At 40.4% G+C, this 60,948-nt stretch overlaps 3 protein-coding genes across 5 annotated transcripts in view; 1 reads left to right on the top strand and 2 right to left on the bottom strand.

Annotated features, from left to right (window-relative positions):
* MOSMO (modulator of smoothened) overlaps positions 1–14,825 on the bottom strand; it is a 69,128-nt gene extending 54,303 nt beyond the window's left edge. The window contains exon 1 of the mRNA XM_081554569.1: positions 14,504–14,825. Within this exon, the coding sequence (XP_081410695.1) occupies positions 14,504–14,609 (106 nt within the window). The 5' untranslated portion in view covers positions 14,610–14,825. The remainder of the gene's footprint in view (positions 1–14,503) is intronic.
* Positions 14,826–21,639: 6,814 nt separating this feature from the next.
* Positions 21,640–40,669, top strand: PDZD9 (PDZ domain containing 9). 2 transcript variants are annotated; one of them, XM_081554572.1, is made up of 6 exons: positions 21,640–21,741; positions 23,706–23,885; positions 31,199–31,388; positions 34,701–35,317; positions 39,651–39,804; positions 40,533–40,669. In XM_081554572.1, the coding sequence occupies exons 1-4, from the start codon at positions 21,711–21,713 to the stop codon at positions 35,089–35,091; spliced, it is 792 nt and encodes a 263-aa protein (XP_081410698.1). In that variant the 5' UTR covers positions 21,640–21,710; the 3' UTR covers positions 35,092–35,317; positions 39,651–39,804; positions 40,533–40,669. The 2 variants fall into 2 exon arrangements, with proteins under 2 accessions (XP_081410698.1, XP_081410699.1); XM_081554573.1 differs by lacking the exon at positions 23,706–23,885.
* On the bottom strand, positions 35,532–60,661 carry UQCRC2 (ubiquinol-cytochrome c reductase core protein 2). 2 transcript variants are annotated; one of them, XR_014072617.1, is made up of 14 exons: positions 60,542–60,661; positions 57,947–58,030; positions 57,699–57,848; positions 56,575–56,639; positions 55,030–55,086; positions 54,683–54,807; positions 52,243–52,340; positions 49,681–49,738; positions 46,151–46,246; positions 45,626–45,825; positions 43,965–44,103; positions 42,134–42,230; positions 39,637–39,790; positions 35,532–35,801 (listed from the first exon to the last, which is right to left on the bottom strand). XR_014072617.1 is itself a non-coding variant. In XM_081554570.1 (14 exons), the coding sequence occupies exons 1-14, from the start codon at positions 60,572–60,574 to the stop codon at positions 35,718–35,720; spliced, it is 1,362 nt and encodes a 453-aa protein (XP_081410696.1). In that variant the 5' UTR covers positions 60,575–60,661; the 3' UTR covers positions 35,532–35,717. The 2 variants fall into 2 exon arrangements, 1 of the variants encoding a protein (XP_081410696.1); XM_081554570.1 differs by having other exon boundaries at positions 42,134–42,210; positions 44,023–44,103.
* Between the last annotated feature and the right edge of the window lie 287 nt (positions 60,662–60,948).

The following is a 60,948-nucleotide window of genomic DNA, read 5'->3' on the forward strand; positions in this document are numbered from 1 at the left end:
AAATTCTTAAAGAGATGGGAATACCAGATATCTTACCTGCCTACTGAGAAACCTGTATGCAGGTCATGAAGCACCAGTTAGAAATAGACATGGAACAACAGACTGGTTCCAAACTTGGAAAGAAGTATGTCAAGGCTATATATTATCACCCTCCTATTTAACTTATATGCAGAGTACATCATGCAAAATGCCAGGTGGATAAAGCACAATGTGGAATCAAGACTGCCAGAAGAAATATCAATAACCTCAGATATGCAGATGACACTACTCTTATGGCAGAAAGTGAAGAGGAACTAAAGAGCCTCTTGATGAAGGTGAAAGAGGAGAGTGAAAAAGTTGGCTTAAAACTCAACATTCAAAAAATGAATATCATGGCATCTGGTCCCATCACTTCATGGCAAAGAGATGGGGGAAACAATGCAAACAGTTACAGACTTAATTTTCCTGGGCTCCAAAATCACTGTGGACAGTGACTGCAGCCATGAAATTAAAAGACACTTGTTCCTTGAAAGAAAAGCTATGACAAACCTAAGCAGCATATTAAAGAGCAGAGACATCACTTTGCCCACAAAGGTCCATATAGTCAAACCTACGGTTTTTCCAGTAGTCATGTATGGATTTGAGAGTTGGACTATAAAGAAGGCTGAGTGCCGAAGAACTGATGCTTTTGAACTGTGGTGTTGGAGAAGACTGTCGAGAGTCCCTTGGACTGCAAGGAGATCTAACCAGTCAATCCTAAAGGAAATTAGTCCTGAATATTCATTGGAAGGACTGATGCTGAGGCTGAAACTCCAATACTTTGGCCACCTGATGCAAAGAGCTGACTCACTGGAAAAGACTCTAATGCCAGAAAGAGGACAGGAAGAGAAGGAGGCCACAGAGCACGAGATGGTTGGATGGCATCACTGACTCAATGGACATGAGTCTGAGCAAACTTCTGGGGGATAGTGAAGGACAGGGAAGCCTAGGGTGCTGTAGTCCAAGGGGTCACAAAGAGTCGGACACAACTGAGCAAGTGAACAACAACCAACAGATGAGGAAACTAAACTCAGAGGTCAAGCAAGAAGTCCAAAGCCACATAGCTCAAAAGTGGCAGAGCCAGAATTTGAACTGAATTCTGGCTTTACCCCCGTATTCCTTTCACTACATCTTTATTAATAATTTCCCAAGAATTCAATATATTATATCATATACACCCACTTTTATTTTAAATCAAGAGATGAATGGTGAAAGAGGAGCATGGAACTATTTTTTAGTTGGGAAAGATATAAAGAAAAAGCATTCAGGTAATTTTTCAAGCACAAACAAAACATCTACAGCAAAGCCTAAATTAGAAGCCAAGTATCAACAGAAATACTCTTTAAGTTAAAAACACTTCATTTGTACAATTTGTACCCCAACTGACATACAAAATACTATTTCCTCCTTATTCCATTCATTCATAGGGCCCTTCAACAAACAGTAACCATACTAGCCAGGACCAAAGGTCCCTCTCATGGGGGTTGGATGAGGAACACTGGATCCAGCTTATTCTCACTTTGCTTTCCCATGGAGAGATCATTTATCCACTACAAGTTCCTTATCTTCCCCATGTCTACTTCCTACCATCACGCACCACACAAACCACACGTACATTCATGCACTCATACAAATCTTCCTCATCTCCACTGAGTTAATTCTATCTCTGGATATTCTACCTCAAGAAATCTCGTAAACATACATTTTCTGCAAGTCTTCTTTTTCTTCCTCTGCCAGGGCGATTTGTAAGCAAAAAATGACCCAAAATATGGTTGACAAATGTTAAGAAGAATCTCATGAAGCACCCCTGTCACATAGAAGAAATCTCATGTTTTAAAGTCAAATTGACAAAAGGACCAGAGATAAAAGCTATTTCTACTTTTTAATTTTTAAAAAGCTTTTTATCAGTAATGTAACTGTATTGCTTTCTACTCTATTTTTTTATACAGAAGTAAATATTTCAGTCATGACATTGTCTTACTGACTAGCCTAGTAACCTAATTTCTGTATTGACCCAGAGAATCAACTAATCAACCTACAAATTAACTTTCACCTTAAAATATTTTTTCAAAGTTGGGAATAACTAGACAGTAGCTGGACCTTACTTTCCAAAATAAAAACCAACTGACAACATGTAAAAAAATTATGAATTTCGTGGACATACAGCTATTGAAAGAAAACTTGGTATATTAAAAATATAAATATCATATTTGTGAAAATGAGAGATGACAACTACGGATGCCAAATCCCTCTTTCCTGATTAGCCCCTTTCTGCTTCGATATTCTACTCTCGAAATATAACCTCTAAGCCAAAATCATCAGTTTTGCCCTTAAATCGGCTCACTGTCCAAAGTTCCCAATTCTGTTCCCTACTCCAGGTTTAAAGACTTAGTGTCAATCATAACACTTCCTCTTTTCTCCCAAGCGCAAATTGGAGTGAGTGCTAAGGTACAGAGATCAAAAAAGTTTATGCCCTGTTCTTTTTTTATATATAAAATTTTAAAAAATTATTTTTGTCTGTGCTGGGTCTTTGATGCTGCGTGGGCTTTTCTCTAGTCGTGGAGAGTGGGGGCTACTCTTTAGTTGCGGTGAGAAGGCATCTCATTGTGGAGCACAGGCTCTAGAGTGTGCAGGCTTCAGTACTTGTGGCACGTGGGCTCAGTAGTTGTGGCTCAGTATAAAGCACACACTCAATAGTTGTGGTGCATGGGGCTAGATGCTCCACGACATGTGGGATCTTCCCAGACCAGGGAACGAATCTGTGTCTCCGGCCAACGGTGGGTGGATTCTTTACCACTGAGCCATTGACGAAGCCCTATTCTTATAGAACTTTAAAAATCTACACTAGAAAGCAGGGAAAGTAACATACAAATAACCATAATACAGATATGCTACCATGAAAAACATACAAAAGGGGAAAATCATGTGAGGTAGGGGATCAAAAAAGATTTTATGAAGACAGCAGTGACATATGCTTGGAAGATGGGTAGGACACTGAACCGACAGGAATTGCTAAGTGTGAGAAAGCATCACACTGAGAATAAACAACATAAACAAAGATTTAGAGATGAATAAAGAGATTACAGATTATATTTGGGAAACAAAAAGTAATACAGAGGGGCTGGAATGTAGATCCACGTAGGGAAAAAGTAGGATCAAAAGTTGGAAAGATAAGCCAGAGGCATATTGTGCAGATCATTAAGGGCCTTCTGTGCTGTGGTAGATGAAGGGTCACTGAAGGTTTCTGGTCCAAACATATGCAGTGGTTAAAAGCCAGGACTCGGGAGCTAGATTCAAATCTCAGCTTTTCCACTTAGCAGCTGTGTGACCCTGGGCAAGTCACTTAATTTCTTTGTATCTCTGTGGGGCTAATAGCAGCACTTAGGGATGTTGTGAGGATTAAATTGGTTCACACATGTAAAAACTGTCTAGAAAAGTAGCTGTCATAAAGCAAGTACTTATAAGTATTTGCAACTATTTAATAATACCATCCTATCCTTTAGAAAGATAAATTTAGCAGTAATGTATAGAAATGAACTGAAATGAATCTTCCCAAACACTTTACAGGTTCCTCAAGGATAAAATACTTTTTCATTCGCTTAAAAGAAATCCCTCAGAATATTTAGTACAGTTCCTTACAGACCACACATATCTTAATAAGCATTTATTGTGAGACTGTCTGTAATAAAGTACAGTGATATCGGAAACATCTATGTGAAAATTTAAGGAATAGTCACAGTAAATGAAAGATTTATTAAAATGGATGGTATTTTATAAGTGAAATGGTCATAAATGAAATGGCCTTGGAGATCTTTGCCTTACTTTGAACATGTCCTATTTTTGAAAAAAATTTCTGTATTATAGCTGAAAGTAGACCCAATAATGTTCCAGGTAAATAACTTACTGTGAATATACCACAAATGGGGAGACCCAATGAAATTCTCCTCTCCCATTTTCTTACTTGACCCAACCAACTGCATTTTCTTTACTTTTTTTTAATCTCTAATGATAGCAGTATACGGTCTCTGTTGAACAGATCTATATTAAAAGTCAACAGCTGCCTTTTTGCTCAATATACACAACAGCAAGTGTCAAAATACCAAATGTGACCTTTTATTTATAGCAAAGCTAGTAAAAAGAGATACACAAAAAGTGCAGTCTTTTCATCTCAATTAAAAAGAAAAAAAAGCAATTCAAAGAACTGTCAGGTTTCTTCAAAACTGAAGTCATAAACTGAAATGTCATGTAAGTGAACTATACATCCTGGTTTATACATACTCATAAATACATGTAAGTATCACTGACAGCAGCACCCAAATCTTTATGCTTCTTTGTCAACTCTAAAGCAATAAATCCCAAAGAACTATTTCATTCTACCTGCCCATGGCATTTCCAGTAAGGATATTCAATTTAGCTGTGACTTACAGCTAATGAGAGAATACATAATAAATTTTAGAGAGGTATGTTATTGAAAAGTGATTTTGATCCACATACTTAGTTTTAGGTACTTTGATTTTCAAGAATCCTTAGGTTCCCTCATTCTCTTATTTAACCTACTATTTCAACAATACGTTTGCTAAATATTGGGCTTCCCTGGTGGCTCAGACTGTAAAGAATCTGTGTGCAATGCAGAAGACCCAAGTTCGATCCCTGGGTCGGGAAGATCCCCTAGAGGGAGTGGCTATACACTCCAGTATTCTTGCCTGGAGAATTCCATGGACAGAGAAGTTGGCGGACTACAGTCCATGGGGTCACAAAGAGTCAGACTTGACTGAGCAACTAACACTTTTACTTTTTCACCTTGATTTTCAAGGATCCTTAGGTTCCTTCATGCTCTTAGCTAACCTCTCTAATTCAACAATGTTGTGTTAGTTGGCTATTTCAACAATAGCTTTGCTAAATATTACCTTTTCATCAGCCTACAGCCAATAAAGAATAAAATAATGTTACCACAACCCATAATCTATTGTTACCAAGTGGACCATGCTTTTTAAGTATTAAACTTATCAGCAGCTACTTGCTAGCTGGGCAAAGAATTCTAAGAAGTACCTGGAAAAACATGTGTAACTTCAGAGCTTGACAATAAAACATTCTGACAACCAAAAAAATATGAATGTTGTGTTTATGTAAATAATCACAAATAAGTAAAGTTGTAGATATGAAATTTACACCTATATATTATCGCTGCTGTCACTGTACAACCTAATTTCTTGGGTTATTCATAGGATTTAAAACAAGGTCACTATGTAAACAATTATCCATTCAAGTTGCATGACTAAGCTATTTATAACTCAATAACAATAATTTCATGAACAGCAATACTTTATTAGACGTCTAAATTTCCCCTGTAAGATTATGTAATATGGCCCACTGCTTAAGTATGCACTGAAATGGGGTATGGAAAGATTCATAAACTCACAGGTACATTGAAGAAGCTAATGACAACTGGAAGAAATTTTATTTCATAAATGAAAACTGAAGAATTTTCAGTTGTACTATTTGCCAGGTTTCTAACAAGAAACAACTATCTCATATATCTCAAACTTATTTTCAGCCTTTGAGGTGAGACTAACTGACTATACTCTAACTGAAAGCTTTACAGGTCACTATAGTCCTTTAAAAATAATTTGGGAAATATATGATTTTCATAATTCACTGCAGATACTACTCTTTAATATATTTGTTGTTCAGTCACTCAGCAAACCAATCTTTAATATATAGGAGAACATAAAGTTGGGGTCTGAACCTGCACAGCAACTGGAAGTTCTACAAGAGATATTAACCACATCTGAATGATATAATTTTGATTAATTAAGAAAATCACCAACTAAAACTTGTCTAAGATCAATTACATGGCTAGCAAATTGTGCGACTGGGACTTGACTACATATTGATCTAACCCAAAACCTGTGTGCTCTTTCCACTACGACAGGCTGTCTTCCACTTAGAACATCTCTTTAGTCTGTTCATGAAACATATAAACTCATGCATTCCTTGGTTTTGGTACTTACATATATCCCATGAAGTTTATATCACCACTACAATTGACTTCACAGTCTGTATTCCTGGAAAGCTCCCTTCCCCAAGCTGGATTTCAGAAATATTCACCACAGACACACTACTGCCTTAAATCTCTTTTTAGAACAAGGCAGGACATAGGTAAATAAATAAAACAGATAATACAAAAGGGAAACATTTTTAAATTAGGATGTTTTGACCTTTCATATAACAATGACTAACATTTGAGCATTTGCTATATATTAGGCCATGTGCTAATTCTTCATATGCTATATTTTATTTTCTCACAACCATCCTTTGAGATAAATATATTATTCCCAATTTCATAGCTGAGAAGTCAAATTACATGCCCCAAATCATAAAATTCATAAAAAGGGAATCAAAAACTTACATCTAGATACGTCTGACTCAAATCTCATGGGACTATTTTACTACACTGCAACTCCAATACAAACTCAACATTTATGAGGAAAGGGGTTAACAACAGAACTATTTTAGGTTTATACTAAGCTGAACAGTGGAGAACTGATATATATTACTCTTACTATGCCAGCTTTGAAAGGAGTTCTGGCAGCCAAGTGAGGAAGAGCTCAACAAATCTGGTCAGTCTAATAAATGCAACGGCTGTCATCACTCTGTAATACCTTTTTCAGAATTTCCTTCCTCTTAGATTTTTCCACTCTCTCATGACTTCTGTCTATGTTCTTGGTCCCAAATTCCCCTTCACCAAATCTTTTAGGTCAACTAGCTTACATTCTTCATCCTGAAGTGCCTACATATCTGCTGATAATAGTAAAAAGAGGGGCTTTTTGGAACTAAGGTTGTAAAAAAAATAAACACTTTGTTGAGAAAATCTCATCTCATATTGGAAAATCTGGACTATGCTGTGAAATTCACAGTATTATAAATTATTTCAAGCTTCAAGTATGACCTGTGAACATTGTAAAAAGACTGGTCTTTGAATTTTTATTCAAAGTTATTTGATATGCTGAAGTAAATAATACTTACTTTTTAAAAAACCAAGGAAAAAATTTTATACCACTTTACCATTATGAAGAAGTGGTATTCTTGGAAGGCAAAGAAATTTACAGGCCCCAATATCCATCAACTGATGAATGGATAAATAAATGGGGACACATCACACAATTTGGCAATAAGAGGAAATGAACTACTGATATTTGCTATAGTATGGATGAACACTGAAAACATTATGCTAGGTGAAATAAGCCAATCACAAAAGACCACACATTGCATGATTCCATTTATATGAAATGTCCAGAATATGCAAATCTATAAAGACAGAAAGCAGTCTACCTAAGAACCAGGAAGTTGGGGGATGATGGCGAAGGGATCTGGGGTTTCTTTTTGGAGTACTGAGAATGTTCTAAAATTGACTGTGGCACAACTTTGTGGTTATACAAACCACTTCATTGTACACTTTAAATAGGTGCATCTTACGGTTAATGAAATTATATCTCAAAAAAGTTGTTTTAAAAAGAAATTTACTGGAAAAAGACTCAAAAGGCCATTGAAGAAGTTTTGTTAATGCTTTTTAAGTTAAAGAAGAGACAATCTCAAGATTTTTGCTCTCTGAGGTAAGCCAGTTCTGTCCTTCTCTACAAGTCATGTCCAAAATGATTAACACGACAAAGTTCTAGATAGTTTAGTTTGTTTGATAAATGATGTTACAAAGCTCCTTCACACCAAACCAACTCTGATTATTGAAGCTGTCACAGTTCAGGAAAAGGGCTTATCATTTAATAATTTTCTACTATTTAATAAACAGATGTGCTTCGGGAGCTTGTAATTTTAATGTTTTAAACCAAAGGCTACCAACTAATAGGCTAGGATCTACCTAAAGATCTTGAACTCTTATGTGACAGACGTCAAGCCCACAGTGTCCTATCTGAGGCTTACCAGGATATTCTGTGGAGAGAGTAGTGGGTAACAGAATGGGAGATGAAACCCCTCCTCATCTTTTTCAATCATCTGCCAGTCTTTATACTTGAGAAAAAAGAAAGTTCTTTCTTGCAAAAGGCTAGCCATCTCCTAGGTTTCAACCAGCTAAGGCTTTCTTCCCACTTCTGATGTTTTTATCCATGAGGGGTGGGGTGGAGGTAAGGCTGTTAAGAATATCTCAGTTTATCTGTGTCCCCTCACTCAATCTTTCTCAGGTCAGGAGGAATGATTTCATCTGACTGGCAGTTTAAGATAAAAAACTGGGCATAAGTGGTCCAACTTTTTGCCCTTGGGAGCAAGTTGCCTAAAGGGAGCACCCATCTCTTTCCTTCTTTCCTTCTGGAAGTCCTACAGAGCAGGTCCCCCAATCCTGCCTGGGATTAGATAATTAAGTCTGTTAATTTTGAGGCCCAGTAAGAGGAAGCTGGAGAAGGGAAAGGCTACCCACTCCAGTATTCTGGCCTAGAGAATTCCATGGACAGTCCATGGGGTCGCAAAGAGTCGGACACGATTGAGCGACTTTCACTTTCAAGAGGAAGTTAATTGTCCAAGGATATAAGTCACATTCTCCAATATTCTCTTTATCAATATTAAATAATATTTTGGCTCCTAATTATCTTACTCTTTTTTCTCAATTAGTTCACAATATAAATAGGGAAGAGGATGATAACGAGACTCCTTACAAACTCTCACATCCAATCTAATTTTAAAAACAAGAGTGAAGATATTTTCAGGAATAAATACACTATGACAGACTATAATCTGAATAAGAGAACCAATTCTAGAGAGAAAAATTTTGCTTAGATATAAGGAAGAGGTTCAAGTTCCTTCATGTGCTGGAAGACTCCTGGGAAACACTTGGAAATCTTCGTAAAGAACACTAAGTAAATCCATCTAGGATGATATAGGATGGTAATAATACTCAGTAGTCGGGCTTCCCCAGTGGCTAGGCAGTAAAAAATCTGCCTACAATGCAGGAAACACAGGGTTGATCCCTGGGTCAGGAAGATCCCCTGGAGGAGGGCATGGCAACCCACTTCAGTATTCCTGCCTGGAGAACCCCATGGACAGAGGAGCCTGGCAGGCTACAGTCCATTGTTACAAAAAGTCGATCACGACTGAAGCAACTGAGCATGCACAATCCTAAATGGTCACTGAAATCTGTGCCATAAAGGGATGATGCCTCAGTAAAAGGATCTCTAGATCACTTATACTTATCAGGAGCAGCTATGTTTGTTGATCTTGTTAAAAAAATTTTTTTTCACTAAAAGTTTGTCTCTTGAGAGATGAGAAAACAGTAACTGTGAGGTTAACGTATTTGTACAAAGTGCAGGACATCTCTTTAATACTGAAACTCAAATCTCCTTTATTTCTTCTGTATTCTGGCAAAAATTTTAGCCACTGATGTGTGCACCAATTTCTACATAGGTAATACTCAATGAAGAGTGTTCTTGAAGAGAGACTTTGCAACCCTGAAACTCAAATCCCATGTGCAAAGGACCAACTTATTGGGGAAAATGTGGAAATGACTATTTAACATTGGCCAAATATGAGAACCCTAGAGAATCAAATCAAGTCATAGATGTCAAAGTGCTTCAAAAACTATAAAGCACTACATAAAATATTGTCTTGATATTGAGTTCCAGTAACCAGTAGAAATTTGACCCTACTATAGCAGAATTAATGTAATTCTGCCATTATATTTACCTACCATTTAATACTTGTTATTACATTAATAGAAACTTCTAAGGATCCTTACTAAAGTATCCCTCTGCCCCCATGTATATTCCCCATACAAAAGACATCTATTTCTGTTACACTGTATCTTTAGAGTTCACTGGTGGTCTAGTGGTTAGGACTTGGGGCTTTCACTGCCCAAGGGCCCGGATTCAATCGCTGGTTGGGGAACTAAGGTCCTGCAAGCCACTCGGCTTATGGCACAGCCAAAAAAAAGAAGGAGGGGATGGCAGTCATCATTAAAAGTTTGTGCATAATCCACAAGCTATTAGAACAAATTCAGGAAGTGCTATCACACACAGATGAAGATTAAAGGAATATAGTTTCTCTGTATTTGGGCCAATATTATAAAAACAAACTAAAAACTGCCAGTATGGGACTTCCCAGGTGGCTCAGTGGTAAAGAATCTGTCTGCCAATGCAGGAGACGCTGGTTCAGTCCCTAGGTTGGGAAGATCCCCTGGAGGAGGAAATGGCAACCCACTCCAGTCTTCTTGCCAGGAAAATCCCATGGACAAGAGGAGTCTGGCATGCTAGAGTCCATGGGGTTGCAGAGTCAGACATGATTGAGCATGCCAATGCAGGGGACATGGGTTTGATTCTTGCTCCAAGAAGATTCTACATGCTGTGGGGCAACCAAGCCTGTAAGTCACAACTACTAAAGCCCACATGCTCTAGACCCCAGGCTCTGCAACAAGAGAAGCCACCCCAATGAGCAGCCCACTCACTGCAAGAAGAGTATCGAGCCAAAGAGGAGCCTCTGCTCACTGCAACTAAAGAAAGCCCATGTGCAGCAACGAAGAACCAGCACAGCCAAAAAAAATGTCTTAAAAAATGGTAAAACCCCCCCCACAAACTTCCAGCATGAAACATGGCTCATAATCTTACAGTAATAGAGTTTATTAGTTGGTATTTAAGGAAGATATTTTACTCAGCTTTTTGTTTTGGGATATTTTATTTCCTTTTGTGGTAGTTCAAGTAGAAGCTGAGGAGTACAGAGACTAGAAGTTGGAGATGAGAGACTAAAAGAGGAGAAACAGTGATGGAGGAGTCCAAAGCCAAGGGGGAACACAAATTTATTTGACTTGTGCTAAGCCTTAATGTTTCCTCACTTCCAAGCATCTAATAAAGAAACTGTGTCAGTTCTCAGTAATAAGTTCTGAGCTTCAGTTTCAAAACTGGGATTCTGACACCTGTTATAAGCTCGAACAGCAATACAACGATATCTAACTTTTACTGAGCACTTACTATGCATCAGGCACTCTTCTAAATGTTTTACATGGATTAACTTAATCATTACAATAACTCACTGAGATGTTATCTCTATTTTACAGAAGGGCAACTTTATAGAGAAAGGCCAGGTAAGTTAACCAAAGTAACAGAGCTACTAAGTGGTAAAGTTTGGATTTGAATCCTAAACTTTCCGTTACTAGTTTACTGCAGTGATTTTCAAACTACATTCTGAGGAACCTTTCAGCTCCAGGAGTTCTATTTTCAAAATATACTTTGTTCATTTAAAAAGCTGCAGTAAAAACATCACAATCAAGACTTTTGTACGATGTATAATGCACCAAAGGGAATCAACAACACATTAACTTTTTGCTGCCAGGTAAAGTCACTTTTTTGCAGATCTTAGCATAAAGCCAGTCCTGCCACCTCTGAAATCTTAACTGAACTTCCTGTAAATGTTTCATTGATTTGGAAAGTGTAGCTCTGCACTAATTTTTTTTTTTTTAAACTCAAGACTAGATCTGTCTGTTCAGGTAAAAAGTACAGTGAGCATACAAGCTCAAACACTAGGCAAGATTCAGGTACATCTTACCACAAAGCAAAGGCACAAGAGTGAACAAAGAAACATACCACTTCATTCATTTTAAGTTTGGGGGAGCTCACTGTCTGACATATTTAACCTTAAGAAATAAAGGTTAGGGAATTCCCTGGTGGTCCAGTGGTTAGGGCTCCATGCTCTCACTGCCAAGGGCCCTGGTTCAGTCTCTGACTGGGAAACTAAAATCCCACAAGGCACGGCCAGAAAAAAAAAATGAAAAATGAAAAAAAGAAAGAAAAGAAAGAAATACCGGGTAGATTTGATTTGGAAAAAATCTCCAGTGTTCTTACTATCTCCTCTTATTCTTCTTACTAAACACAGAATATTTAACTGAAAGGTATCTTGAGATGGCAAGGAAAACTGTTAGGGGAAAAAAAAAAAAATCACCTCCTCCACCCCCACTTCAGCCACACATCACCAGTGTCAGTCTGGACCTTGTGCTCCCAACCCCCTGCCCTTCCACTCTGCTGTATCAATAACTCTCAGTGAAGCCTTCAACTCTATGGGTCTAAGTCAACTATTCCACTGACCGTATGCCATCTGGTATTCAATGGCTAAAATATATATAACAGCTTTTTTTTTTCACTTTTACTCTTTATCCAGCTGAGATTTAATGAGCTATCATTACAATATTTTGACCAATGCCCTAAACACTTTTGCTCCTCTGTCATTTTGTTGCATGTATCTGGCAAACCACAACTCTGAATGAAGCTGTCTATTGGCTTTCATTATACACTGGTGCCAGAGTAGCTGGCACCACCAGAGGGTCAACAAATCATAGATCGGTTACCACACTTTATGTTCATGACCACTGACTTCAATAAAGTTTCCACGCTACTAGATAATCCTATTGTCTCCAGCTGTCTCTCACAACTATTATTTCAAACATTTGCTACTTTCAAACCTGGGACTTCTGTCCCTCCTATCTCCAAGGCAACTCACAGCTGATGACTTTGCCTAATTTGAAGGAGTTGTATTCATCTTATTCTCGTTTTCTTTCAAATGTAATAGAGTATAACATCTTCTCAGGAATGTTATGAGATTACTTATCTCTCTCTCCTCCCTCTCTAAGCTGTTTCCTTCCCATGGACATTCAGTCTTTTCATATACTGCGATTTCACTTGAAACTTCTTTACAAAAGGAGTCACTGCACACATAATCAGATTAAAAACAAGTCAGGAACTGGATGTCATACATACAACTAGTAACACTGACATTACCAACATTTTCAGAAACAAAGCCTACGGTTTCACCAAATTTGAAATCATTCTGGTATTTTCTTTATATGCTTTACGGTTTTAAAAAGAGAGATATAATTAACATATAAGATTGTGTATGTTTAAGGTGCACAGTGTTTATTTGGTACATTTATAAACTGCAACATTACCACTGTAGCAATAGCTAACATTGCTACAGGGTCACATAATAATCATAAATGTTTTACAATTAAGAGCTCTGCTATGACTATATAGGCAAGAAAAGGAGCAGAAATTTTTAGAGTGTTATTTTAATAACCAGTAAATCTGACAGCATGATTTTGTGTTACTAGGTCTAGATGGGGGAGAGAAAGGAGGAGGAAGCAACAAATGTCCCAGCCACAGTTTTTTTTAGATCTAAAAATACTGCAGGATAAATACAGAACCATAAGCAATACTTAAGAAGTAAGTCTGACAGCATAGTGATACATTCTTACAACAAAATATTCATGGAGGGAGTCTGATAGTCCCAACTCTCATTATTTCCAACACCTGCACTGAACCAGCAGTTAGAAAAGCTTATTCCTTTACTTCCATCAGCTCTCCTGGCAGCTGTTACATTAATTAAAGTTTTGGTCTTACAGGTCTGGGTGAGTGTGAGTGAGTGAGTGTGTGTGTAAACGTGTGCGTGTGTGTGTGGGGTGTAGTTGGTGGCCTAAGCTGGGAAAAATCCTGCAAAGGCATTCACCTGGGATACCCTTCAGAAAGATGCCTACCTCTTTCCTGAGGGCACCACCTCGTCGCTGCTGCCCACAGTTCGGTGGTGTTACAGCAGGCACTGTTTGCTACTGGGCTGCCTACAACTCTAATGTGTTACTTAATTTTGTAACTACTATTAGGATCTCGAAAGCGTTTTGTGATGCGCTGGCATGAAAGATGCTCCATAAAATGAAGTTTATTATTAGGATTATTACAGCTCCGGGGCCTAAAATAAAGCAAAATTATAACCACATAGGCTTCAAAGGGAAAATCGGAAGCCACATGCATCTCAAACCCTGCCAAGTGGGCAGGGGCTGGGCAGGGGCGCGGGTCTGAGGCTCTCATCCGGCGCCCCCACGGCCACCAGCTCTCGCGGCACCATTAACCCGGTCCTGCCCGGACCTCTATCCCGGACGCCGCTTCTTAGCGTGGGGGACGAGGGTCAGCGGTCGGCCTCGACTCCTTTCGGCCTCTCGTCGCCCGTCAGCTCTATGGGGACTCTCACACCCCACAGGCTGCCTCGCTCCGGGCCCGTCTCACCGCCTGGTTTCTAATTCCTTCACAGGCGCCTCAGTTTCCTCAAAATCGGTTTCCTCCTGTCTCCCACCTTGACTTTTTTTTTTTTTTTTTTAATCCAGGACGACGCTCGTTCCTCCCTCTGCTGTCCCTCAGGTTGGCGGCTGTCTCCCTTCACCCTCTCTCCCGGTCCAGGACCACCAGCCCTGTCCAGATCTCCTCGCCCCTCGGCCACTTCGCACTCAGCCCGCGGTGCCGCTCCCCTCCGTCCGGGGGTCCGGCTCGCGACCCGCGTGTCCCCTTCGCCAGCCCCTCGGCCAGGCAGCCTGGGTCGCCTCACCGCCCCCTTCTCAGGCTGGCCGCCGCCGCCGCGCATCCTCCAGCCCCGTCTTCTCCTGAGCCGGGTCTCCCCTCCCCTCCCTTCGCCCTCAGCCAATCCCCCGCCCGGCCCGGCGCGCCTGCCGCTCGCTCACCCGCGGACTCCCCGGTGTTGATCCAGTCCGGGTTGGCGATGCTGGCGATGGCGAAGATATCGGCGGCCAGAAAGAGACATCCTGAGATGATGGTCAGTTTATCCATCTCCCCGCCCCGCTCCCCCCCACCCCCCGAGCCCCGGGCAGGCCGCGGCCTCACGCCTCCCGCCCCATGGGCCGCCGCCGGGGCCAGAAGACCCCACGCCGCCGCCTCGCTCCCCCTCGGCCCCCCGCGCGCCGCTCGCGCCCTCCGCGCGCCCGGGACTAGCAGCCGCGGCGCGGCCCGCACAGCCGGAACCGCCGCCCGCCCCGGAACTGCTCCGCCCGCCCGCCCCTCACCCGGAAGCGAAGTCGAGGCGCTGGCGCGGCCGGCTCCGGCTCTCGGCCCCTGACGACCCTGTTCCGTTCTCTCGGTCCAGCCCAGACTCGCAGCCTCAGTCCTTCCTCCCGCCCGCCTCAGGCCTTGCTCCGCCCGGCTTCTTCTCGGCCGCCCGCCTCGCTGCCCTGGACCAGGCAGGAGCCGCTTTTCTTCCAGCAGGAGGCGGCCTCAAGACCGCCGAGGGAGCCGGTGACAAGCTCTTGTCACCTTGTATTATTGTTGCCTCTGCCGTATCCGTCAGCCCGGGACTGCCCCGTTTAGGAAATGATTATGGACTCCTGCTTCCAGCAGGCACTGTAGGTGCTGGCAGTGCCGGAGTGGACAGGAGAAACAAGTTTCCTGCTCTCAGAAAGCTTACCTTCTAGTGGGGGAAGAGACAGAAACTTTGTTAGAAAACTGATCTTTGGCAAAAACTATTACAATATTGTAAAGTAATTAGCCCCCAACTAAAATAAATAAATTTATAAAAAAAAATTAAAAAAAATAAAAAAAAAAGAAAACTGATCTTTAATGCTAGGTGTTAATCTGTTAATTAAATTGGGGGTCGGTCTGATGAGAGGTTTAGGGGGCGGCGGTTTGATGATACTTAGGATGACCAGGGAAGGTTTCAGTGAGAACGCCACGTTCATAAAGACCTCATGCGTGAAGATCTGGGTAAGACTGTTCCAGACAGAGAGAAAAGAAAGTGCAAAGAAGGTTAGGGAAGCGGGCAAGGAAGAGGCTGGGCTGTTCAAGGCACTGCAAAACGGCCCGTGCGGCTGGAGAAAAAGAGAGGTAGGCAGAGATCAAATGTAGGACTTCAAGAGCCGTGATAAAGAGTTTGGATTTTGTTCTAAGTGCAACAGGAAAGCACTGGAGGGTTTAAAGCAGGAGAGTGACAGGTCTTATTTAATCTGTAAAAAGAGTGGAGATTGTAGGTGGGGAGGGGCAAGAACAAAAGCAGGGACACCAGTTAAGAAGCACAGTAGTCCAGGAGAGAGAGAAATGTAGCTTTAGCTAGGATACGAGTAGTGAAGATGGGGACAATGGGCAGATAGGGATGTTTTTCAGGCAGAGGAAAGGACGTGCTGATAAATGGGGGGAGTTGAAAAATAGGATTCAGGGAATGACTCCTAAATTATTGGCCTGAGTAACTAGGTGTTTGATGATACTATTTACTGAGGTGGGATGTGGGGAGGGGCTTCAGTTGGTTGGAGAAACAGAAAAAGAGACAGTTGGCAAAATTTGTTAGCGACACATATGGTCTACCACAGGCGATTTTGATATCTAGTGGAGGTTTCCTTTTCTTCCATGACTCATGTACTAAATCACTATTAACCCGGACGTGGAATCCAGCTCTTTCTTTCCCAGATAGTTCCCCATGCAGCGAACAGGAAATGAGATGCTCATTTTCTCCATAAAGGCCACCTGGGTCATCTCTAGAGAGACCTAGAAGAGTGATATCTGTCTCTATTTTTGGAATGCCTACATGTCCACAGAACTCAGTAGGTTTCAAATTCCACCAGTCCAACAGCCTTGCAGAAATGCACCAAGTTATCAGTATCACCGCATAGATTGGGTAAGGAAGTTCAATTGCTAGCCTATAGACTTTCCTGTCCAAACATTGGGGGAGGGGGGAGAGGGAGGGGTTTTATTATTATTATTAAATCATATATTTTTCCTCTGCCACAGAAATTGACACAAGCTGATTTATATGTTCCAGGGATTTAGACATAATGCATATCACATTACTGCAGGAAGTTTTCACTGTTTGTTGATGTTTAAACACTGGAGAACTTTGGCAGAGTCATTTTCTTGGCTTCTTTCTGGTGTTTCTGCTGCCAAGTAATAGAAGAAACTCCAACTGTACAGTTCTGAATTCTCAAACAATGTCCACGGATGTTCACCATTGGGCCAGTTGAGAATCTTAGGGTGAAATGTTGGAACACTTGCCTGTTCTGACTCCAACTAATTATGACTTGGTTCTTGTATTTAAAAAAATACAAGTATAAATTCCTCCTTCTATTCAGGCATCCCTTCCTGTCCCTCCTGCCTTTGCCCCTCCATGAGAGGTCTGAATTTAAGATTAAAACACAAAAACAACTATTACGAAGTTGAAAGAATTTAAAACTTTTTTCTACTGGATTAATAGCTGCACATCACTACAGACAACAGCTACCTATCCCATTCCTTACCAGTCAGGATGTGGGATGATGAGAGGAGTGGGCAGGAACCAAATATTCTGTTCACAGATTTCCTGTTAGTCCCAATAATTTGGGGCTGGTTTTAGCCCCCAATTCCATTCTTGCTTGCCAATGTAGTGTTTCAGAGTCCAAGACACTCAGGACAGGACAGATCAGTCTGTTCTCTATATCTCAGTCTAGATTTTAGTAGAGGCAAACCCTAGGGGTTAGGGAGATACGGTGTGATGGAGTAAAAAAGAATACAGAACCATATTCAGCCCCACCCATGCTACTAACTTGAACTTGGGAAAGTCACGTCACCTCTCAGCCTCTTTGCTCTTTCCTCTCTCTGACCAATAGACTCCCAGAGTCAGGCACTCTGTTTCAGTGATAGAACCTCCCCATCAACATAGGTGAGACCTCTATGCAGAGCAGCTAGAACTTTTGTATCCAGAGAGAAGATAAGCCATGAGGCTCCGAAAGGCAGAAAGTCCTTAAGGACCCAGGAAAACAGAAGGTCCCCAGGAGGGAGCTATGCTAGCAGCCCGAAGTCATAAATAGTCATTCTGTGGTTTTTAAAGGGCTCTGGACATAGCATGCCTTGTCGTGATGGATGTTAGGCCTCAGGCCAGCAGAGGCTGAATCCGGAAGGGACCTCAGGGAAAGCTGTGGAGGGGACTGTGCAATCACTCTTCTCTTTAAGGAGGATCTTTGGCCTGACAGGGTAAAGAACACACTGCCTCCCTGGGGATCAGGTTTACCATGCAGGCTAAGGATGTGGTGAATGCACCATACATGTTCACCTGGGGTTTCTGGGATTAGATGAAATGAACAAGCTAAATCCAGAGGCTAGTAACTTGTGCCGGGGCTCAAATATCATTTAGTCTCTTGGATTGGGTTCTGTTGAAGCTGACTTAGAGACAGATTATTGATTACAGTGCAAGAAGTTTATTAGGGAGTGCTCTTAGGATCAACTCCTGTGGAGGAAGGGGAGGAAGCAGGACTGGGCAGAGGAAGCAGTTTGACCGTGGTGCAGGCACAGGAGGCTTTGGCGAGCCCACAGGGAGCTCTGAAGTGGTGATGGCTGTTCTGAGTTGTTCTGAGCTGGGGTAAAAGGGCCAACAAAGCCCTGATATCTCTGCTTGGACCAGTCATTGGATGCTAGTCATGGGGCATGTGGAGAAGGCAATGGCAACCCACTCCAGTACTCTTGCCTGGACAATCCCATGGATGGAGGAGCCTGGTAGGCTGCAGTCCATGGGGTCGCTAAGAGTCGGACACGACTGAGCGTCTTGACTTTCATGCATTGGAGAAGGAAATGATAACCCACTCCAGTGTTCTTGCCTGGAGAATCCCAGGGACAAGGGAGCCTGGTGGGCTGCCGTTTATGGGGTCGCACAGAGTCGGACACGACTGAAGTGACTTAGCAGCGGCAGCGGCAGCATGGGGCATGACCTTGGGTAATGTGGCTCTTCAGCCAAAGACTATTCCTTGAGAGGGCTGACAGCTGAGAGCTGTTGACCTACAACCTCCCCAGTAGCTGGGGCATTGGTCCTCCGGTCCTGAAGGGGGACAAGGTAGGACAGTGCAGCATTTGCAACAGTGCACCCATTGTGCTGCACAGATCCACTTGCTTCTTTTTAGTTCTGAGAGCAGCACCTTCAGGACCCATTGGAGTCTTTTCCTGTGGGAAACTTACAATAGGAAGGTTAATGGGACAAAACAGAGCTCTTGCTGCTGCTGCTGTAGCTCACCTTAATGTATAACTGACATACTCATCATTTCCTGCCTCTCCTATCCATCCTAGATTCCTCTCACCCTCAGCACCTCTAGGTGGCTTACATGGTGGCATGGCCCAGACCTCCATCCCTAAGGGGGTTGAGCCTCTGGTTGCCATGTACCTCGCAGGCTGTGGCTGCTGTATTTGTCTGTTTAAAATAGGGCAAAGGAGAACTGAGGCACCCAGGTAGACCATGTGGGTGCCAAGCCATTTTACTACGAGTGTAAAACTGAACAATCTTAGTGCTTCCCTGTGCCCAAGGCTATGTATGCTCCTCCTCTACAGGGGATGGGGTCCTCATTATTACCTGGGCAGCAGGTCCAGCTCCAGAATCCCGTCTTAGCATCTACTCATTTGTGCTGTCCCTGACATAAGCTGTTACAGGTTGGGTTCTCTGGGAATACTCTGAGTTGCAGGGCATTTGCTGGGGAGTACTCTCCATCAGTGGAGAAGGAAATGGCAACCCACTCCAGTACTCTTGCCTGGAAAATCCCATGGACGGAGGAGCCTGGTGGGCTGCAGTCCATGGGGTCGAGAAGAGTCGGACACGACTGAGCGACTTCACTTTCACTTTTCTCTTTCATGCACTGAAGAAGGAAATGGCAACCCACTCCAGTATTCTTGCCTGGAGAATCCCAGGGACGGCAGAGCCTGGTGGGCTGCCATCTATGGGGTCGCACAGAGTCGGACACGACTGAAGCGACTTAGCAGCAGCAGCACTCTCCATCAGTGGACAAAGAGAAGGAAGCAAGGCCTGGCAGAGGGAGAAGTCGGGTTGCCGATCAGTTGGTCCCTTAGGGAGCTCTGAAGCTGAGATGGCCCTTTACAGTTGTTCAAGTTGGGTTGAGGGAGCCAGGTTTTTCACCCTGCGTAGATCGGTCACTGGATGCTAGCTGCCTTGGGTAGGTGTGATCTCAGGCAAGGGCTCTCTTCAGCTAGTGGCAGGTTTGAGGTGGACGAGAAGGAATAGATCATCCTTCAATCCTGAAGGGGGATCTGGGCAGCACAGCATAACATCCACAACAGTTGGTACCTTTCAGTTCCACCAGTCAGTGTGATCTTGGCATTTACTATAAAGAGTTTTCAGTCTGGGATGGAGGGAGGGTCCAGGAACCCTGTGCGCCAGGTCCCTCACAGGACCTTGAAGGCTGATGTACTTGATTCCTGCAAATGCTCACCATTCTCTACTGATAGGAAAATGGAGGGAAAAGATGCATTTTATGATAGAATTAATTTAGTGTCTGGACAGAAGCCTCGCCAGACTGAAGGAGGAATCAGGCAATCTATCACAAGGAGCTACCTGCAGGAGATGCCTTGAGGCTGAGAGTAACAGGGAACAGGATGACATTTCCTTCTGAATCAGCCACCTGAGCACAAAATTTATCCAACAAGAAGTCTGCCCTGGTTAACTGGGTAAAGCCGCAGAAGCAGCTGAATAAGCTGGGACCTCCCAGTTTACCATGGAAATCTTTGGACAGTGCTATACCTCATAGGTGCTTGATTACTGTTTGTTGAAGACATGAACGCAAGAGACTTTGCCTTTTGGTTTTATCAGAGTCCGGATGACAGCCTGTGCGTGCGTGTTAAGTCGCTTCAGTCGTGTCTGACTCTGCAACCCTGTAGACTGTAACTTGCCAGGCTTCTCTGTCCATGGGATTCTCCAGGCAAGGATGCTGGAGTGGGTGCCAAGGGATCTTCCCAACCCAGGGATCGAACCCTTGTCTCCAGCATCTACCTGCATTGGCAGGAGAGTTCTTTACCATTAGCGCCACATGGGAAGCCCAGGGATGACAGTAGTACTGCATTATTACATTGTTTTCTATTTCTTATAGAATTTATTTTTGATAATTTATACTTTCCTAAAATTGTTCACTTCATCTGTTTTTTAAATCTAAATTCCAGGAGGATAGAGCCTATATTTTTTTGTCTACTGTTGTGTCCTTCGCCTCAGCAAAAACCATGGAGCAGGCTTCTAGTAAATATTTGTTGTGTGAGTGAATATGTGTGTAGGGGGGCGCGGGGGAATGGATTATTTTGGAAAAAAAGAAGGAAGAATTAATTCCTCTCCTAATCGTGACTCATTTTTTTCAGGCCACCCTTGGCCTTTTCTCATTCAAAACATTCATGAATGAAGTGCAGTTCCAAACCAGTTGGCACTGTTGATGTAACAGTGTTTGAAAATACCATTGTTGGGAGCTCAGCAGGACATCAGGGCTCATCTATGAACTAGTCATGATATTCTGCAGACCATTCACACCTTTGAGGCCCCCTCCTCTAGGTTTCCTCCACCCTCTCCATTTTCAGTTTCCCAAGAATGGGTGATGAACCTACTGTGAGCCAGGCACTGTGTTAGTCCCGCAGAAGTTTTTTTCTGCGGCAAAATTTTCACGTACTGCATTTTCTAGGGTCTACTGAAGCATTGGCACCCCACTCCAGTACTCTTGCCTGGAAAATCCCATGGACGGAGGAGCCTGGTAGGCTACAGTCCATGGGGTCGCTAAGAGTCGGACACGACTGAGCGACTTCACTTTCACTTTTCCCTTTCATGAATTGGAGAAGGAAATGGCAACCCACTCCAGTGTTCTTGCCTGGAGAATCCCAGGGACGGGGGAGCCTGGTGGGCTGCCGTCTATGGGGTCGCACAGAGTCGGACACGACTAAAGCGACTTAGCAGCAGCAGCAGCAGCTGAAGCATTGTGGTGACCGCACTGCCGCGCAACGTCTGGCTGGCGGCGTCGCAGCGCCCCCTGGGGGCCAGCTCGAGCTCTCCTCTCCACCGGCGATCGATCCGCAGTGCGCCGGCTCCTGGTTCGAAACAGTTGGGAGATGGACTGACTCAGCTTCCGCTCAGGGAGGCCCTCCTGAGAGGCCTGGCCTCCCAGGGCCATGAAGAAGTCCGCCCAGAAAAACGTTAAAGGTAACGGGGTATGTTTTGGAGACCAAGACTCCTTCACTTTTCCTCGTCTGTAAAATGGGGACATCACACTCTTGGCTTCTGAGATAGCGTCTCACCATCCTTTGTTTACCAAACTATAATTTACATACAGGAAGAGCCACCCCCTTTTTTTTAGTGTACAGCTCTGTGAATTTTGATAATCATATATCTGCATTTAACCCCCTACAATCCGGACGTGGTGGTTCCACAACCCCTGAAGTTACCTTATGATGCCCGTTTAGTGCCAACCCCTTTTCCACCCCAGCTCTCGACACTTCTGATCTGTTTTCTATAGTTTTGCCCTTTCTACTGAGAATGTTACAAAAATGGAAGCATACAATATGGAGTCTTTTGAATCTGGCTTCTTTCACTTAACCCTGCTGTCTTTTGTGACTGGCCTTCATAGATTATATCAGGAGCATGTTTAATTTGCAAGCTGACGTTGGAACTCAGATCCTGTCTATGATGCCAGTTCTCTGTTTGCTCAGGAGCCATAGATTTGAGGAGGGGATGATCTGTTCCAAATTGCTCCTGTAATCCTGAAAAGTCTCAAAGATGATGCCTTCTTTATACTAGGATTCTTGCCTGGAGAATCGCCATAGACAGAGGAGCCTGACGGGCTATAGTCCACAGTGTTGCCAAAAGTCAGACATGACTGAGTGACTAAGCACACACACTTAATTTTCCAGTCAGAGAGCATCTGTGGTTGTGGGGAGGGTGAGGTTGGAGACAGGCAAGGACGCTTGCTTGAAGTTGAAAGGACTGTGAAACCCCTGGAGATGTGGGAAGCCCCTCCCCCAACAGTGGGGAGGACTCCTGGACCCACTCCCCCCACCCCCAAACACTACAGTCGCATGGATTTGGCACAGGTTTGGCAAGTAGCATTTTGTCACTTCTCCTTAAGGAAAAGTGCTGGGTGTGTGAAATGCTGAAAGAGTGTGCTGAAAACAGGTTTTCCCAGAAGCTCCCTGTGAACTGAAAATGAGTCTCAGAAGCTTCCTCATGGAAAAATAACTTGTTGTTCTAAATCACTCCTCAGTCTTTGAAACTTTTCTTGTGAGATTTAGTTCTGTATAAAACATAATTCAATTCCTCACTACCCATTTTCCTGGATTTTCCTCCCAAATGCTTATTTTCTACTGTCCATTTCCACTGACATTGTCATGACATGCTTGGGTGAATGCAGTAACACTTTCTCTCTCCCAATCTGGACCCCACAATCCATATAGCAGCCTGAGGGGTTTGTTTCTTTCTTTGAATGCAGATCTTAGCTTGTCCTGCCAAGATCGCTTCTAAGCTTTTCCAGTGAGATAAAACGTCTGAGCAACCTGTCTGGGACGGCTTTGCTCCTCCTGTCTGCCCCCTGCTGGTCTCCTTTTATGTTCTTTCCTGTCTCAGAATCTTATTTGTTCCCTTCCACCATACTTTGCTTAAAGCTCTCATATTGGGCCTTTCCACCTCAATTCAAATTTTACCTCCTCGGTGAAGCCTTGACCTGTCTTCCCCACAGGAGACTTAACCTGTTGGTCACCCTCAGAGCTCTCTGTATTTTTCCTTCATAGCATGTGTTACAGTTTGTTGTTCAACGTATGTTTACACAGCTCATTGATATTTGTCTCCTCCACTAGGGTGAGGACAAGAAACACTTCAGTTTCCTAGCGCACTGCCTGTATCAATAAATATTTGTTAAGTGAATGGATACTAATAACTAACTTTAATTAAACATTTACAGTGTGCTAGGCACTGTGCAAAAGCCCTTTAACTGTCTCCTTTAATTCTCATAACAACCCTCTGAATGGGTATTTTTATTATCCTCACTTTACTGATGAGGAAACTAAGGAAGAGAGAGGTTAAGTAACTGCCCTAAGATTCTGGCGTTAGAACCCAGTTACTACTGTCATGCTGATATCTAGCAGAAAGACTAAAACAAATCTCTCCATTTTTAGGAAAACAAGTCGACCTCAAGGTCAAGCCATCCGTACACGACTTGAGCAAAACTCATCAGACCAAACTCACTGTGGGTAGTCTGGGATTAGGCCTGATCATCATCCAGCATGGGCCCTACCTTCAGATCACCCATCTCATTACGAAGGGAGCTGCAGCCAGGGATGGAACACTCCAGCCAGGTGACTGTGGTTTCCCCAGGCCTCCCAACCCCTCTACTTCTGCCTCCGTTTCATCTGCCTTCAGGGAGACTCAGGTTCTTAGGTTCCAGTGTAACAGTGATGATGGTGACATTGTTTGAGAGCTTTCAGTCGGCAAGCCAGCTGCTACTACTTGCATAACCCTCACTGTATTTATTCGATGAATTCTTTTATTTATTTTTGGCTGCACTGTTTCTGTTGCTGTGCGGGCTTTTCTGTAGTTGTGGTGAGCAGGGGCTACTCTCTTGTTGCAGTGCTTGAGCTTCTCACTGGTAGTGGCTTCTCTTGTTGTGAAGCATGGGCTCTAGGGCGCACATGCTTCAGTTGTGGCTCCAGGGCTCTAGAGCACAGGCCTCAGTAGCTGTGGCACATGAAGTTAGTTGCTTCACAGCTCAGGAATTGAACCCATGACTCCTGCTTTGGTAGGCAGATTCTTTACCACTGAGCCATCAGGGAAGCCCTATTTATTGAATTCTTATAATAACCCTTTAGGTAGGAACTATGATTATCATCCACCTTTTACAGATGAGGAAACTAAGGCTCAGTGAGACTGAGTTCCTTGTCCAGGTTCACCCCCATCTAGAAGGGATTCATATACAGGAATAGTGTCACTCCAGCGTTTATGGCTCTGTGTGGATAAGGCTTTCTTCTTTTGTAGGCAGTATGAATCATCATTAATGTTTAGATGTGTGATCTCATTTCACCTGGCTGACAGTCCCCAAGGTAGATTCTACATTAAACCGATATACAGATGAGGAATCAGATATTTAGTAACTTGTACGTTGTCACACCAAGGAGTGGAGATTTGAACACTGTCTTTGTCAGTACTGCCCTGCTTCTTTTGTCTTTAGATGAATGAATTTTCCAACCAATTCAAGACATTTTCCCAGCATCTTCTCTGGGCTGTGCTTGGGAGTCAGGGATACACAATAGGATAGTAAGGTGGTGGAAGGAAAAACCATTCAGTGCGAGCTGGCCTGAATTCAGGCCCAGGCTATACCTCTTTTTGGTTCTTTGACCTTGGACAAAGTCCATTAACTTTCCTAGCCTTTCCTCATCTCTAAATTGGGATAATACCACCTTTGTCAGAAGTTGCTAGTATTTGATGAGATAATCTTAATGAAAATGCTTGGAGAGTCACAGTGCTATGGAAATATTGGCAATCCTTTCTCTAAAGCTGTTCTTAGAGATTCTCCAGACTTGTATCTTGTTTTGTTGTTAACCAAAAATGATTGTGTATTGGCCAAAGTATTGGCTAATATTTTTGCATCAGGTCACCTGATGCAAAGAGCCGACTCATTGGAAAGGACCCTGATGCTAAGAAAAATTGAGGGCTGAAGGAGAAGGGGATGACAGAGGATGAGATATTAGGATGGCATCATCGACTCAATGGACATGAGTTTGAGCAACCTCCAGGAGATGGTGAGGGACAGGGAAGCCTGGCATGCTGCAGTCCATACAGTTGCAAAGAGTAGGACATGACTTAGTGAACAACAACAATAAAAATGATTGTGGTACCACAACTCTAGTGGATTAAACCACTGGTTTGCAACTCTGGTTACTTATTAGAATCACCTGGAGACCTTTTAAAGTAAAAATGGCTTGGCCCCATCTCCCCAGAGGTCCTGATTCAGTTGGTTTGGGGACAGGGCAGTTCATGGTTTAAAAGCTTCTCAGGTTATTCTAATTGTAGTTAGGGTTAAATGCAGTGGATTAAAGAATTAAGTGGATCAATGATGCTGTTATGAAAGTTTACCTCACCTTAAAATCCAAAACATTTTCTCCACATATCACTATTTGGTGCTAGGGAACAACCTGCCAGAAAGAAAGTTCTGGACTTTCCATCCAAAAGATCTCTAGGCCAGGCCCCATGGGGCTTTCCTGCTTGTTCTCCTTAGCTTTTCTGAAGTCAGGGGACAGACGCTGGTTGATAAGCAGAGTGCACACTCACTGGAGTGGGGTGGGAGTGTGCTTTCATGAAACAGAATCTCCTGGTGGGGTCATAGTTAGTGGGCTCCTGGAGGTCAGAGGCAGTCTTGAATTCATCTTTTAATGAATTCAAGGGACTTACCATTAGCACTGGTGCCTTTATTATGTCTGTGCTTGATAAATGAAGAGTACGTGAGCATTTATTCTAGGCATTTTTTTTTTTTTTTGTCGCTCAGTCGTGTCTGACTCTTCGCGACCCCTTGGACTGCAGCCTCCCAGGCTCCTCCATCCAGGGGATTTTCCAGGCAAGAGTACTGGAGTGGGGTGCCATTGCCTTCTCCATGTTCTAGGCATTTTGCAAGGTGTTTCCATGTCTATTATCTAATCTTTACAACACTCCTAGAAGGTAGGTAATGAAATACAGAGGCTTAGAGAGATGAAGTAAATTGTTTAGTACATAGCTAAGTGGGTAGTCAGAGCTGATTTGAACCCATGTCTGCGTAGAAAGCCCATACCTTTGACTAGAAAAGAGATTATAATATGGAGTAAGTCCAGATCCCCAGATCTCTTCATGACAAGTCAGGCACTTTTCTTCAAGGTCTGGGATTCCAAGGCTCTGTAACTCAGTCCCTTTGACAATGATTATGAGATTTTGAGAGGTGATGGTCCTAGAAACCTGATTTTTTTCTTTTACCCTGTTACCTCCCAGCCCCATTATTTCTTATGTGCTTTGACTTTCTCTCCTTTTGCTGTCTCTAAATAGGGCTTCATCTTGCTTTCCTAATTTATTTTGGCTAAACTTTAAAATCCTTTCGGCCAGCATAGTTTTAGCAAACTCTGATATCCAGAATCTTAAGAAATTAATACAGCATTTTTCTTTTCTTGGAGAAATTAATGTAGATTTGAAGGTAAACACAAGTTATGTACTGGTCACCACCCTTACTAGGCCACATTAATTCAGTAAGCGTTTCCTGAATGCCTGCTGTGTGCAGGCATCCGGCACTGGGGTGTAATGGTGAGCCAGTCATATGTGGTCTCTAACCACACAGTGCTTATGGAATTTACAGCCTAGTTGAGAGAAATGGGAGAAAAATAAAACCTACTTTTTGGTAGTGGCTTGGCTGCTGAAAAGTTGCTTAAATATAGATAACTGAGACAGTTTATACAATGTGGTTCCTACAGCCCATTAAAACAGAAAGAAATGTATAATATTAATATTCATAAATACCAAATTGGTGCTTCTTTATGAAAGGCAATGTTAATGTCTCTTGCTAGAATAATCACATTCATACAGTGACATCTTTGGTTTATAGCAGGACGGTCAGGCAATTAAGCTGTTTATTTTCTGCCCTCTTGATAAGTCACCTTTTTAACAACATAATTAAGCAGCATGTCAAGCCATAGCTTTCAGCTATAAACACCTCTTTTAACATTAGGCAAGTAAGCTTATCCTGCGAGGGTTTCTTTTTTTTTTTTTGCCATTTTAATTAACCTCTATAGGGTGAACAGCTGTTTCAGATTACACAATCTGCAGGTAGCTGGGAGAAGCCCTGTTTCATTTTGAAGTTAGCCACAGCTGTCTTTAAAGACCAAAGTAGAAGCTTTTCTCCACCCATTTCAGTATTCATTTTCTTTAAAACTGTGACCTTTTGTTTCTGATAGAATCTAGCACTATGTAAATTTGTCCTTGGTGTTCCTTGGAGGCTTCCTTTAGGGTCAGCATAATTTCCAATTATAGCAGAGTGCGGAGTAGTGCTTCCCAGGTGAGACTCAATGGTAAAGAATCCACCTGCAGATGCAGTAGACACGGGAGATGTGGGTTTGACACCTGGGTTGGGAAAAGCCCCTGGAGGAGGAAATGGCAACCCACTCCAGGATTCTTGCCTGGAAAATTCTATGGACAGAGAAGCCTGGTGGGCTACAGTCCATGGGGTTGCAAAGAGTTGGGGAGTAGTAATAGAGAAAGTACTTCATCTTGACTCCTTTCTACTCTGAGGTTAGACCTCAGCTGTCTTGGAATGAGGTTATTGAGGGATCCCTAGCTTCCCGTGCCCAGCGGGGTAAACATTCTTTGGGACTCATTAGGGTCACTTTATCTGATGTTAGCTATGATGTCCCCATGACCATTTGGCAGGACGATAGTACTTGTATGAGCTGATAACTAACATTTTTTTACCCAATGTGGATCTGTCCTTAAAAATCAATTTCTCTGTATTCCTTCTTCTCTTGCTAGATGCCCTTATAGCAGTCAGGGGTCTTAACTGCAAGCAATAAAGTTCTATTGTTGTTGTTCAGTCTCTAAAAAAAGTCATGTCCGACTCTTTGCAACCCCATGGACTGTAGCACGCCAGGCTTCCCTGTCATTTACCATCTCCCAGAGTTTGCTCAGACTCATATCCTTTGAGTCAGTGATGCCATCCAACCATCTCATCCTCTGTTGTCTCCTTCTCCTGCCTTCAATCTTTCCAAGCATCAGGGTCTTTTCAAATGAATTGGCTGTTTGCATCAGGTGGCCAAATATTGCCCTTCCAGCATCAGTCCTTCAAATGAATACTGAGGGTTGATGTCCTTTAGGATTGACTGGTTTGATTTCCTTGCTGTCCAAGGGACCCTCAAGAGTCTTCTCCAATACCACATTTCGAAAGCATCAATTCTTCAGCACTCAGCCTTCTTCATGGTCCCACTCTCACATCCATACATGACTAATGGAAAAACCTTAGCTTTGATTATACAGATCTTTGTTGGCAAACTGATGTCTCTGATTTTTAATACTCTGTGTAGCTCTGTCATAGCTTTTCTTCCCAGGAACAAGCATCTTCTAATTTCATGGCTGCAGTCACCATCTGCAGTGATTTTGGAGCCCAAGAAAATAGAGTCTGTCACTGTTTCCATTGTTTTCCCATCTATTTGCCATGAAGTGATGGAACTGGAAGCCATGATCTTAGTTTTTTGAATGTTGAGTTTTAAGCCAGCTTTTTCACTCTCCTCTTTCACTTTCATGAAGAGGCTCTTAGTTCCTCTTCACTTTCTGCCATAAGGATAGTGTCATCTGTATATCTGAGGATATTCATATTTCTCCCAGCAATCTTGATTCCAGCTTGTGATTCATCCAGCCCAATATTTCGCATGATATACTCTGCATAGAAGTTAAATAAGCAGGGTGACAATATACAGCCTTCTCGTACTCCTTAACCAATTTGGAACCAGTCTGTTGTTCCATGTCTGGTTCTAACTGTTGCTTCTTGACATGCATATAGGTTTTGGAGGAGGCAGGTAAGGTGGTCTGATATTCCCATCTCTTTAAGAATTTTCCACAATTTGTTGTGATCCACGTAGTCAGTCAAAGGCTTTGGCATAGTCAGTGAAGCAGATGTTTTTCTGGATTCTTTGGCTTTTTTATGATCCAACAGATGTTGGCAATTTGATCTCTGGTTACTCTGGCTTTTCTAAATCTAGCTTGAACATCTGGAAGTTCTCGGTTCACATACTGTTGAAGCCTAGCTTGGAGAATTTTGAGCATTACTTTGCTAGCGTGTGAGATGAGTGCAACTGTGTGATAATTTGAACATTCTTTGGCATTTCTTTTCTTTGGAATTGGAATGAAAACTGACCTTTTCCAGTCCTGTGGCCACTGCTGAGTGTTCCAAATTTGCTGGCATATTGAGTGCAGCACTTTCACAGCATCATCTTTTAGGATTTGAAATAGCTCAGCTGGAATTTCATCACCTCCACTAGCTTTGCTTGTAGTAATGCTTCCTAAGGCCCACTTGACTTTGCACTCCAAGATGTCTGGCTCTAGCTGAGTGATCACACCATCATGGGTTATCTGGGTCATTAAGATCTTTTTTGTATAGTTCTGTGTATTTTTGCCACCTCTTCTGAATCTCTTCTGCTTCTGTTAGGTCCATACCATTTCTATCCTTTATTGTGCCTGTCTTTGCATGAAATGTTCCCTTGTTATCTCTGATTTTCTTGAAGAGATTTCTAGTCTTTCCCATTCTATTGTTTTCCTCTATTTCTTTGTATTGTTCACTTAAGGCTTTGTTATCTCTCCTTGCTGTTCTTAGGAACTCTGCATTCAAATGGGTATATCTTTCCTTTTCTCCTTTTCCTTTCGCTTCACTTTTTTTCTCAGCTATTTATAAGGCCTCCTCAGACAACCATTTTGCCATTTTGCATTTATTTTTCTTGGGGATGGTTTTGGTTGCTGCCTCCTGTACAGTGTAATGAACCTCCATCCATAGTTCTTCAGGCACTCTATCAGATCTAATCCCTTGAATCTATTTGTCACTTCCACTGTATAGTCATAAGGGGTTTGATTTAATGGTTTTTCCTACTTTCTTCAAGCTCTTCCTTGAAGTTTAAAGAACTTTCTTCAAGTTCTGTAAAGGCACTGCATTTGGAACATTTAATCTGACAGAATTCCTGGAAAGCCTTGAGAACCAGGTTTGGAAAATGATGAGAGAACAAAAAGCCATGGAAACTGGATGCTCCTGTCGCTTCTCTGTATCTCCTGCTCCAGGTTTAGTGACCCAGGGAGACTGACCAATAATAGCTGGACCTAGTCTACATGTCCATGCCTTAGCTGCTGGGTACAAATGAATAAATCGGTCTATTTAACATCCAGTTCGGAGGTCCAGGGACTTGGCTGTCAAGATGTGGTTCTCTTTCCATCTGTTGGGGGCTCAGAAGCTGCATGGCTGGCCATCATACTCCCCTCCCCGTTCAGCTGTGTCCTACGATAGGGGACCTACGTGTCAAATCCCTTTGAACTTCCATACTCTCTGTATACACATCTTCAACTTAATTAAAGCATGCTAAATGTCCAGTGTTATATGTAGAATTACTTGCTCAATGAATACTGCATAAGGAAAGAATATTAAACTGAAAGGCTTGATGTTTAATATGGTCTGCTTATTGTCGAGGGCATTGTCAATGGCCAGGCAAGTATAATAGAAAGCAGGTCATTTGTTCACTTAGTGTGACTTTTTTCTTTAATAGTAGTAGTCATTTATTTTACTCGAAACAAGCACATTTTTAGAATCTTCAAGGATGGTTCAGATTATAAATCATTTTTAGCCTCTGTCACACCAAGGACTTCAGAAATGTTCTAAAAACATGCTATAATATCTACCATTACACTGACTATTAAGAAACATCTTGCATGTATTCATTATTCACTGAGGGGATCTTTTTTTTTTATTAAATAAAGTTTGAAGCCTGGTTCTGGTTTAAAATGAACCAACAATATGAACCTATAATACCTCACCAAAAAAAAAAAAAGGAAGAAACATTGCACAATGAAGACAGAAATGGCATGATCTTTTTTAAACCATTAATTTTACTGAATTTTTTCCCTTTTTCAGGTGATGTTTTGATCAGTGTTGGCTATGCAAATGTGTTAGGTTATACTCTTCGAGAATTTTTAAAGCTTCTGCAACATATCACCATAGGAACAATACTACAAATAAAAGTTTACCGAAATTTTATAGACATACCCCAAGAATGGCAAGAAATATATGATTTAATCCCTGAGACCAAATTCCCAATCACACGGTAAGTAGTTAAGTTTAGGAAATCTTTGTTATACTACAGAATTCCCCAGGGTCTATGAAGCGCAGTGTCTTACTTAAATGTGAGAATTATCAATTGGACCATGTAGGAGGAATTAATGACACTGTCACAGTTCAGTGGGTTTCTAAATCCTTTTGGAAAGTACAATCTGTAGGACCTAATATGAGGCAGAATGATAAAGGCAAGAAACAGCCTTGGACATGGAGTTTAAAAAGGACCAAGCTACCTAGTGGCAACTCTGCCTTCAAACCTAAATATGTGACTCCCCCTTTTCCAAAGTTAGCCCTTAAACATGTGCTGTGAACCCCTTTCCTCATTTGTCTCCAGCATATTCTATTCTCTCTCTGGATCCTTCTCAGTAACTGTTAAGCCTGTTTAAAACTCTTCCATCTTAGCAAAGCCCACTTTAATTCTACTCCCCTCTCCTTTCATTACCAGCCACTGTCCTGTCCCTTGACTGCAAAGCTGTTGAAAGAGTTGTATTAGACATTACTAATTCCTCAGGAGACACCATATCCCTCCTCGGTGCAGACCTTGGCTGAGAGCCCTTTACCCCAAGGTCACCTCCGGCCTTCGTACTGCTGATTCCAGTGGACTCCTCTCAGTCTCCAACTTAGCTTGGCTTCTAAGCAGCAGCAGGCACTTTACAACCTCCCACCTCTTGTTGAAATATAATTTTCCCCAGACTTCTGGAATACCATACTCCCTTATCTCCTTTTGTCACTTCCTCATGATCACCTTTTACCAAGCCTTGTCTTTGGCTTTCTTCTCTCAATCTTCTAAGCAAACTCCTTGGTTTCTATTAGTATTCATACATTAATAATTTCCAAATTGTATTATCTCCAAACTTGTATAAATACCCACTTGATATCTGTATCATAAACCCTTTAAACTCATTATGCCTAAAATTAAAAGCCAGTTTGCCATTGTCTTAGTGGGAGAGCATTTGCTTAGTCAAAAACGTCAGAAATTTAAGGGCTGGCTTGATTTCTCTTTTTCTTTAAGTGGCACATTTAGTATTCTGATCCAAGAGTTATCATTATTAATTCTGACCAGATCCCTGAGCACTAGCTGCTACAGCTGTGTACCTTTGCTTATTGGGATGTGGTCAAAGAAATATAGCTAGGGGCTCTTTACTAAGATTAAAAAATGGCCCATATTACTTCAGAGTCCAACTTGTGGCCACAGGGACTGATACAGTTCAGATATGCTTTGCTTATCTCCCTCACTGTTTTAGACAGTGTTGAGAGCAAGGAGGATATATAGGAGGGCTTTTTCCAGGAGCCAGTAATACTCTATTTTTTGACCTGGGTGGCAGCTACCAAGGTGTTTAGAATTTTTTTTCATTCAACTTATTTGCATTTTTCTGTTTCAAAAAATTTTTACTGAAAAAAAATTGAATTGCTAAATTTACAAATCTAAGATTTCATGGAAAGAATCATCATCTCTGGTTTCTCCTGAAAAACAAAAGCTGGGCTTGCATTCCCACATGGTAACAGTGGACTAGAGCTGGATAGCAGTTGTTCCCTTCAGATTAGGTACAGAATGGGGAAAAATTTTCTCAATAACTAAACCAATCCTGCTTTGATTAAAAATCATTAATGATAATAATGAACTTATTGTTTACTATGTGATGGACACCACTTTACAAGCGTTGTATCATTTAATCCTCATGACAGTTCTATTTATCCTCGTTTTACAGATAAGAAAACTGAAGCCAATAGAGGAGTATGTAAACTTGCTAGAGGCCACAGGGCTAAGTAGTCTACGTCTGTTTTCAGAGCAGCAACATCCAATAAGAATTCTCTATGCTAGTGGAAATGATCTGTATCTGTGCCATCCCATGTGGTAACCACTAGCCACAGGTGGCTACTAAGCCCCTGAAATGTGAAGATTTGTAATTGAGGAATTTTAAATTTATTCAAGTTTAATCAGTTTAAATTTAGCAGCAGCAGCATAGCTAGCTGGTGGACCCTGTACTGGAGAGTTCAGCTCCCGAAACTGAGCTCTTCACCATTTGCTTATGGAACAACTACATTCTAAGTAGAGTTTGAGATTCAGAATATTAAAAATCTAGGGTTTGCAGGTTGACCATTCAAAAGCAAATACAGAATAGCACAACTTAAGTTATGAGGCTAAAATCCACAAACTTAGGAAGAACACCAATCATATTCTGAATCCCTTAATTAAGCAAAGGGCTTATAGCTAAGGCATGTTAGCATCTTATGTGGAAAAGGGTAAGGAAGGGGCAGAAGAGGAAGGAAAAGGTTTATTTCGCAAAGTTGTAAGGCTTCTTTCAGGAGCAGATAGCATTGAGTGCACGATTTGCCATATGATGCACTGGGCAGGCCTAGTGGTATTAAAAACTGTTTCCAGCGAACCCTGACCTCTGCTGGCTTGTGGCATTTCTATCTAATGCCAGTTTAATAAGAACCTGGCTCTGCCACTTGTCTTTATGGTGATCTAGTAGAGCTACAAAGAAGGTCCTTTGAGTCTGAAGGCAAACTGTTTTAGTCCTGAGATCTTCTGAATCTCCTTGCACAGCACTACATCAAGGATTAAAGAAAATCGTACAATTTAAGACTAGTGGCTTTCAGAAAAAAATGACTCAGTACCAAATGCTATTTCCAGAAGAGAGAAACTTTACGGAAGATCTGTTCAGATCCTTAGGAGCAAGCAACCAAAGAATGATGTTCAGGGGCAAAAGTAAAAAGATTCAGAATAACAAATGATAAGCATAATGAAGATCTTTGAGTCCCATTATTTTTGGACACCTCCTTGGAAATCAGTAATATTCTATTATTGCTGACCCCACGAGACCCATAAAAACTGAGTTCCGTGGATGAGATGGCCACGTTGGCCTGCTATTCTGAGGTGCAATCAACCCACCCTTTAAGGTCTGCTAATATTCTGGTCAGTAGTCTGGCTTAAGTCTGTGCAAAACTTTTTAACGTAATGTGAAATAATTTATGGCAGAATTTGATTTCCATTTAGGAATGTAAACAAATTTAAAGGTAATTTAAACAAATTTAAAGAGGATCTTAGTTTCCTTACCAGGGACTGAACCTGTGCCCTTGGCAGTGAAAGTGTGGAGTTCTAACCACTGGACTGACAGGGAATTCCATAAAGGTAATTTTTAAAAGAGAAGATTTTCAATAACACAGACAGGTAGTGCTAAAGCTAAACTGTATTTTTTCTTTTATGAACCAAAGCAGGTTATAAGACATCTTGTTAGGTGATAGTGAATGTGTAGACATTAAGAATCCATTTCATTCACTAGTCTTTCCATTTCAGCACAACAAAAAAAACTGAGGAGGCAAAAGATGGATCTGTCACAAGCAGTGATGATGATGAAGCTTTCGATACAAGACTTAAGTACTATAGATATCCACGGTCCACTGGACATTACCCTGTAAGGAGACCGATGTCTATCTCCACAGAATGGCATGGATATAAAAAGAAGAACCATGTAATGCGTGTAGGAAAAGACATTAACTGTGACGTGATGATTCACGGAGACCACAAGAAAGAAGCGCGGGCCCCTTCTCCATACTGGACCATGGTGAAGCAAGACGACGAGACCTCCTCCTCCTCCTCAGCCTCCTCTACCTCAGATGCATTTTGGCTGGAAGACTGTACCCCTGTTGAAAAGGGCAGTGGTGAACCAGTATCACAAGTTGGTTAGGCAGCAGTTTTCAAATCTGTGATCACAGAAGCATTTATCTTGAAAACACCCATTTTTTTGGTGCACTGCCTTACTTTTGAGTGTTAGGTTGATAATTACTTGAAAGAGACAGAATAGAAACAGAAGAGAGAGAAGATGAGGGGGAAAAAAAAACACACCAAAATTGTGCCACAGTGAAGATAAACATAAAAAATGAAGCAGTGCAAATATAGGCTACGGATAACAGGTAATGTATATTTTGCACAAATAACTCTTTTGGAAAAAAGGCAAAAGGGGGTAAAACTCAGATCATTTAACTGTTCTTACCCAAGAATACAGACTTTTAACTGCTTTTATCTTTAAAAGCCAATAATAATCTGGAGATAGTTACTCTGATAGCCACTTAATCCTTAATAGTTTCTCATGCTTCTGTACTTTGTAATTAGGAAAAATGCAAGAAAAACAATTAAATAGAATGCTTTATTGACTTTAGCTCAGTTGGGAACAATTACCTACATTTATGCTTTATGATATTTCATCTCATTGGAAAAAAGATAAATGTTACATTAGAGACTTTTCACTTTCATGTATTTGCTGCTCTGGGTTGAGAAAACGTTCAGTTCTTTCCTGCAATATGGGATTCAGTATTAAAACTCATCAATGAAAGGTGTATGCCCCAAATTTCCACTTGCTGCCATTGACTTCCGGCCAGAGACAAACTTCTTTGCAGCCTTTAAGACAGAAACAAAGACAAAGTTAATATAAATAAGCAAATAGACAAACTTCTGTTACTCTGAATATTTCATCCTTTGTGTGACTGAGCAAGTGTGATGCTCTAAAGATGATAGTAGCTGTTAAAGTGGAGAAGGCAATGGCACCCCACTCCAGTACTCTTGCCTGGAAAATCCCATGGACAGAGGAGGCTGGTAGGCTACAGTCCACGGGGCTGCTTAAAGTTGGACACGACTGAGCGACTTCACTTTCACTTTTCCCTTTCATACAATGGAGAAGGAAATGGCAACCCACTCCAGTATTCTTTTTTTTTTTTAAATAAATTTATTTATTTTAGTTGGGGGCTAATTACTTTACAATATTGTAGTGGTTTTTGCCATACATTGACATGAATCAGCCATGGGTTTACATGTGTTCCCCATCCTGAACCCCCCTCCCACCTCCCTCCCCATCTCATCCCTCTGGGTCATCCCATTGCCCCAGCCCTGAGCATTTGTCTCATGCATCGAACCTGGAATGGTGTTCTGTTTCACATATGATAATATACATGTTTCAATGCTATTCTCCCAGAATGTCCCATCCTCACCTTCTCCCTCAGAGTCCATAAGACTATTCTATGCATTTGTGTCTCTCATTCTGTCTCACATATAGGGTTATCATTGCCATTTTTCAAATTCCATATATATGCATTAGTATACTGTATTGGTGTTTATCTTTCTGGCTTACTTCACTCTGTATAATGGGCTCCAGTTTCATCCATCTCAATAGAACCGATTCAAATGAATTTTTTTTAATGGCTGAGTAATATTCCATTGTGTGTATGTACCACAGCTTCCTTATCCATTCGTCTGCTGATGGACATCTAGGTTGCTTCCATGTCCTGGCTATTGTAAACAGTGCTGCGATGAACATTGGGGTACACGTGTCTCTTTCAGTTCTGGTTTCCTCAGTGTGTATGCCCAGCAGTGGGATTGCTGGGTCATATGGCAGTTCTATTCCCAGTTTTTTAAGGAATCTCCACACTGTTCTCCATACTGGCTGTACTAGTTTGCATTCCCACCAGCAGTGTAAGAGGGTTCCCTTTTCTCCACACCCTCTCCAGCATTTATTGCTTGTAGACTTTTGGATAGCAGCCATTCTGACTGGTGTGAAATGGTACCTCATTGTGGTTTTGATTTGCATTTCTCTAATAATGAGTGATGTTGAGCATCTTTTCATGTGTTTGTTAGCCATCTGTATGTCTTCTTTGGAGAAATGTCTGTTTAGTTCTTTGGCCCATTTTTTGACTGGGTCGTTTATTTTTCTGGAATTCAGCTGCAGGAGTTGCTTGTATATTTTTGAGATTAATTGTTTGTCTGTTGCTTCGTCTGCTCTTATTTTCTCCCATTCTGAAAGCTGTCTTTTCACCTTGCTTATAGTTTCCTTTGTTGTGCAAAAGCTTTTAATTTTAATTAGGTCCCATTTGTTTATTTTTGCCCTTATTTCCAATATTCTGGGAGGTGGATCATGGAGGATCCTGCTGTGATTTATGTCGGAGAGTGTTTTGCCTATGTTTTCCTCATGGAGTTTTATAGTTTCTGGTCTTACGTTTAGATCTTTAATCCATTTTGAGTTTATTTTTGTGTATGGTGTTAGGAAGTGTTCTAGTTTCATTCTTTTACAAGTGGTTGACCAGTTTTCCCAGCACCACTTGTTAAAGAGATTGTCTTTTCTCCATTGTATATTCTTGCCTCCTTTGTCGAAGATAAGGTGTCCATAGGTGCGTGGGTTTATCTTTGGGCTTTCTATTTTGTTCCATTGATCTATATTTCTATCTTTGTGCCAGTACCATACTGTCTTGATGACTGTGGCTTTGTAGTAGAGCCTGAAGTCAGGCAAGTTGATTCCTCCAGTTCCATTCTTCTTTCTCAAGATTGCTTTGGCTATTCGAGGTTTCTTATATTTCCATACAAATTGTGAAATGATTTGTTCTAGGTCTGTGAAAAATACCATTGGTAGCTTGATAGGGATTGCATTGAATCTATAGATTGCTTTGGGTAGTATACTCATTTTCACTATATTAATTCTTCCAATCCATGTGCTCGCTTCGGCAGCACATATACTAATTCTTCCAATCCATGAACATGGTATATTTTCTCCATCTGTTTGTGTCCTCTTTGATTTCTTTCATCAGTGTTTTATAGTTTTCTATATATAAGTCTTTTGTTTCTTTAGGTAGATATATTCCTAAGTATTTTATTCTTTTTGTTGCAATGGTGAATGGTATTGTTTCCTTAATTTCTCTTTCTGTTTTCTCATTATTGGAGTATAGGAATGCGAGGGATTTCTGTGTGTTAATTTTATATCCTGCAACTTTACTATATTCATTGATTAGCTCTAGTAATTTTCTGGTAGAATCTTTAGGGTTTTCTATGTAGAGGATCATATCATCTGCAAACAGTGAGAGTTTTACTTCTTCTTTTCCTATCTGTATTCCTTTTATTTCTTTTTCTGCTCTGATTGCTGTGGCCAAAACTTCCAAAACTATGTTGAATAGTAGTGGTGAAAGTGGGCATCCTTGCCTTGTTCCTGACTTTAGGGGAAATGCTTTCAGTTTTTCACCATTGAGGATAATGTTTGCTGTGGGTTTGTCATATATAGCTTTTATCATGTTGCCACTCCAGTATTCTTGCCTGGAGAATCCCAGGGACGGGGGAGCCTGGTGGACTACCGTCTATGGGGTCGCACAGAGTCGGACACGACTGAAGCGACTTAGCAGCAGCAGCAGCAGCTGTTAAAGAGGGAAAAGGAATTTCTGACACTGCAAAATAGGGTAGTCTCCTGGAGCAGGGCTGTCCACCTCTGTGTCTGTATTACAATGGCAAATAGTCTGAGTCAACTTAGGTGCCAAGTGAAATCAAGTCAGGATTGCTATCTTCCAATAGCCTGCATTTTTTTTTCTATCCACAAGGGTAGACCCTTTGGTGAGAAGATGGTTGAAACTGTGACATGAAAGGGGAGTTGGCATTTTTAATACAGAAAGGACTGATTTAGGGTTCATTTTGTAGTTCATGTACTTGTTAGGCATAGTATGGAATACAAAGAGGTATAACACATAAGTCCTTGCCCTCAAAACCACTCAATTTTATAGGAAACAATATGTGGAAAAAAAAAAATAGAACAAGGGCAGGAGAATGTCTTAGGCTGAGAAGACTAAAGAAAACCTTGAGATGGTGGACTGTGAAGGATTGGCAGGATAGAAATTTTATTTCGGAGTGAGGCGGAAAAATACCAAACTCGACAATTAGATTGAATCGTATGAAGCTGCCAATACTTGACTCTTCTTGACCTTTAAGAATTTAACATAGTTTAACCTAATGGTTGGAGAAGGTAATGGCAACCCACTCCAATCCTCTTGCCTGGAAAATCCCATGGATGGAGGAGCCTGGTAGGCTGCAGTCCATGGGGTTGCTAGGAGTCGGACATGACTGAGCGACTTCACTTTCACGCCTTGGAGAAGGAAATGGCAACCCACTCCAGTATTCTTGCCTGGAGAATCCCAGGGACGGGGGAGCCTGGTGCGTCTCTGGGGTCGCACAGAGTTGGACACGACTGAAGTGACTTAGCAGCAGCAGCAACCTAATGGTAAGTTAGCTGAATGAGGAAGGTATATAGACTTCCTGAGTTGACAAAGGAGCTATCTGCAGATCTGATGGGATTAAGCCTCTGCCTCCACACCAGGCCGATAGACACCAAATACCCTGAGAATAGCATATACAGTCCTTATGCATTCCTTCTGAAATGGCATCATTAAGGACAAGTTATATGATGTTAAACAGATTTTCATTTGCTTACATTTATGACATCAGTGTCAGCTACTTCATCAATCTGCTGAAGGATTGTGGATGGCGGCGTGTATGAACCAGCAGCTAGAGCCTGGGATCCAACTTCATCCAGGAAACCCTCAGAAGACTCCACTGACATTAAGTACCCAGCTCTCAGCTTGTTCCTGTCAAGTGAAAGGTGTGTAAGTCAGCAGAAGGCAGTTTTATGGAGCAAGTTAAAGTGTGTTCCCAAATCCTTAAACATGTTTGGGTAAATATGCAAACTAATAGCTTTGAAATTTTAAGAGTGCTAAAGGTCTCCATTCCATTTCTTCAGTTTACCAACTATTTTATTATTTACATTATCATTTTGAAAGCTGTCATTATAAGATTATACTAAAAACCCAACAGAATGCATTTTGCTTTTAGACTAGAACTCAGATCTAGTTAAAAATATTTTAATGTGAAGTCTTGATTACTGAAGGAATTCTAGCCTCCTGATACACTTTTAGTGATAATATTAGACATCTCTACTAAAGAAAACACCCGTGTAGGCTCTTCTCATTGTCCCTTTAGCAGAATGCTGTGGACTGGGATTTGTCTCATTGAGGACAGGGCAAGTGGGGAAGGAGAATATAGGTCTTTATAAGCTCCTATAGCTTCAATGTGGGCACAAAAGCATCAATTTGAAATAAAATCCAATTCATAATTATCCCAGAAAGAAACTGGTGTTCAATAAGGCACTTGAGTTATTTAACTCAAACTCTGTAGCAAGACTTCCATTTAAACATAATTACAATTTAATGTAGCAATTTTACCACACTGTCAGCTTAACTGAAAAAAGATTTTACCTGTAGTAAACTTTACCAAGAGATTATTAGTTTGTCCCTTCAGCAATGACACCTCATTTTCTCTCTTTCAATACAGGAGGACTAAGAACCTTACCAAAAAAGTATCAACTCCATCAAAATGGCAGAAAATAAACAGAACTTGGCATTAATGATCAAAATTCTACACTTATTAAGAAAATACATTTTCTTAAATAAATTAAGATTTGAGACAGATTTCTCCTAAGTTTATCCAGTGTTTCAATTTGTTATAAGCATTTGTTTCTGATGCAGTCGTAGAGCTGCATCCTATTGGTCCTTGGTTCCATGTATACAACATTTAATAAACCGTGTTGTACTTATTTGAGACATGCACTTTTCAGTGTGTACAGTATGAAAAAAGTAATAATACTAATGAAAAGAGAAATGGTAAAAGGTTGTTCCCTCCTGGGTTGTAATTCACCATCATAACTTCCTTTGTGGACAATACTAAATGATCTTGAAGACTGTCTGAGTTTTAGGATTCACATTTTGAATTGTCCTAAATGGATGAAATCAAATTTAAAATGTTTTAATCTCCTTTTGAAAATGCAAGCTGATTTGTAACTCTGTCCATAGTTTATCTCTTTTAGAGAAACTCCCAGAACTACTGAGTTAACAGGTGTTTGTTGTTAGCACAGTGAGGACAGTGGGATTTAAAAATCACCAAATAGATGGATGTTGCAATTTTTTAAACAGGTATCTTTTATTGTCTATCAAATCAGTAAAGAGGGAAAAAAAAAGCTGCTAGTGGTTATGGTGGAACAGGCATTCCTGATGATGTGATTATAAACTGGTACAACCTTTTAATACTGTGACTCCAAAATATATAAACACATATATTTTAATGCAGAGCCTTTCATTATAATATTTATAACTGTTGGCCCAGTTGCAAATCTATACCAAAAAGTAATGTGAAATACGAAATTTTTTTAAGCCCAAAGATCTCCTTTATAGTTTATAATTTCCAACTGCCAATAAGTATATTCTGACATACCAGTTAATTCAGTAATCTGAATAAATGAAAACAGCATTATAATGTTTAAATAAAGAGGAATCATTGGTTGGTAATGAAAGATACGGAGAAGGCAATGGCACCCCACTCCAGTACTCTTGCCTGGAAAATCCCATGGATGGAGGAGCCTGGTAGGCTACAGTCCATGGGGTCGCGAAGAGTCGGACACGACTGAGCGACTTCACTTTCACTTTTCCCTTTCATGCACTGGAGAAGGAAACGGCAACCCACTCCAGTATTCTTGCCTGGAGAATCCCAAGGACGGCAGAGCCTGGTGGGCTGCCGTCTATGGGGTCGCACGGAGTCGGACACGACTGAAGTGACTTAGCAGTAGCAGCAAACAGATAATTTTCATCTTTGTGTTTATAACTTTCAAATTTCTATAATAAACACTATTATTTATTAACAACTATATATGTTAATTACTTATTAACAACTATATATGCAGTAGTAACAATTATGTTTAAAAATGGTAAAGAAAATATTCAAAATGTTAACAATTATATCTCTAGGTGGTAGGAATATATTTCCCTCTCCTTTAAATACTTTTTTATACTTTTTAATCCTATTGTACCTTTGTTACAATAGTATTGTAACTAGAAAAAAATACAACTTTCAAATAATTGAAAGTTAATATTGAAACTTACTTGGCAGCTTGGACATCTGGATTAGAAAGGTTTCCTTGAGCAATTGTTTTTACTTGGTTATAAGCAGCCTTGATAACCTAGAATAGAGAAGTACAAGCTGGTCATCTTTGATTAGTGCCAGAGTCTCCTGCAGTATTCCAGATGCTCCTCTATGAGGCAGAAATACCAGATGGAAATAGTTGTGTCCATTTGGAATTTTTAAGTCACTATGTGCTGCTTACCCTTCCAATAAAACAGCTGTTCGTACAATATCCAAGTAGCCAAGCTTCTTATAAACATTAGGGGGCAGAGGGCAGAAGATGGTAGTAGGGTTTAGGAAAAGAAAACTCAGGGATTTATAATTGCTTATGAAGAATAAGCACCTTTTAAATTTCCCCAGGCTCTCAAAGTTTATCATGTAATTAATACTGCTATCTCTTACTATTCACTAAGAAGAAAGCAGTAAACCATACCGAGCCAATCTGTAAAGACTGTCCATGAATACTGGAGTCATGAAGGAATCAACTTCTAGTGATATGAGTGGGTATAATAAACCTGGCCCATGATTTGCTCCATCCCAACCTAGGCATCATTCGGGGTCTGTTAACTTACTTTACCCTCCAAGTGAGCTGCCTATTTCCATAGCCATACCCCAGACCTGAACCCCGAAATCCTCAATTCCAAGACCTCTGGCCTGTCTTTAATCATGCTATCCGTATCTTCCATTTTTGCCAACATCTCTAGTTCCTTGATTTGTCCACTTTTCAATCTATCGGGTCCTCCTGGCTTCACTTCTTTAGCCTAAATCCATGAATTATCCTTTCAGCCACTCCTACTAGTGTTTCCAACTTCCTGCCGCCTCTTCATACGTGACCAGCCTACTTTGCAAGATTCCAACCTGGAATCAACCCTACAGCTTGCCTCCTCCATTTTTCCATTAGGCTAGACATCTGACTATACTACGCTCATTCTGTCTGCACCTAGGCACTCATCTGTCCCTAACCTCTTACTTTCTTTAAACTCTCCTCCTTTCTGTTACTCTCAAAACATGATTTAGCTTCCTACCTCACCAGGGATGTACTTCTTCATCTCTGATATCCTCTTCTCCCATCAGCCTTTATGTCCAAGGATAAAATGTCCATTTATACTTTGGATCCTGCTTGCTCTTGCAGATTTAATCCACCTATAATTTCCTATCTCTTATATTCACTCCAATTTCTTTCCTTTCAGTATGAATGTCTGTCTCTTCCTACTTACTCTCTCAGTGTAAACTCTACTAAAATCCCACCCACTCCCCTACACCTGCACCAACTTTGCATTTCTTTCTTCTCATTCATTTCTTAATATTATAAATTTTAGTTCACTTCCGATAGTCTTGTAAAAACTGATATTGTCCAAGTTTGCTAAAACTACCAGACTTCCCTGTGGTAACTACAGAGATGTTAATACAGAGTAGATCAAAAGATTGTTAACCAGTCTCTCTTTCTTGGTCTCCAAATATACCAGTTTCTCTCTTTTTGTTTTCTTGGCCATTTCCCCCAGCTTGACCTTCAGTTTTCTTCTCCTACAAACTTTCGTATGTAACCCTGATTTCAACACTTTTTCTGTTGAGGACTCCCAGTATACATCTTGGCCTTGACCTCACTTGAGTTCTCCATTTAGATATCCTAGAGGCAACTTAATGCCACATGTCCACACAGAACCAAAATACCAAGGAGGCATTTCCTCCCTCTTTCCTGGAAGGATTAGTATATACATATTACATTTTTAACTTTCTTCCATAGCACTTTAATGATATTACACTAGACAGAGATCTGACAAATCACAGTATTCAAACATTCTATGTTTTTACTAAAAAAATGTTAATAGGAGAAAAAAATCTTGTGAGAATTTTTCAGTTTGCAACTTACATCTCCAGCAGATGCAGCTTGTGAGATAGTGTAGAACCCAAAGAGTCCAGAATCTGAGTAACTGGCATTAAAAGCAGAAACCTGAAATATAATGAAACTTTACTGTATGTCATTCTACTAGGTAAAACAGGGTATAGCTTCCCTAAAGTTGTCTAGAAAAAACATGTACCTTCACAGTATAAGCAAAGAAATGAATTAATATTTCACTTAACTGGTTCTATTAAGTGTTCTGTACACAGGTTACCTTTTCCAGAACTATAATGGTTTTAACTTTTCTCATTTAACTCTTTCTAAAATGGATTGCTCACTTGCCTTGGTATTTTCTAACCTTTTGATGATACGGGTTAATGCAAACAGTAATCTGTAAACATTACTACATTACTACGGTAGATTCAGCACAGCAGAGTAATGCAGATCATGGTCCTTGACATTAGACAAACCTGCTTTCTTCCCACTGCTGCTGGTGGTAACTTCCTTTTCACCAATTCACTTTTACTTTTTCTACAGACCAAAGTCAAAGGGTTAGAAAATTTTTTCTGCTTAGTAGCAGGTGTCCAGGGGAGCAAGAAGTTTAGCCTCTGGAAAACAGGGGTATTTCTGTGTGTAGTCTGAGTAGAGTGTTAAGCTCCTTGAGGTGGATATGACATCCTAGTAAAGTGCTTTTTAGTGTTTTTGTGGACCAATAACCTAAGGATCACTTGTGTGTGTCTGAGCACTGTGTGCTCAGCTGTATCTGACTCTTTGTGACCTCATGGACTGTAGCCCGCCAGGCTCTTCTGTCCATGGGAATTTTCTAGGCAAGAACACTGGAGTGGGTTGCCATTTCCTTCTCCAGTGCATGAAAGCGAAAAGTGAAAGTGAAGTTGCTCAGTCGTGTCTGAGTCTTCACGACCCCATGGACTGCAGCCTCCGTCCATGGGATTTTCCAGGCAAGAGTACTGGAGTGGGTTGCCATTGCCTTCTCCAAAGACAAACCTAGAGAGCTATTAAAAAGTCGAGACATCACTTTGCTGAAATGGGTCCATATAGTCAAAGCTATGGTTTTTCCTGTAGTCATGTACGGATATGAGAGTTGGACCATAAAGAAAGCTGAGTGCCGAAGAATTGATGCTTTTGAATTGTGGTGCTGGGGAAGACTCTTCAGAGTCCCTTGGACTGCAAGGAGATCAAAGCAGTCAATCCTAAACTATTGCTGAAGCTTAAGTTCCAATACTTTGGCCACCTGATGTGAAGAACTGACTCACTGGAAAGATTCTGATGCTTGGAAAGATTGAAGGCAAAAGAGAAGGAGGCAGCAGAGGATGAGTCTATTAGGCAGCACCACTGACTTAATGGACACAAAGTTGAGCAAACTCCAAGAGATAGTGGGGATTTTGGATTTTTTAAGCATTCAATTCTTCTTTTTATATTAGAATAACAGTAAGTTTTTGATAGACCCACTAAGGAACTAAAATTAAGCCTGGCTGCCTCTTCAATTTTACAAAGATTTTGTGTCATCTTAAATTTTAAAAGCAGATTGACACTAAGAGCAAGTTCTCAGGACAACACTGTAAACACTTAGCCTTTGAAAACAAAAGGAAAGATGTTCACTGTTCAGACTCACATCAAATGGCTGGTGAACTCCCTTGGCAACAGCCTGGTACAGAGAGCTGGTGGCATTGCTGCCCCTCTTAACATGTGGTCCAGCACCGAGGACATGCTGGAGAACACTGAACGCATTTGCTTCCGCACTTCCTATGGCTGCACTCTCCGCTACAAGAGCAGCATGGACGAGACTGTCTCCATTCTGTTCTCTAATTTCACCTAGGGCCACGTAAAGAAAGAGCAAAGAAGGAAGTGTTTCTTGGTTTTATTCTTCAATATTCTCTCTAAGACAGTATTACTGCATTAAGATGAAGCTTTTCTCTGATCTGGTGCTCTCCTTGCTATCCTGCCCTTCCCCCAACACATTCACATCCATACTTAACACATAATACTCAAGCAATTGATACTTTCCACACTGATACTCTCTCTTTTCCACACTGATACTGTTTGGTAGTAAATAATCAGGCCTATTATACTCCAATATGCTATTGTGGGGGAGAAGCGGCATCCTGGTAAATCAACCTTAACAGAACAAAATGCTTACCTCCGCGGTACTTGGCTTTTGCACCAGATAAACCAAGGCCACCCCTTATGTTAAGAAACTGTTCAGCAACTTGCTTTAGAACAGGATGACTCACACCTATTTCAGTAGAAACAAAAAAAACTATAGAACCAGAATTTCTAAAACACAATTACAGAATACCTACTATTTTAAAAATGCTTAATTATATAATTCAAATATTATAATGCTACTCTTACAGAGATATGCATTTACAGCTTTATTATATATTCATCTAGAACCTTTTTTCTATATAAATATTAATATTATCCTTTTTATTTTTAAAATGGTATCTTCTATTGATATTGCTTCTAACTTGTCTTTTGTAATTTACATCTAAGTGTAAATCAGTGTACACCAAACATTTATGGTTATAAAGAATTCTATTATACCGATGTACCATCATTTATTTAATCAATCTCCTGATGGACATCAGTATGTTTCTAATAACTGGCTATTAAAACAATACTGCAATATACATCAAGAGGCATTTTCAAAAGGAACAAAGAGATATTCCACAAAATGGGAAAAATATTTGCAGATCATGTATCTGGTAAGGATTAGTATCCAGAATATATAAAATACTCTTACAACTCAACAATGAAGGACAAACAACCCAATTAAAAAATGGCCAAAGCACTTGAATGATTATTTCTCCAAAGGAGACACATAAACAGCCAAAAAGCACACAAAAAACATGTTCAATGTTATCAATCACTACAATCAAAAACCACAATGAGATACTACTTCATACCCATTAGGATGGCCATAATCAAAGACATATGATAGTACATATTGGTGAGGATGTGGAGAAATTGGAATTCTTATACACTGTTGGTGGGAAAATAAAATGGTTCAACTGCTTTGGAATACAGTCTGATAGTTCTTCAAATGGTTAAATAGAGAGATATCCTATATTCTAATCCTAGCAATTCTACTCCTAGGTATACACCCAGAAGAATGAAAAAGATACTTTGTTAAAAAACTTACGCATGAATGTTTATATTCTTAATAGCCAAAACATTCAGGAACAACCCAAATGTCCAACTGGTGAATGAACAAAATGTGGTAATGAAATATTTTTCACCAGAAAAGGGAATGGAACATGCTACAATACATGCTACAATTACGGATGTACCTTAAAAACATTATGCTAAGTGACTAAGTGAAAGAAGTCAGTTACAAAGGCTATTACTGTATAATTCTCTTTGTATGAAACGTCCAGAATAGGCAGCTCTCTACAGATAGAAAGTAGATTACCGGTTGCCAGATGCAATGAGGTGGAATGAGAGTGACTGCTAATGAGTGTGAGGTTTCTTTTGGGGATGATGAAAATGTTCTGAAATTAGACAGTGGCAATAGTTGCACAACTCTGTTGTGTATGCTAAAAACCACAAATTGCACACTTTAAAAGGGTGAATTTTATACCATGTGAATTATACCTCAATTATTATTTGTAAAACAAATGAACAAAGTCCAAATACTGCAAACAATATTCTCATGCAAGTATTTTGTAAACTTGACAAAATATTTCTGAAGGGTAAATTCTTAAAATAGACCTCCAAAAATGTACCAGTTTACACTCCCACCAATAATTTTTGAGTGCCTATTTCTCCATACCTTGGTGAATACTGGGTAGTGTTAATCTTTTAATTTTTGCCAACTTCACAGATTAATCTTAGTTGTTACATCTTTTACAATGATTGTATACACACATAACACACTTTCTGCATGAATTGTTTGTTCATCCCTTTGTTGAATTTTCTATTAAACTGTACTTAAAAGCTCTTTGTAAAAAGCTCTTTGCTTAGAGAAATTTGCCCTCTATCATAGGTTTTGCAAATACTGTAATGAATTTAAAAGTTAGTACTTAAAAAAAAAAAAAGACTAGCTTTTTTTCTTTTCAGAGTTGTGGAGGATTTATTTATATGCTACAAAACTGTGTTGGGGAAATTTAAAAAATTTTATTGGTGAATAGCTGATTTACAATGTTGTGTTTATTTCTGTTGTACAGTAAAGTGATTCAGTTATACATATACTTATTCATTATGGTTTATCACAGGATATTGAATATAGTTCTATGTGCTGTACAGTAGGACCTTATTGCTTATACATTCTATCTATACTAGTTTGCATCTACTAATCCCAAACTCCCAATCTTCCCTCCCTGACATCCCTCAGCAACCACAATTCTGTTCTCTATGAATCGGCTTCTGTTTCACAGATATGTTCATTAGTGTTGTATTTTAGATTCCACGTATAAGTGATATATGGTACTTCTTTCTCTGACTTACTTCACTTAGTATGATAATGTTTACATCCATTCATGTTGCTGCAAGTGGCATTATTTCATTCTCTTTAATGTCTGAATAATATTCTATTGTATATATGTACCATATCTTCCTTATCCATTCATTTGTCAGTGGATATCCAGGTTGTTTCCATGAAAGACTAGCTATTAAGATCCTAACAGCACTTCCCTGCTGGCTCAGTGATAAAGAATCTGTCTGCCAATGCAGGAGACACAGGTCTGGGATCGATCCCCAATCTGGGAAGATCCCAGACACTGTGGGGCACCTAAGCCTGTGAGCCACAACTACTGAAGCCTTAGAGCTTGTGCTCTACACGAGAAGTCACCACAGTGAGAAGCCTGTGCACTGCAACTAGAAAGTAGCCCCCGCTCTCTGCAACTAGAGAAAAGCCTACATGGCAACAAAGATCCAGCACAGCCAAATAAATAAAAAAATTATGTATATAAAAATCCTATCACATACTGACTTTCTTACATAACACAGGATAAGTTCTCAAATTTTGTTCAATCCAGTATTCACATAATTATAGCTTAAGGGACTACTCTTTTTTTAAGTAACTCATACAGAGACAGTGAAACAATACCTTTATTCTTAACTGTAAGTGCTCTTATAGTGCTCTTATACTAGGAGCACACCTTAGATTCTCTTTTTTCAATTAACCACTTTCTAAAATGAGACAGAACAACATATGGAGAGTTGTGTAATCAGAATTTAAAAAAATATCCAAGTGAGTATATTATAAATTGAGGCTGGTTACCAGTATAGTGATAGAACTATAATACACTGGAAAGGTGTCCCCTTCACTACCGCAACAATTACAAAAGGAAAAATCAGCAACCTCAGGGAATTTCCTGACTATCTACCACTTTGCCTGGAAGCCAAGAACCATGGTACTGTAAGTTATCTAGATATTGATATAACTGTAAAAGATGTATATATACATAATTACATATGATAGTATCTGATTTTATAGTTTCAAGGATAATTCTACCTTCTCATTGAATATAGTTTGCTGTGCTATAACATAGGATCTTGTTGTTTATCCATTCTATACATAATAGGTTGCATCTGCTCTTCCCAAACTCCCAAACCAACCCTTTCCCGCCCTTCCCCCTTGGCAACCGTAAGTCTGTTTTCTGTCTGTGAGTTAAAAGAACTACACTTAAAAGAAGCAAACTGACATGCAGGTAATTGCCAACTTACCAAGTCCAATCAAAGCCATTCTTGCACTTGTAAAATGATTCTGTACATAGTCATGTAACTGAAAAAGTGAAAACATTTATCAGGTTATACTGGTATAAATATAAAGAACTATAAAAATGTCAAAGTGCAGTTTAGCAGAAAATAAATAGTCAGGCTTAAAAGCTGCTGTAATGAACTATAAGGGACTACCTAGTACTGAATTAAATTGAGCTTTTAAAAACCATTTCTAGAACTGAATGTGGTGATGCTTACATAACTCTGTGAATAGAAAAAAAATCTGAATTGTGCATTTTAAATGGTGAACTGTATGGTACGTAAATTACATCTCAATGAAGCTGTTAATGAAAAAATTAGAGCACATATTGGCTTGAACTTAAAGAAATGGGACTAAGTTTATGATTTTTATTATAATGTGATTTAAGTAGTACATCAGGTTCGTCTTTATACAGGTAGCAATAAACCACTGTTGTTAACATTCTATTGTAGAGCTAATAGTTATATTACTATATTCCTCTTGCCTGTCTTTGAAGATTTTTTTGCTATTAAGTTACTGTCTATACCAGGGCTTCCAACCTGGATGATTACAGAATTATCTGGGAAGCTTAAAAAAAAATTCATCAATGCCTCCCTACTAATATAGGCTAATATAGTAGATTCAATGTGAAATCTTGGAATCTTTATATAAAAGTAGGGCTAAAACATGCATTCTCAACAGATACACTACTGCTCCAAAGAGAGTGAAAATTACTTCTTGGGTACAGAAAGAAAAATCCTTTATATATAAAGTAAAAATATACATACAGTGCATAAACAGATATACAGTACATCTGTGGTGTTAAAAATTCATGGGGAGGTGGTGGTGGTGGTGGCTAAAAAGGTTCCCTGACTAATGTTTAGACTTGCTAAAGCTCAGTTTATTTAGAATTTGTGCCCTAAAATGAATGCTGTCTCCATCTATGGAGCCATCTTGGAAAGTCATATTCTATTTTTTTCCTGGTGATGTTTTTCTACTGAATGCTGCTTTTGCTCAAAGTGTTCCAGCACCAATTTCTTTAGAATTTCCTTTAGCCTAGGGATACATTTTAAAAATGCTAGTAACTTTGATAATCATGGTTAACATCTTGGTATTTGTTTATGATACACACACCTTACTTTTTGAAAAATGGGACCCCTTAATACATCCTATTCATAAATTACTCTTCTTTCCTTGATAATATGCTATAAAAATTTCATTATTAATATTCTTGAATAGTTGAATAGTATTCCATTCTACAGATATTTAATATGTTCTTTAACTAGTTCTCTAATATTGGATATTAAACTTGTTTCTAATTTTTCGCAATTATATACAATGCCACAATAGACATTCCTGTAGGTGAATGTTCCGTTATATACATTCTTTTAGCTACCTCAATAATATATCTTCACAGAGTGAATCTGATTTCTGAAAAGCTTCAGAAGCTCACTAGAGGTCAGTCTTACGAAACATACTGGCTGTTCCAAGTTGGATGATACCAGTTCTAATTTTTTAAAAAAGTGCCATATGAATCATATGAATGGTAGGCATTAAATTGATAACTGAATCGTTTTCTTAACCAGGAAATAAGTCAAAAAAGGAAAGGGAAACAAAATTCAGTTTTCTATAGTGGATAACCAGAAATGAGAATAAAAAAACCTTAACTTCTGAGTCTCATGTACTTTGACAGTGTTGATAATTCCCAGTTTTTCTCTTAATGTGTTTCGCTAAAAAAATTATTTGGGGAGGGGGGCCGTGAGTGGTAGGAGTAGGAAATTAAGATTATATACACAAATCTACTCTTGCAGATTTAATACTTAATGTTCCGTATTTTGGAAGCAAAGTTCTAATGATATATACATGACTGTGACGTGACAAATCTGTACCGCCAGCAAAGCGAGGCAGGTATACAGGAGACGGCAAACGAGCTGGTGAGCTGGTGAGCTGGTGAGCTGGTGAGCTGGTGAGCTGGCTGATGACGGAATGGGAGGCGAGGGCGTGGAGTGAGTGGTTGGTCACACGATTATGGTATTTAGACACTGACATACTGTTTCAAAGATACATATACAAAGAAAAGGGTCCAGTAGAAAAATATACCTGGATGCTAACAATGAGTGCCTTCAGACCTCTGAGATTTTTTTTGTCTTTATTTTGCCTGTCTTTATTTTCTGAAATTTCTGTAATGAACGTGCCCCTTTCATAATAAACACTTTTTTTTTTTAGTTGAAAGACACACAAAAACTGTTCAGACAGAATTTTAGTGAAAAAGCAAGTTGATGAATGAGCAGTTCCCTAGTGGTTCAGGACTCTGCTCTTTGCTGCAGGGGACATGGGTTTGATCCCTGGTAGGGGAACTAAGATCCCAGAAGCTGCATAGTATAGCCAAAAAAAAAAAAAAAGCAGCAAAGTGATGGGAAAAAAAGCAAGCAAGAGAATCTCTTAAATTAGAAGACAAGAAAATTAGCAAGCAAAACTGAATGGTAGATGAACATTCAGATTAATGCGAAAACAAGCACATTTTAAAATGTAAGGTGTTTTATCAGTACCTCATCTGGTGTCACTTTTCCAATCCTATAATCAGGACAATATAAGGAATTAGCCAAGGCATTTCTGTAAGCGGCAGCATGCAAATTTTCAACGACGTCTGTAAAATAAGTAAAGGAGCAGTTACAGAAACATTATTTAAATAAAGACAACACCATGTAGAGAGCCTGGAAAACAACTATACAACTTTGGTCATCACATTCAAGCATCGAAAATTTATTATCATTTAACCTCTAGCAACTTCTTAAAATTCTGCCAGTTGAATGTGGTGAGAAAAATAAGATTCTCTGATAGCAGCCTGTAAATGTCAGAAACCACCTAAACATTTCTCAAACTTTAATCTACCTAGTATCATCTGGAAAGCAGAATGGCCTGGGCTTCAGATTCAGAAGTCTGAGTCTAATTACAGTTCTGTCATTGACTTGCTGTGTCACCTTGATTAAATCAGCTAATCTGGATTTTGCTTACTTCTAGGTTCCCTCTCTAGGTAATGAGGGAGTTGTCAGGATAAGAGAAAAGATATGCCAAGTGTTAGTGTTAGGTCACACTGCTAGCTTCCAGGGGTCAGATGCTACTGCCAAACTGCACTCCTCCCTGGCACTGTCCCCACTTCCCTGGTTCAGTGTCTTTGCTTGAGGTGTGTGTCTTTTATCTGCTTATTATTTGGGCAGTCCCTCTATGCCACGCACTGAGTTGGAAATACAGAGATAAGTAAGACACACACCTTCCCTCAAAATGTTGAGGGGGAAACACTATAAAAGTATTATGGGTGTGACGTTAGTAGTATATCACTAGGGAAGGGCACTGAGAACAGGAAAGGAGTAAGAGAAGTAAAATCTGGGATGAGTAGGTGTTTCCCAGGTGAAAGATCTGGGAACATTTCAGACAGAGGAAATAGACAAAGGCATAAAGTATGACAACAGTTTGAGGGGAATTGCAGCTAGGAGGGAAAGAGATAGAGCAAGAAATAAGGGAGATAGGAAGATCATTAGAGTTAACACATATGCTAAGTTAAAGACTCTGCACCTTACCTCATGGGTAATAAGAAGCCTTTAAAGGATTTTCACTGGATTTTCATGTCAGAATGATCAACTATAATGGCAACACAGAAGATGGATTGAAGAGGTATGTCCTGGCAGAGAGACACCAGCCAGGAGACTACAATAACTGTTCAGGCACAAAGGATGAGGGCTGGAACCTCACTGCTACCAGTGGGGAAGGAAGCTACTCAGGACACAGAAGTCATCTTTTCTACAATTTTACTATTCTGTCTATTTCTTTGATAAAGGTCTGGAGTAACAAAGTTATCACCATGAAATATAATATGAGCAAACAGGAGCCAAGCACTCACTATGTTCCAGACACTTGACAGGCCTGCATGTGAATGAAGTGCATGCCATTCTGAGCCCCTGCAGTTGGTCACCTGCTTATACCTCAGTGGTCTACCTGCACATTTCTGCTCCTACCACAAGTTCTATGACTTCTAAGAGTCAGTGGTGCTTTTTTTATCTTACAGATTTGTTCTGCCAGATATGCTTGTCAAGGTTATATAACCAAACATTCTATAAACACAAACATGAATACAAAAAAGTTTTTTTAAAATTGATTGCTTTGGAAAAACCCAATAAAAGGGAGTTGACTAAACAATAACAGCAATATAAAACTGTAAAAGTAGCAGCAGCAGCAATAAACTGCTGCCAGATTTGGTGTAAGTGAAACAATCATTAAAAAACACCAGGGGGTGCTCTGACACAACCTAGAAGGGTGGGATAGGGAGGGAGGTGGGAGGGAGGTTTAAGAGGGAGGGGACACAATGATTCATGTTGATTTAAGGCAGAAACCACCACAATACTGTAAAGTAATTATCCTCCAATTAAAAATAAAAGACTGTTAAAAAACAAAAAACACCAGGGAACTTCCCAGGTGGTACAGTGCTAAGAATCCATCTGCCAATGCAGGGTACATGGGTTTGATCCCTGGTCTGGGATGATTCCACACGCCGAGGAGCAACTAAGCCTGTGCGCCACATCTACTGAACCTGCGGGCCTAGAGCCCATGCTCCACAGCAGGAGAAGCCCGAGCAACGAGAAGCCCGCTTCCCCAAACTAGATAAAATCTGCGCGCAGCACTGAAGATCCAGTGCAACCAATAAATAAACAAACAAAACAAAAAAAAATCAGCGGTGGGAGGATGGGCATAAAACACAGGTGAAGGGCCTAGGATTCTATAATAAATTTACATATTAACATGATGAAAAATAACCGACGGTACAAATGCTTAGAAATGAACAATGTTTTAAAAAGTGGACAAATTTTTGGAAAGCTTATTTTCAAACCCAAGGAGAAAAAGAATTTCAACAGCAATTTTATTCCTCTACAAATTGATTTTCTTGAAATCCCAGTATCTTAGAAACAATGGAATATAATCTGAAAGTGCACTTACGAGCCTGTGGATTCTGAAAAGCCACAGCTTTGTCAATTCTTAGCTGAGACTGAAGGGCAGCTACCTCCCAGCGTCGAAATTCTGGTGCTGTGGTGACATTGAGCAGGAACTCCATTAGAATATCACTACAGAAGACATGAAGCTCAGAGTTACCAGTCAAAAATTTAAAATGAACATCCATTCTACATAACTGTAATGCTCTTTTTATTAAACTTTAGGCAGTTTGTAGATAATAATCCAAAACCAACATCAGAAGTCACGCCACATTAAAAAAAAAAGAGCAGAACTGAGCAACTAAGTATTTCTTTAAAAGCAGATCATCTAAATAAACACACACAGGTACTCACACATCATCCCGTAGGCATTCCACAGTATAGGCCATGTTTTCCCTTGTTGAAGTGACGCTGAGTCAAAAATAAATTACAGTGAATTATCTAAATCAGAAGAATAAGCTTTCACTTATATCTTCATTAAATCAATCTTTTGGAAAAAATATTTTGAAGTATTAAAAGTATAAGTAATAGTGAACAAAAATATGCACATTAAACTAAAGATTTCAATTATTTAAAAAAATCTGAAATAAGAAAACAGTTAAGTATTTCAACTTGACAAAAAGGAATAAAGTCCTGACATGTTACACATGATTAAACCTTGAAAACATTTTGCTCAGTGAAGTCAGTCAGTCATGAAAAGGTAACAAATACTGTTTGATTCCACTGATATGAGATACCTAGAGTAGTCAAAATCATGGAAACAACACAGAATGGTGCTTGCCTTGGGCTCAGGGAAGGGAAAGTAGTGTTTAACAGCTACAGTTTGGGTTGGGGAAGATTAAAACATTCTGGAGATGGGTGGTGGTGATGGTTGCTCAATGACACTTATTGTTACACAACTACACATTTTAAAGATGGTAAACTTTATCTTATGTGTATTTTACCACAACTTAAAAAAGAAAAGGCAATTTTAAAGTTGAAGATCTCTTTGTATCCTTCCCAGGCTCTCATACTTTCTCCCACTTGAGACAAACATAATCATAAGCATTACATATTATTTTGTTAAAAACCTCCTTACACCTTCAAAAAATCTTAAAACTCGTTTTCCACAAAACATTTTGTTAAGTCTGCCATGTTGATACAGACTGAATTCATTTCTTAACTGCTGTTCATTCCTAACTGTAGTAGTCCCAGCATATTATTGTATCATACTTTACTTATCCACCTCTTTAAAGATAGGCATTTAGATTGTTTCCAGTCACAATAAAGAATTCCTTTGTGCATGTGGATTAAAAACTGTTAGGTTGTAGAATATGCTCATTTTTAATATTAACTGATTATTTCTTGGGAGAAGGCGATGGCACCCCACTCCAGTACTCTTTGCCTGGAAAATCCCATGGACGGAGGAGCCTGGTGGGCTGCCATCTATGGGGTCGCACAGAGTCGGACACGACTGAAGCGACTTAGGAGCAGCAGCAGCAATTTCTTGATTCATTCCTAAGTAGCTGTATCAACTCATACTCCCATCAGCAGTATAAAATGGTATTGAACTGTTGATTATAAGTAAAGATCGTTGTTTCTGGCCTTCTCTTCTGGGAACAGCCTATTCCTATTTTTGTTCCTATCCATTTACTCTTTGGTTGTTTTCCTAATTTGCAGTTCTTTATTTTTCCAAATAATCCTCTCCATATTACATATGTTGCAAATACCTACTTTCAGTTACTTAGATTTTTACTTTAAGGCATAAAAATGTTTTACATTTATGCAGTCAAATTCATCAGTCTTTTCCTTCTTGTGCCTTAAGAAACTGTTAACCACCTTGATAACAGAGAAAAGTTCCTTTACAACTGATCATCTTCTGGTGTTTTCACTATTTCCGATTATTTATTTTTAACAAACCTTAATTTACCACCAACTGCTTCAATTCCACGGGTTATCTTGAAAGATGAAGCTCCTTTTGTAGTCTTGGAAAAGAAAAAAACAACCGTTTTTGGTAGTTTTTAATGCCAAGTTTGCCAAACATCACTTTATGTCAAAATCTAATGTTTGTCATTAAATTCAAAAGGAACACTAACTAAAAATACTGCCTCCTTTTAAGAAATACCCAACAAAGTTGACCCAAAAGCACAAGTATAGATTTTTATATAAAGTATATTTAGATAAAAATTCAATTATCAAATACATGCTTGTTGGATTCAATCTACTGTGAAAGAGATTTGCATATGGGAAAAAATAATTTTCTTTCAATTTCTGGCACTTCTTTTTAAAAATTAAAAATGTCTTTTGGTACATGATTCTTTTTTAAAAAATTAATTTAATTTAGTTACTTTAATTGGAGGCTAATTACTTAACAATATTGTGGTGGTTTTTTGCCATACATTGACATGAATCAGCCATGGATGTACACGTGTCTCACTATCCTAAAAATGTTGTCTTTTTACTGATTTCTTATGCTCTAGCACGAACATCTGGATGGACACTAATTTACTGCTTCTCTGTGATTTTTCATGCTATATTAGGGGACTGTACTTGGTTGAAAACTGGTCCCCAAAATTCACGTCCACCCAAGAACCTACAAAAGTGACCCTGTTTGGAAATAGCCTTTGCAGATGTAAATATTTAAAATGAGGTCGTGCTGGATAAGAGTGTGCCCTTCAGTAAGAGTGATATTTGGACACAGAGGCACAGACAGAGAGGGCCACGTGAGAACAGGGGCAGGTACTGGATGATGCAGCCGCAAGCCAAGGAATGAAAAGGACTGCCGGCGACCACCAGCAGCTGTGGGAGAGACAAAGGCAGGATCCTTTGCAGGAGGAGTATGGCTCTACTGACACCATGACTTTGACTTCTAGCCTCTAGAACTATGACAGGATAAACTCCTGTTGTTCAAGCCACACTGTTTGAGGTAATTTGTTATGGCAGCTCCAGGAAACTAACATAGGGGTGTTGCTTTTAGTTTTTCTTTCCTGGAGGACAAAGATATCACAGATTTCTAAACACACGGAAGTAGTAAAGATGCTTACCAAACTGGATGCAAGACGAAGCAAATGAGAAGTTCCTAAATTGTTGGAATTCTCGTATCTGCTGCCTGCTTTAATGAACAAACCAATTCTTGATGCAGGAGCATAGTTTTCGAGAGAAGCAATCACTAAACCATTTGGTAACCTGGTAAACTGTGTATAAAATAAAGCAGGGATTGTGATTAATGTCTTTATATTACCAAGAACAGTAAGGTGTATATGTGGCCAGTGAGTAACTCAGGGGGACTAACCTCAAGGTCCTGAGGATGTGGAGGCACTCCTGCAGGGGCTGCTGTGGCTTTAGCTTTAGGAGCAACTTTGAGGGAATAAAATCTCTAAACACAAAAAAAGACAGGTTACCACATTTCTCACAAGAATAGTGCATTGTATCCGAGTTGGCCCAAACAATAGAGGGTATTCAGTGGTAAAAAATTCCATGGGAGGATTCAGCTGATTAACCTATTAACTAACCCACCAGTTTACCCATGCCACTCTTAAATCTCTATTTGTGATCTGTAGAGCTTGAAGGAACGCTGAGTTGACGTGTTCATTTCTTATATAAAGATTCACTGCATTTTCTTTTACCTTTTAACTACCTTATTAGAGCTCCAAGTGGTCCTTGCTAGGCTCTAATGCTTTTTGAAAAAGTGTGGAATAGCCACATTCATATCTTTTTATAGATTTTAGCATTACCGCTTCCCTTATCTGCCTAAAGAGCCTCATCTTTTTAGTCTACTTTCCAATACGACTTCATTTCCTTAATCATTTTAGTAACCTTTAAAAAGCGTATCAAAGAAAACTTCCTCCAAGCCCCCAAATATTTCCCACAGTATCTTCACTCTCTTTTGTGCTACATTAAGACTACACAACTAAAGGGTTTTTTTCTTTTTTTAATCTTCTTTGACTAATATACCCTGAGATTAACGATAGCTTCACCCACAGCAGATTCTCAAAATGTAATATGCAGCCACGGGAAGGGATCCTCTTAAACATCAGATAATGGATCCAAAATGTGTAATTTTATTCAGTTTTTGGGCAAATTATATACAGTGCCACAGAATTAATTCTGTTTATGTCTAAGGATCATAAGGTTACTAGAGATGTTGAGAATTAAACCTTGGTACTCCCAGGATTAAACGAACATGCTGCCTGAGTTTCCCAAGGAGCCCCTCAGAGGCTGCAATGTCCCTACTTCATGTTGTCCAGGAGGGCTGCTGGTTGTGCATTCAGCTTCAATGCTGCACTATCGAAAAGTTGGTTCCTAGTTTTCATCTGCTGTTAGCGCTTTCAAATTATAAATTACAATTAGCTTTGCTTTATCATCATCAATTCCATTCGCTGGGTGTGGTACAGTTAACTCTACTAGTGATTCTAGCTTTTGATTTTTCCAGAAAGTAAAAAATTTAAGATATGTGGGCACATCAGTTGCTAAGGCAGATTTAGGTGCTCTCCTCTCAAATGTGCCTGAGCAGTGACACTTTGTTGATAATGTACTTTCTATAATCTGTTCCATTCAAACCTGTTGCAAAGAATTACCCTAGTAATTGTCCATACAATTACTATTTTGTTTTAATAACAAAAGATGTATAAATTTATTCTTATGTAAAGTAATTGTTGTAAGTAGAAACAACAATTGCTTTCAAGCTTATTGCAATTTGTTTACATTGGTCCTCTTCAACTCTATTATCTTAGAGTTCTTTTTCCTACTGAAAGGTGAAGATGGAACAAATGAGGAGGAGGTTTTGAGGTCTTTTGCCAGTCCAACTGGACTACCCTCTAAGGGTTATTAAAATCACCAGTTAGTTTAGGGGTGCTAAGAAGGCTAAGAGAATTACAGTCTAAATCATGGTCATTTGTATAACTCATAGTTTATCTATTTAAATATTAAGTACCCGGAAACCCCATTCCTTGGTTTTTTGAACCTTCTTCTAGTAGATTACTAGGTTACTTAGCAACCCAGGCTCTCTTGGTATTTTGGGCTGGATAATTCTGTTGTGGGTGGCTTTGAGCACTGAAGGATGTTCAGCAGTAGCACTCCCCCACCCCCCAGGTTGTCACAACCAAAAATGTCTCTAGATACTGCCAAATGCCCCCTGGAGGCAAAATTGGCCTCCAAGAGTTGTTTTAACCTCAGAGGTTGAGACTGTCCCCTCTTGATAACCACCAGTCCACAATGATATAACACTGATACTGGAGTTTTCCCCAAGTGACAGCTATGTGTCATTCGGACTTGGAGAAGGAGACTTAAGAAGCTCTAAAGAGAAGGCCAGGAACCCCTCTTGGATAAATATTAAAACGAGATCAAGAAAAGCACACTTCATGCAGCCAGGACACGACAGGCAATCTAGTTTCAGGTTCACTGAAAAACGCTATACAGGTATTAGCTCATTTTTTTCTTACGATTTTACTCATAAGCCCGCTTAACAGTTGGAGAAGCTGATGCTATATGATATGCCAAGAAACAAAGGCAGTAGCTGACAGGGTAGGGATGGGGGACTAGGTCTATACCGGCCTCCTGCGACCCATATCTCGCGGTCTCCTTCACCTGCACGCAACTGCAGCAATGACCTTCAAAGGTGTCTCCACCGAGTCGCTTCACCTCTGCTCTCAAGCCCTCTCTCTCTCTCTGCACGTTTTCCCGCATTAGGTCTCCTCTGCTCAGAGCATGAGCGGGCCTTCCAACGCCTGACCCACCCAGCCTGCAGCCCAGTGGGCCCGCAGGGGTTCAGCTGAAGGGCAGAACGAAGCCCAGCGCCCAGGGGCCCCAAACCAGGCAACTCCAGTCCGCATGACCTTGCTGACCATCTGCTTTCCAACCCTTCCCCAAGCCCGCCAGCTGTGCTCACCGAGAGGGACCCGGCTCTGGTTAACAGCTTCATTGCTCAAGATTGTTCTGAGCCTCGGTCACCGCCGCCTTAGAGGAAAGCAAGATGGTGGCTGACAGCTGCTGTGACCCAGCTTTCCCTGCGACACCCTTTCCCACGTCTCTTACGTGAGGGACTCTCTAGACTACCGGCTGCGCTCTACTGCTCCCTGGAGGTTGGGCCAGTCCAATTCCTCCAAGACATAGGATAGGGAGACGCATAGTTTCGTAAGGGAATATTTAGAGGATAATTTAAGTTACCGCTTTTTTAGTTCTCTTCCTGGCCTGGATATCCACTCTGTAATCTTCTGACTATTCCTGCGACAGCACATCGCAGCTTCCCCCCACCCCCGCCACTTTGGATTCTCCCGATCCAGACTGTCCAATGAA

This window comes from Giraffa tippelskirchi, chromosome 13 (genome assembly GCF_054371585.1).
Source record: "Giraffa tippelskirchi isolate mGirTip1 chromosome 13, T2T-mGirTip1v1.2.pri, whole genome shotgun sequence".
NCBI classification, from domain to species: Eukaryota; Metazoa; Chordata; class Mammalia; order Artiodactyla; family Giraffidae; genus Giraffa; species Giraffa tippelskirchi.

Excerpts from the sequence above, each read along its gene's own strand:
- UQCRC2 (XM_081554570.1), bottom strand. The coding sequence starts at position 60,574 with ATGAAGCTGTTAACCAGAGCCGGGTCCCTCTCG. Across the intron at positions 49,739-52,242 it reads GAAAAGTGACACCAGATGAG|TTACATGACTATGTACAGAA; the intron begins GTACTGATAAAA and ends TCACTTTTTCAG. Across the intron at positions 44,104-45,625 it reads GAGTTCACCAGCCATTTGAT|GTTTCTGCTTTTAATGCCAG; the intron begins GTGAGTCTGAAC and ends ATTATATTTCAG.
- PDZD9 (XM_081554572.1), top strand. The coding sequence starts at position 21,711 with ATGAAGAAGTCCGCCCAGAAAAACGTTAAAG. Across the intron at positions 21,742-23,705 it reads CGCCCAGAAAAACGTTAAAG|GAAAACAAGTCGACCTCAAG; the intron begins GTAACGGGGTAT and ends CTCCATTTTTAG. Across the intron at positions 23,886-31,198 it reads GGATGGAACACTCCAGCCAG|GTGATGTTTTGATCAGTGTT; the intron begins GTGACTGTGGTT and ends TCCCTTTTTCAG.